This window comes from Gossypium arboreum, chromosome 4, assembly GCF_025698485.1.
Source record: "Gossypium arboreum isolate Shixiya-1 chromosome 4, ASM2569848v2, whole genome shotgun sequence".
In the NCBI taxonomy this organism is placed as follows: Eukaryota; Viridiplantae; Streptophyta; class Magnoliopsida; order Malvales; family Malvaceae; genus Gossypium; species Gossypium arboreum.
Genome location: NC_069073.1, coordinates 120,366,340 through 120,438,428, shown reverse-complemented (window position 1 = coordinate 120,438,428; position 72,089 = coordinate 120,366,340). Strand labels below are relative to the sequence as shown.

The 72,089-nt window shown below is 31.8% G+C and overlaps 5 protein-coding genes across 9 annotated transcripts; 2 read left to right on the top strand and 3 right to left on the bottom strand.

Moving 5' to 3' along the window:
• Positions 1-1,223: 1,223 nt before the first annotated feature.
• On the top strand, positions 1,224-5,599 carry LOC108476156 (probable magnesium transporter NIPA3). Of its 3 annotated transcripts, none has more exons than XR_008281351.1 (10): positions 1,224-1,986; positions 2,541-2,597; positions 2,876-2,966; positions 3,040-3,200; positions 3,304-3,431; positions 3,523-3,660; positions 3,939-4,031; positions 4,481-4,586; positions 4,684-4,923; positions 5,399-5,599. XR_008281351.1 is itself a non-coding variant. In XM_017778272.2 (9 exons), exons 1-9 carry the CDS (start codon positions 1,836-1,838, stop codon positions 4,791-4,793), a joined length of 1,035 nt encoding a protein of 344 aa, XP_017633761.1. In that variant the 5' UTR covers positions 1,224-1,835; the 3' UTR covers positions 4,794-5,142. The 3 variants fall into 3 exon arrangements, 1 of the variants encoding a protein (XP_017633761.1); XR_008281350.1 differs by having other exon boundaries at positions 5,391-5,599; XM_017778272.2 differs by lacking the exon at positions 5,399-5,599 and having other exon boundaries at positions 4,684-5,142.
• Positions 4,878-6,241, bottom strand: LOC108476158 (uncharacterized). Its single transcript, XM_017778276.2, has 2 exons — positions 6,030-6,241; positions 4,878-5,475 (listed from the first exon to the last, which is right to left on the bottom strand). Exons 1-2 carry the CDS (start codon positions 6,113-6,115, stop codon positions 5,370-5,372), a joined length of 192 nt encoding a protein of 63 aa, XP_017633765.1. The 5' UTR covers positions 6,116-6,241; the 3' UTR covers positions 4,878-5,369.
• Positions 6,242-6,278: 37 nt separating this feature from the next.
• On the top strand, positions 6,279-9,208 carry LOC108476157 (protein EI24 homolog). Of its 3 annotated transcripts, none has more exons than XM_017778275.2 (12): positions 6,279-6,553; positions 6,640-6,705; positions 6,798-6,948; positions 7,479-7,531; positions 7,633-7,767; positions 7,860-7,923; positions 8,044-8,129; positions 8,220-8,302; positions 8,413-8,489; positions 8,581-8,696; positions 8,784-8,885; positions 9,059-9,208. In XM_017778275.2, the coding sequence occupies exons 1-11, from the start codon at positions 6,432-6,434 to the stop codon at positions 8,848-8,850; spliced, it is 1,020 nt and encodes a 339-aa protein (XP_017633764.1). In that variant the 5' UTR covers positions 6,279-6,431; the 3' UTR covers positions 8,851-8,885; positions 9,059-9,208. The 3 variants fall into 3 exon arrangements, with proteins under 3 accessions (XP_017633764.1, XP_017633762.1, XP_052882580.1); XM_017778273.2 differs by having other exon boundaries at positions 8,986-9,208; XM_053026620.1 differs by having other exon boundaries at positions 8,784-9,208.
• Positions 9,209-11,338: 2,130 nt separating this feature from the next.
• On the bottom strand, positions 11,339-13,281 carry LOC108474781 (transcription factor TCP8-like). The gene has a single exon (XM_017776796.2). It carries the CDS (start codon positions 13,028-13,030, stop codon positions 11,570-11,572), a length of 1,461 nt encoding a protein of 486 aa, XP_017632285.1. The 5' UTR covers positions 13,031-13,281; the 3' UTR covers positions 11,339-11,569.
• Positions 13,282-37,891: 24,610 nt separating this feature from the next.
• Positions 37,892-52,452, bottom strand: LOC108459884 (eukaryotic initiation factor 4A-III homolog). Its single transcript, XM_053026821.1, has 6 exons — positions 52,210-52,452; positions 40,810-41,225; positions 40,190-40,511; positions 38,958-39,023; positions 38,607-38,684; positions 37,892-38,038 (listed from the first exon to the last, which is right to left on the bottom strand). The coding sequence occupies exons 1-6, from the start codon at positions 52,450-52,452 to the stop codon at positions 37,892-37,894; spliced, it is 1,272 nt and encodes a 423-aa protein (XP_052882781.1).
• Positions 52,453-72,089: the final 19,637 nt, after the last annotated feature.

The following is a 72,089-nucleotide window of genomic DNA, read 5'->3' as shown; positions in this document are numbered from 1 at the left end:
TATTTGAATTGTTAAAATCGATATTGTATGACATTTTTTTATTCACAATTAACTTTGATTTAAAATTTTCATTTAAACTAGACTATTCGATACTTAAATTCAATTTAATTTTAAAATAGAAGTATGTGAATTAAATTATAAATATACGAAGAATATAAAACTTTAAATAATATTATAACTTATAAATTTTTACTCTATAATTCAGTTAAAATATAATTAATTCAATACGAAACGCAAATAAAAAAATATTCTCTCTATACTAAAAAATATTCTAGAGAAAACGTTAAATTCATAATTTGTTAGAAACCAAGAGAATTTAATGTTTTTAATAAATAAAATAAAAGAAGTAAATTCCATTAATCTCACTTTGCATAATTGCAAAGTTGTCCAAATGTTATTTTCATAATTAATTAAACAAAACAGTCCTTAAATAATTATATATCTAACACGTGAATTAAACACGTCAGATTAATTATGTATTTTCTAAATCTGGGTAGCTGATTTTGAGCTTAGATAGATTCATGCTTAAATAATTTCAGATTAGAGGTTTAAAATTTTTCAAAATTGGATTATTTTGAGTTGAATTATTTTAAATTCGAATTATTTTGAATTTAGATTAAAATTGAGTTTCGATCTATTTAAATTTAATAAATCAAATGCAAAATATTAGAAAACGGATTGAGTCGGGCGATTAGATTAATTGGATTGAGAATCAGTCGATACATTAGTCCGGAGCAAGGTAAAGTATCAATTGATTATCAAACTAGCTAAACCAAGCTAAAAATCTGGTCGAATCGGATTTTATAATTTTTAATTTTTATAAATTTATAATAATTTATTTAATTAGTACCGTATGAATTGATCGGACTTAAAATCGATAACTTAATTGGTTCGACTATCAATCCAGCTTAAAAATTGTTGATAAAATTATGATTGTTTAAACTGAATCGAACCAAAAACCGACTAAGGTATCGATTTGAAAAAAGGTATTGGACATGTTAACCTAAAAACCAGTTGATTTGAGGAAAAAAAACTCAATTAAACAGTTAGATTGAACCGATTGAATATAAATCTTTAAATACTTTTATAAAATTTTCTAATTATTTATTTAATAAACCTAATGGACCAATCAATTAAATAAATCGATGATATAATTAATTTAATTTAACCATAATTATTGTGAAAAATATAATTCAATTCCTAATCATCATTGATTCATCATAACCAAACCAAAGCCGTAGCATAAAACCCCGCGCAATCTCCACCACGCGCTTTTCTTTTTCTTGTCTCTCACTTCCATTCCAAGAAAACCTCTTTACAATAATTAAAAGCTGTTTCTCTTCTCACCAACTCACCAAACTCGGGCAAACTCAGTCGTCCTCAATTCTCGTTGACAGACAGCCAACCCTTCTTCATCTGCTGCTTCTTTTTTTGGTCTCTCAAGACGTGAGATCTACTTCTTCCGCTTCAACTCATTCCGCGTCAACCCAGTCAACTTTCTCTTTTTCACTCACATTGTAAATATTCGTTGTTTCCCCCCCTTTTCTTCCTCAAAATTTCCGTCTCATATTTCAACTCATTCGACTAAGGACTCACTGCTATTTGTGTAAGTAGTTTCTTTAAGGAGTCGAGATCCGTTAGCTTGTGGTCTTCCAACTCTGTTCCGATCTCACGTTTCAACCTATTCCAAGATCGGTTGAAATCGCGATCCATGAACTCGGTTTTTAGACTCAGTCCGAGTTCTGGTTAGATTGAGGATCGAGTGAAGTTGTGGTTGACTCTATGTAGAGTTATCCCTTCAGAATTAGGGTTTTCGGAAGATTTTTTTTCAAAGTATGGCAGCTGTGCGAAGGTGGAGTGAGGGCATGTCCTCAGATAATGTTAAGGGTTTGGTTTTAGCACTTTCTTCCAGTTTATTTATTGGAGCAAGTTTCATTGTTAAGAAAAAAGGCTTGAAGAAAGCTGGTGCTTCTGGCATCAGGGCAGGTACTTCAATTTATCAAAGTTTTACTAATATTTTCTCTTATTTCTCTTATTTTTGTTATCATTAGAATTGGGTGATTTTGTTTTATTTTAAAATATAATTTTCAGTCTTTCTGGATTACTGCAGGGTGTTGTGACGCATTGAATAGTAGTCTACTCAATTTAGGAAAGTCAATTTGAGTGAACTGTAGCTGTTGGAAATCAATTTGCCTTGGGAATTTAATTAACAAGCACGGTCATTAAATTGATTTGAGCGTTTGGAAATCTAGTATGAGAACTGTTTGGGGAAAATGATCTGCTTGTTCAGATGATTGTTTGTTTTGTTGCTATGGAATAAAAAAAAAAAAAAAAAAACTGTTCATGTTATGACTGTTATTGCCCAAATTGTTATGTTGCATTGCTGTTAGCACCTTGTTTTTTTGGTTACCTCAGTTACCTAAAGAACTCTTTGAAATGCACTGCTATCATTAAGTGTTTTATCAAAATTTGACACTGGTATTGCTCTAGTGCGTAACACGGCGCCAATGATTGTTTTATTTGTTGTACTTTTTGCACAGGCAGTGGAGGTTATTCTTACTTGTTGGAGCCACTTTGGTGGGTGGGCATGATAACAAGTAAGTTTTATGGATTTTTCATTGATCATTAACTCAATATTTTATGGTTATATGATTCCGTAGAAGCAACATTGCACCTATTGAAAAGATCATCTTTTTGTGTTTTGTTGGAATCTACATAGTTCTTTTAGTTTTGTTGCACGCATACATGTTAATGTTTAGGGGCTGAACAAATTGTGCAATCTTGTTAAATTTACTGAATTGTCTGAGTTGCTTATGGTTCATGATTCTGGAAGGAAAAGTGGTTAAATTCTAATTCGTACTTGGCTATGCAACAGTGGTTGTTGGGGAAATTGCTAATTTTGCAGCTTATGCGTTTGCACCTGCTATACTGGTTACTCCTCTTGGTGCCCTCAGTATAATTATCAGGTATGGAAATATATCACTCAAATTTCTGGTTTGGCCTTTTAGTGTTAATTGCTAGTTGTAATTTCTCTTGCAGTGCGGCCCTAGCACATATAATTTTACGGGAAAAATTACATACTTTTGGGATTCTTGGTTGTGTTTTATGTGTCGTGGGATCTACAGCAATCGTTTTGCATGCTCCCCCAGAACGTCAGATTGAATCTGTAACGGAAGTTTGGGATCTTGCTACAGAACCAGGTTCCATTAAGTTTGCTTTCAGCTCTGAACATTGTTTTATGCTCAAAATTGTTGAACTGCTAAGAAAGAAAATGATTGTAGTTTTCCTTGGATCTTCTTGCAGGGTTCCTCTTTTACGCATTATTGGTCTTAACAGCTGTCTTTATACTTATATTCCACTTTGTTCCACAATATGGACAGTCACACATTATGGTTTACATTGGAGTTTGCTCTCTTGTGGGTTCCATTTCGGTATGCATCCCTGTCAGGCTGTTGGTAGCTTAGTGTTGTTTACCTTCTTATGTTTTTGCAGATTGTAATTTATCAAAGTGTTCTTTAACAGGTCATGAGTGTTAAAGCACTTGGCATAGCCTTGAAGTTAACTTTTTCAGGAATGAATCAGCTTGTATATCCACAAACATGGGCCTTTACTTTAGTTGTGGTTACTTGTGTGGTTACTCAAATGAATTATTTAAACAAGGTAATGTTTACTTGTTGTCCCCCCCCCCCCCTTTTTTTGTTTCCCTCTTTATCTTGATGTCTTTCAAGTGACGCTTTAAAGAAAGGGAACTAGAAAGCAATGTGGGGAATGTGAGAAATTTATCATTTTACTTCAAATTTTATTTCCTCTCTAGTTTTGAACAATTTATAGAAACTATGCTTTTCATACTCTTATACTTGATTTTGTGTTGATCATGTGTGCTGAATTAAAACTTCTGTTTCACACTCATATTTTCTTTTTTGCCTTCAAAATTGCAGGCACTTGATACTTTCAACACAGCTGTTGTTTCTCCCATATACTATGTTATGTTCACGACACTGACCATTTTGGCGAGTGTAATCATGTTTAAGGTAATTTCCAGTCGTTTATGGTATCAGAATGGTTGAAAACTCCATTTATGCATATTCTAAAACATATCTTCCTTGATGCCTCTCTATTGTCTTTCAACCCAAGCCCTTTTCCAACTTTATCATCTTATTGATCTGTCTACAACATGGAATGAATTACTTAATCCTATATATACGCGAACATGCAGAAGCATGAATAGTTTATCATTCAAGAATTTTTAACTGACAATCCCATGTTTCAATTCTCTTGTTCAAGTGAGTATAGTTTTAACCCATGGTTGTCTGCCATAACCTGAAATTGAGCTTCTAGCTTGCTACTTCCACCATGTGGTGCTTCCCCTAACTTCTCTATTTCAAAAGTGAAGTTTTGACTGACTTAACAAAATGCTTCCTAGTTAGCATTTTTATTATTGAAAGTAACTAATTCAAATCTAAATATATGTTATTATCAGGATTGGGACAGGCAAAACCCTACGCAGATTATAACAGAGATGTGTGGATTTGTGACTATCCTTTCAGGAACTTTTCTTCTTCACAAAACCAAGGATATGGTTGATGGTATGTTCTCATGAACCTTCTCAATCATGCATTATGGAGCATATTCTTTCAATTTGTTTTTGGCATTTTAAACATTTGATGAATCATCTTAAATCAGGTGCAAGTTTGACATCTATGTCAATGCGACAATTAAAGCACGAAGAAGAGGATGGCTTTGACGAAAGCATCCCTCTTAAGCGGCAGGATTCTTTGAGAATAATACCTTGATTGAAACAAAAATTTAGGTCATCCTACAAATCTCAGTAGAGCTTATGGGGAGAAGCCTTATTGATGTCAACGTGTATTTTACGAACAAACTTATTTGATCACACTCATATTTTGGAGGGAGTTATCCGAGGTGAGATTATCTATGGCTCTTTTTCCCTTTAGCTTCAAGATACAGACTATAGACTTCAGCTTTTGCCTTGTATAAACTATCCATAGTTCATACAGGAAAAATATATAGCCCAATGTATCTTTTGCCTTGTATAAACTATATCCATAGTTCTCTCAACATGTGAAGTGTGAAAAAGAGAAAAAAACAAAGAGGAATCAAATACATGCATATCTTTTGCAATTTTGATTTGGTAGATCCACTATTGTCCTTTCATTTATATACAATGAATCAGTTAGTGAAGTTATATGCCCCCTTAAAAACTCAAATCTATATATATATATATATATATTATAGAATATGGTCAGTACCAAACAACATCAAATCTAATACAAGGTTACATTGAGTGATATATAAATGTGTATTTCAAAGGGAATGGCATGAATTGAGATGGAAAGTCATGTTGTCTTTCATTTGGCTATTTGCTTTAGGAGAGCAGACACTGAAGCACAATGAGTGGATTCATAGTTGCATTTCTCACAGCAAGATTGGAGCAGCTCAATCACTTTTTGGCACCTACAATGCACAACATGGATCATTTCATAACAAGTCCAACATCAAGCATAAACAGCATCTCTGACCCGAACTTGAAAATTTGAATCCGATTTTGATTCAATTCGATTTGATCTTAAAACACTAATTGAACTCGGAAATGATCCTAAACTCAAGTATAAAACTCGAAATGACACAATGGCTAGTCGAACTTGAAATGAAAATTGACCTGAATTCGAAATTGCCCGGAAAAAAAATTAAAACTTGAAATTGCCAGTATAGTTTTCTTATTCACGGATGGGACCCAAGTTAAGCATCCATTTTTGAAAACAATTGCAGCATCAAAGGATGGATCAAATGGTACATGAATTTAATTTCTAAGCTAATCCGTAGTCTGTAAAAATAAATTATATCCATGATCCATCCATTTTTCAATGGAATTAATCAAAGATGATTTCAAGGTTCCTTCGATCAAAGTTCTAATTTAGAAAACTGTGAAGATACTGCAAATCCAATCATACCCATAAATCAATCAATTTACTGAATCACTTGGGAAAATCACAGAATAAAAATGTTACCTTTTAGGGAGGAAGTTGTTCTTTGAAAGACAAGATTGAATATCGCAAGCTTCTTTCTTGCAAGGCTCTTTGCTTGGCTGTGCCATCTCTTTTGTTTTTAAGAAAAAATAAAGTCTCAGCTTTTTTGCTCTTTGTTTCTGGTTTTTCACCTAAGCTCGAGAATCTTGTAGTGAAGAAGCGGCAGCTAAACCGGTTTCGAGTTTAACCCTTACAAAAAAACCAATTTTAATGGCTGTCGTGTAAAGCCCACACGTGGCCCAATCAAGTTCAAGATTTTTGCCCTTTCAAGGCAAAAGCTTTATAAGTCTATCAAAGCTAAAGCCTTTTTCTTGTCTTTGAAACGTCGTCACACTGGAAGTCCTTCCTTCTCTCTTTGATTATCGATTAAAAAAAAAAAAACAGATGGAACATATGAAACCATTAATTGAAGCTTTGAGGACTAAATTAAAGCAAGCTTTGATTCTATGGGCAGAGGGTTTCAGAGAAGCTTGTTGTCTTCACAGAGTTATCGTTCTTTGTCGCAGGTTTCTAATTTTTTCTTCTTTTTGGTTAATTAATCACTTTATTTTGCTTTTTTGATGTAAACAAAATCTGGGTTTTTTTTTTGTAGGTCGAAGAAGCTTATGATTAGAACGGGACAGTGTTTTCTTTTAAATGGCTTCATATTCTTAGGAAGGTAAAGCTGAGATTTTTATTTTTTAATTTTCATAATTGATGATTAGCTAATGATTTATGTGTAAATTGGGTTAATTTTGTTGTATTTTTCAGTTTGTTTGTCCTAAATTCAGTAGTTATCCCAACACTACAATGGATATTGCCTGATCATTACTCACAAACCAATTGTGAAGCAATGTCTGAATTCCATGGTGTCTTCAAATTTTATTCCTTCTTACGTGGCTTCCTCATACAACTATTCTATGTAAGTGTTTACCATATATACAATCCTAGAAACAGTTCCAATTTGATGGCAGTCATATATATATAGCATTCATATGAATTTGAGATGCTAATGTTTGGTTTAATGGAATTGTGTTGATTTGTGTATATGATGCAAATCCTGCAAATTTCCCCAATCGATGCGGCTTAAGTAGTAGTTTATAATCATTATGTGCTTTTAGTAAAGTTTGATTGTCATACCGTAGCTATTCTAGTACTTAGCCGAGGAAGTTGATCGAAAGAAACGAATCCCAAAACGTCCTACAATCGTGACCGTTCCCTGCAACAATACCATAAAACTAGTCATTGCTGCTTTCTCCCGGGCCACCTTCGTGACTGCTGTTATCATCTCATTATCCCCGCCGTTTGGTCGGGAACTGCGTGCTCTATGTTTCATTGATATAACTAACAGTATTCTTTATAACAAACCGTATCATGTCTTGCGGCTTTTATCTTGTTATGAACACTTACTTGGACTGATTATTATTACATATTCGATTTTTTTATCTGCAGGTATTTTGGTTCTATCCCTTATACGTATTCAGCTTTATTCTGAGCAATCTATGGTACGTTCTCGTCCGTTTTGCATTTATATTCTTCGATGCAACATTTTGAACTGGATTAGTTCTATTTGTTGAACATAAACCTATTTTGTATAAACATCCAGGTACAATGACATTGCTACACATGGTTTTGCTGCAATGGGGAGATCCGGGCCTTCTACGGTGGAATCCTCGAAACAAAATGATACATTGACCTCAGACAGCAAAGTGCATGCAGCTAGGCCTGCTGGCCTCGGAGGGTACTGATGGTCGTGGGTGCTTTTTCTTAAACAAACAATTAAACTTCGTATAGGTGTCTTAAGTCCGGTTTTCATTGTATGTTTTCCTACAGGATCATGATCGGAATAGGGGAGCAGGTGTATTCGTTGCTTCTTTTGACTTTCTTTTTCTTCGAGGTAAAATTATTGCCTATCTTGTATAGGTTTTTTTTTTTTTTTTTTAACTTGTTTTTCCATGTATGAAGTCATATATATATATTTTGAGATGATGACTTGCATCTTTTTTAATATATGTAGGTTTATGCCGCGGGATTTATACCTTACGTTGGGAAGGCACTCAATTTCGTACTTCTTTCTTGGATGTACGCGTATTACTGTTTCGAGTACGTGGTAAAACAAGTATTTTCCGTCTCAAATCTTTTTGCTCTTAGTCTAAGCTAAGATAATGGTGAAATAACTTCTAATCTTTGTAGGTACAAATGGAACTTTACTGAATGGGGCCTGGAGAAAAGATTGGATTTTTTTGAAACTAATTGGGCATTTTTTGCTGGTTTCGGTAATTGATTTCTCTTCGAGTTTGCTTGTTATGGAAGTGAAAAGAACCCGAGAAACTTCGTGTTTTTAATATCACGTTCGAGATCACTGATGTTCTAATGGGATTTTCAGGAAGTCCTTGTGTTCTAGCGATTTTCTTTTTCTCACCTCTCGTGGGATATGGGTTTATGGCTGTACTCTTCCCTCTGGTTCATCTCGGCCCCTTCTCTTGTTCTTTTGGTGATTGTTGAATTTCGCTTTCCCAATCATTGGATTGTCTTTAACGTGCATGTCTTTCAGTTTGTTCTTACTGCAACAGGCACAGAAGCCGAGCAGGTTATTTCCACTCAAAGAAGAAGATTTACCGGTGCACAATTGGGGAAGGTTCCGGTATTTTACGCAGCTGACACTTTATTGTAAGCTAACCATATTATTCATTTCCACTTTCTCCTCAACATGGTTGGTCTTAAAATCGATAACTTTTGTGTTTATTTCTTCTCTAGGATACGGGTCTTGTCCCTCTTGCCATCGGAATCTCAAGAACGAGCACAAGACAACAAAACACTATAACAGATTCTGGCCATGCTCTCGTACCTTCTTGACCTGTAAGTCCATTTCCACAAGCTCGACCGAAAAAAAGAAGTTTCCGAACCTTTTTATCTCATTTCTTTTGTATCTTTGTGTTGTGTACATAAAAATTTGCAGAAATGAAGTGTAAAAACATTATACTTATCATTGATTTCTGCCCCTTTTATGAGATTACCAAAAATGTGTACAGTTCGGGTGTGAGACGGTTGTCGTATCTCTATATTCATATGTGGGACACAGAATGTTGGACACGAATACTTGACGAAAAATTGAAGACTCTGAGCTACATGGTTTTAAATAATATGATTTATGTGACATTATTTGAATGAAATGAATGAAATTGTGTGTGTTGATTTGAAGCAATTAGCTTGCATTTCAGATTTTTATTAAATTTGGTTTTGAAATATTACTATTATTATTGAACTATTAGAAAGTTTTCATCAAGTCATCGGAATGTTAAAATCATTGTTGTATGACTTTATCATATCGTCTACATCAATTGAAAGGTCTTCTATAGTTCATTTTCTTTAAGAAGCACATTTAAGCGTCATGAATCTGCAAAGTAAACTCCAAGCAATTTCTTTCCTTTAATTTTCGACATTAATCGTCTAATTGACTTGCGTGTAAGGTATGCTCTTCTAATCATAGATGGGTATTGATTTATAATATCGATCATTAAATTATCGCTTGGAGCTTGTTAGTCAGATTTAAAAATATATATAATAACTTAGTGACTTAAATAAAATATTTCGAATAGTTAAACAATTTAATGAAAATTTTTGAATAATTTAATGATTTTTTTATTTTTTAAAATTAAATTATCAAAACATAAATTCATTAATAATTTAATTATGTTAAGGTGTATATCATTTTAATTTGGATTATTTTATTCCAATATGGTACGCACAACTATGTTATTCCATACCTGAAAAAAGAAAAAGGCAGTCACAGCCCCCTGCCCCCAAAAGAAAAAAAAAAACATAATAATGACATTTTAATTTCCTCATTTAGAAGGTTATAATCGTACTAATATAATAATAAAGGCTTAATGGCACTTTTTGATGTTTAATTATTTTCACTTTGGTACCGGATTTTCTTTTTAATTATTTTGGTATTCATTTTTAAATTTTAGTCAAATTGTTTTTTTAACGAAAAATTCTATTTAATTGTTAAAATTTGAACGTAATTGACGTGGTAGTTTGTATGGATTCTACTTATACTTCATAGTTGGGAATAAAAAGCGAAGATTTTTACTAATTTGTTAATTTTTTAAATATTTTTTATAAAATACGTATGGATTGACAGTTCAGTTAACTTTTCTATTTTAAAAAATAATTTTACAAAAATTTGAAGGTTAAAAATCAAAACGATCCCAAAAAAAATAAAACTAAAATGACAAAAGAGATAAACGTTGAGGACTCATTCAATTCGAACTCAAATTTCTTTAAACCCAAAACTAATCTAAAACTAGAACAACTTGAATATGAAATGTACCGAACAAATACTGTAAGTTGAAATGATTTGAGCTTATAATGACCTGATTTGAAAAACCCAAACCTTAAACTTGTATGATTTAAACTTATAGTAAATCGAACCCAAATTCATTCCAACTTCAGGGTCCATTTATGAAATTTCCCAAACTGAAAGAGAAAGATTTACAACAAATTCAAAAAAAAAAAAAGCAAGCAAAAGCAATTCATTTTCCTTGTTTAATTTTTTTAAAAAAATTTGGTTACTTTCCAAATATCATAAGTACAAAAAAAGGATGTAATACCAAATAACATTGTTTAAACACAAATAAATATAAATATCTTACTATACAAACAACTCTCATTTTCCCAATTAAGTCCCTTTGGACTACACCTGAAATTGCTTACTTTCAAACTTCTCAACATCAAATTCCAGATATAAATATTCATAAATCCAAAATAAAAAGGTCAAATTATGATTTTAACCTCTTTGTTATGCTCAAATTCGGGATTCAACTCCTGAATTTAAATTTAGCATAATTTGATTATTTATCTTTTATAATATCATTAATTAGTTTAAACAACTAACATTCTTAACTATTTCAATTAAAATAATGATCTAGACTTTTCTTAAAATCATCTATTCGAACTCATTACGTTGACATAGAAGTATGTTTTAAGAAGTATTTAAAGCTGAATAATTAACTGTGTTAATTACTTAAACTAATTAATGGCGTTATAAAAAAATTATATATGATCCAAGTCTATGTACTCTTCTTAAATTTAAAATTTAGTCCCTTTATTTTTAAAATTTCAAATTTTAAGTCTAATTGTTCATTAGTATGTCTTCTTTTAAATAAATAAATAAATAAAACCACTGGTAACCATGAAGCAAGAAAAAAAAATGTTATAACGAACCGATATTTAAATTAGACTTGTAATTTGAAATAAAAGTATAGGGACCTAGAGCATATTTTAACCTTATGAAAATAGGGACTAAATTATGCCAAACAAATTAAAGTATATGAACTAAATTTCAAAATTGAATAGGGTAGAAGAATGAAAACCATAAATTAACCAAATCAAAACAAAGAAAACTAAGAAGGGTAGAGTAGCTAATTAGAACCTTAATTTCTCCCCATATTTATAAAACTAAATGTATTTTCTTGAAGGGAAAAAAAATTCAAAAGCATCTCAACTATGGGAATTAAAGTTTTTGCCTACTAACCACATCATTGAGAATTATTTGGGTCTTCATCTCCACTATTTGTACCTTGTTGTTGATGATGTTCCATGGGATTATTTTGGTCGGAATTAATGTTCGGACCGCCTCTAGAATAGGCGTTAAGAGCGGCCAACATTCCTAAATTAGATTCCGATAACCCTAACCCGAGGTGTTGAGACGGTTGATGTTGTTGTTGCAATAGCATGGAACCTAATTGCAGAGGGCTGGCTCTACCACCTTGGGACTCTAGGTTCCCTTGAAGGTTAAATCTTGGAACAAAATGTAAGGGTGCTTGCAATGTGTTGCCACTCGCTGTTCCGAACGGCCACATCTGGGGTTCGGATGAACCGGCTCCAGATGCGGCTGTTAGAATTGAGGGACCAGTAGTAGTAACTGGAAGCATCCAAAACGTACTTCCAGTTGTACTGCTGGGAGCTGGTGCCACTGCCCACATGGCAGTGGCAGGTAAGATATTCGATGGCTTATGCAATTGAGGTAAGCCAGTTTTAAAAGCCTTAATGGAGGATCCATCGCCGCCACTGTCACCATCTCCGCTTCCACCGCCGCCACCGGTTTCACCTTGTTGTTGGTTATCATCCTTGAACAAGTCCTCCCTAAAACGCTTCCTCATATAGTTCTCACTTGAATTCCCACAACCACCGCTACCACCGCCACCTGCAGGTAAAGTTTCAGCTATTTGATCTGCCCTTAACAGCTGTTGCTGCTGATGGTGGAGACCGAACAAAGCGCTATGAGCAAACCCTTCTTCATATGGGTGATGATGAGAAGCCAAAGCTAAAGCACCATGGAACGAGTGAGGAGCAGATTTCGACGGTGGAGCTGAAAGCGTAGACCCACTACTTCTCAACGAAACGTTAAGAGTCGAAAAATTGGCCGGTATAGTACCAGTTCCGGTGGCTGCAATGATCGCCGGTTCAGCCTGCTGTAAAAGCCATTCAATCGTTTCACCATCAGATTTATGACCCAACTCTCTAGTCAACTGAAAAACCCTAGCTGTACAAGCTGCAGGCATTCTTATACGCCGTCCCCGACCATCCACCTTCGTGTGACGGTCTTTAGTGGACCGTTTCGCCGGTGGGTTCGACGACGGTGGCAAGTTGGGTTGATTCTTCTTTGTAGAATCATCGATGTTAAGGGAAGCACTAGATCTGGTAGCAATAGCTAGTGAAGCATCAACCGGCTGAGCAGGGTTAGTCTTAGTAGTGGAAGGGGACGAAGAAGAAGAAGAAAGAGGCGGCGTTGCAGTGGTTATAACGGTGGCTGTTGAAGAAGTAGTAGGATGAAGAAGACGGCGGTGAAGGTGAGATATGGAGGTTATATTAAAAGGGCTATTGTTGTTGTTGCTAGTAGAAGAAGGAGCTGAAGATGTGGTGGTGGTGCCATCAGAAGAGACCAAATTGGTATTATTGTTGGTTTGCTTATTGTTCTGAGAATATGTAAGTTCCATTATGGTGGGGTTTTCTGAGAAAAAATAAAAATAAAAGGGGTTGGATTTTTATTTTAATAGTGGAAGTGTTTTGGGGTTTCAAAGCTGATCCATCATCAATTCTTTTGATTTCTCGAGAGAGATGTTTTTCTTTAGGACTAAAAAGAGTTTTGATTGTGGGGCTTGTTTTGTTTTGTGATTGACTGTTGTCTTTGAGCTCTTTGTGTGTGTATGAGAGCGAGAGGGTGGCTTTAGATAAAAGCAGATGTGTGTGGGGGAGAAAGTTATAGCAAAAGTCTACTCATGGGGTCCTATAAAGGAATGTTAAAATAAGCCCTTTGATGATGAGTTTACATAATGTGAAATTCCTATTGTATCCTTTGATTTCATTCAAGCTTTATTTTGTGAATAACATTATGTAACAATTGTTAGTGGATTTTCTTTTATCTATTTGGATAAAATTCGAATCTTTGACTCATTAATATTTGGGTTTTACTTATACAACTATTGGTTGAACATTTTTACTCCCAAATTATAAAATAAATGAAGACACTTATTGTGATACTAAAAAAATTGAGTTTTACGGGTTCGAACTTTAAAAATGATATTATTAGGAAAGATAATCGCAAATTTCAAAAGAATTAATTTTTATATACTGTAAAAACCGGCATAAAAGATATCTTAATTCCTCTCAAAAAAATTGAGTTTTAAACCTTAAAGACTTTAATTCAAAATGACCCAAATCTAAAATAATTCTATTAAATAACTTAAATCAAGAAAAAAACTACAATTCAATCTGATAATCCTGAAATCATCAAAGTCTTGTTTGATAATTGGTTGGAAGTTTCAAGATTACAGTGCTTAGAAGGGTATGACGACTTTTGAAAGCTGAAGGCCAATGGTTGTTTGAGGTATATACCTAAAGAAGATAACACAATTGCGAATCACTTGGCGAAATTGAGTCTCACTTGGAAATCAAGTCTACAAATCCTCGATGTCATCCCTAATGAAGTCTCAGATATGTTTCAACAAGACAAAGCGAGGGGTACTTTTTATTTTTATTTTTAACATAATGAAATAGTTCGTTTTCTTCACAAAAAAAAAGCCTTAAATTAGAATTAATCTAAACTTAAAATGACTCGATTAAAAAAACCCAAATAATATAAATCCAAAATTTACTTTTAAGTCCCTCAAAGCTAATCCAATTCATAGGCCTATGAAATCCTCTCTACTTCAACAAGTCTTATCAAACTTGAGAGAAAATGTGTTAATGGTGAATTAACAGAGTTTATAGGTTGATTTCACAATTTTGTATAAATTTTTTAATATAGATATATAATATATAATAATAAATATTAAATAAATACAAAACTATTACAGAATATGCAATCAGCAAGCTGGGAAGCATCTTGGGACAACTCATAGCTTTAAACCCAACCCAATATTCTTTTAATTAATTAAGTAAACAAATGGCTACCCCTTCTTTTGATAACCTGGCGACTTATATTTTGTAGAAATAGACGACATAATATATTTTTCTTTATCATTATAGTATAAAGTAGAGAAAGAGAATGTTGATCATATCAAGTGTGATCTGGGTTTGAATTTTGTTAATCACGTTGATAGTTTAAAATTTATTTTATTATTATAATTTATCAAAAAAGAAAACAAATAATAGAATTTAAATTGTATTATTTAAATATCAAATAAAAATCTTAATCGATATTCATTTAAATTTTTAAAATAAATTTATGAAATTATATATTATCAATGTGTCCGATAAAATTTAATTGAATTATTAAATTATGAATGGATTAAATCCAATATAATAAATATTCGTTTAGGCAATTTTAATGGAGATTTGGTTCGAAAAGAAAAGATCCTTCACCCTAATATTCTTTTTTTTTCCTTTCTATTTTATCGAAAAGAAAAAGCTACAATAAAAAACCAAACCTAAATTATGTTAGTAGTACTGTTCTTTTGTTTTAAAAGTTTGTCATTTCTTATATGTTTTTTTTTTCATGCTCGAATCCATAAAATTTCCTAAGATTTTAAATGCAAAAAAAAAAAAAAAAAACTCATAATGTTATTGAAACCCTAATGCATGCATGCATGTACGAATCACAGTGATAATAATAGTAGTTAAATTTGTAAACGAAAAAGTAATCAACGTAATTTTGGTATCAATTTAGTTTCGACTCTATAAGATTACATTTATTCCGGGCATATACTCAACGAAAAATTAAATTAGAACTTTTTCATCTTTAAAGAAATTAAAGCATATTTTTATCAAAAAATTAAATCGATAATTTATCGGGCCACGGGCACTGCCTGCTTCTTACATCTTCATATTCATATGATCACATATTTTTGTAACAAAAACTTAATAAATTTGGACTTTCCTTTTCTAAAGTTATATTCTCTTGATTATTTAAATTTAAACTATATATATACATGTATATAGTCTTTTGTCTTTGCTAAAGTACAATTTTGTCCTCTCATCTTTTGCCAAAATTTTAAAAGCCCCTTTGGAAGTGGGGGTGCCCAAATCAAATCATTCTACCTTTCCTTACTATTATATTTAAACAAACAAATAGGGAAAGAAATAATATATGGTTAAAATATGCGATAAGTTTCTCTATTTTTGAAAATTTAAAATTTAATTTTATATTTTTATTTTTAAGATTTTAGTCCTTTTGAGAATTCAAAATTCAAATCTAACTATTAACACTAATAATATTTTTGGTTACGTAATTACAGAATGAGCTTTTTACATTTTAAAATGTTACACAAACAAATTTAATAAAAATGTTAATAATTAAATCTAAATTTTAAAATCTAGAAATAAAAAATAGGGACTAAATTTTAAAAATTTAAAATTACATAAACTTATGACAAATTTTAACCATAAAATATTATTTAGTATTATTAAAATTCACAAACACTAATCAGACAGCCAACACCCACCTGGACCCACTTTCTTTGCTTTATGAAAGAAATAAAAGAAAATAAACTCTTAAAATGAACAGATAATCATCTAATCTAATTCATTAATAAATTCAATTAATAACAAAAAACAAATCCCACCCATATCTTCAAAACTATTTAAGTCAGCAAATATTATTAAAGTATTAATACGAGTTCAAACTGTGTTATATATTTAAAATTATTTATAATTTCTTTTCTCAATTTATAAATAGAAAGATAATACATTTTAATATATTTAAATTTAAGTCTTCTTATATTGACAATAATTGAATTAAGAATTAATCGACTTAAATTATTAATAATTAAAAATGTAAATAAAGATTATAATAGGATTAAATCAACAGTAGTGGGTGCCAGAGTGGCTAGGTTAAGCCAGTGGTCACCTTCATCATTCTCTCTTTCTTTGTTTTCGTTTGATTCTTTCTTTTTCTCTTTTACCTTTTTGTTTTAAAATATTTATTATTTTAAAAATAATATTATAATATTGTTGATAAAGACCTTTCTTTTACTATTTATTTTTCTGTCTCCCTTCCATTTCAACTAACAAATTTAATATTTAAATTACTTTCACATTCCAAAATCAAGTTGTGTCAGTCACAGTATTTGTCAGAACAAATTATTATTCACCCACATTTTGACTCCTCTATTTACCATGATTAAGTACTACTTTGAAGGATCCAATTAAATGATTCTTGGGTACTGCAGATATCTGGGTTGTTGTTCTGTTTTGAATGTTGAATTACGAGTTACATTGGATCTGAGATTTAAACAGATAGTTTTGAAGTTGTTGTTATTTAAAAAGAATCTACACGAGTTTACAAGTCAATTTTGATTAGAAGAATTCAATACCTTTCAATAAAAGTGTATTATTGGCGCATCCAACACATCGCTGATGTCTTAATTAAGATAGTTCGTGATTGAAGACCGTTTCTGTTTAATCTTATTTGTATCACCCAAAAAGAAAAGGACTCAATTAAAATATCTTAAAAGTTTTGGTTTAATCTAGAATTTGAATCATAACATGAGGACCTTTGGTTAAATTAACCATTATATAAAAATACATTTTAACCATCGAAATCAAATGATATTTAAGACATTTAATTCGCTTTTCCCTTCTTTCTTTCTGTTCCCAGTAACTTTCCACTTTTGACTTTTTACTGACTTTACAGTAAATTTAGTTCCCCTCATCTTAGATGAAGTGTAAAACTTAAAACTGGAAACAAATAAATAAGCTTTAGTTTCTTTTTTTTTTCTTTTTTACTTTTCCTTACACCCAAAAGTAGTAAAAAAGTAAGTTTTACCAAAAAAAAAAAAAGAGCATGCATCATGATTGTCACCATTGATGGAGCCTGTTTATGTACTTTCAGCAAACACATGTGGAAAACCTTTATAATTATAAACATGCAGGTGGCAACGACCAATTTGACCGCCTTCTTTTTAATGGACCCTAATTAATCAATTTCACAATTTTTTTTCTTTTTTTTTAACAGTCTATTTTCCATTTTTCTATTATTTTTGAATTTTGAATTCCAAATTATTGTGATTTATTTTTCTGATTTTAAATTTCCAACAATATTTTTCTTATCAAAGAAGTTATTTAATCTTTAAAATAAAAGATAATTGGGGTTTAAATTTTCATTTAATAAATTCAAAATATGGTAATTGAGCTTTAATGAAATGAGTATGTTTGAATACGCTTAAGTACATATTATCTTTTAATTTAAGAGTTTAAAAGTATAAGTAGAGTTTAGACATTTTCAGCGACACTTGTTAAATATTGATTAATGGAGGCTTGAACATATACCTTACAAAGATAATTTTAAAGTAGATCGTATTGCTAAGATGGCCTTTGAACAAGTGACTTCATTTAGTCGAGAACATCCTTTTAAATTGGATTAAATTAATGTAATTTTGTTTGTTTTTATCAAAAAAAAATGGTGAAAACTAAGAAGTCTTATTTATAATTTTCATTTCAAATAAGGATATATTAGTAATTTTTGTTAAAATTTCGTAGTGCTTTCCCAAAAATGGTAAATTTATGGTTTGAATTTTTAAAATTTATAAAATTTTAAAGTTAATACATAATAAAATTGTATTTATGACTTTCTAAAATGATAAAATTTGATTTAATCATTTAAAAAATATAAAAATTTTAACTATTAAAATAATAAAATTAATTATACAATTTAATTCTAACCTCTACATAAAAAATAATTAATTTTTCCTAATAATCATACCAACTTCAAAAGCATGTGATAAGATAAAGAAAAAGAAAAAAACACAATGTATTAAAGGTTGATATAAAATTATAAAAATTAAAGACCAAAATCATAAATTTTATATAAAATTATTGAAATTAAATTATTAAATTAAAATACTCTAACATGCAATTTTATTATACAAAATTATTATAAATTCAAGAAAAGGAAAAATGATACAATAAATTTTAAGTTGAATGTTTTTGAAAAATAAAGGCAATGAATATACAGATTAAAGCAGGAAATAGACATCACATGGCATGTCACGTGCGAAATGTCAGTTCGTCGCACAGATTTGGTAAAAGTTTGGTTTGTTTGGCTATAAATATAATGAAACTTGAGTGTTGTCGAAAGTTAACGTGGGATGGGGAATTCAAATCTCATAAGATAAAAAGGATTTTGCTTACCATACACGGCGTTCAATAGTGAAATGACCGAGCGCCACGCATTTAAGAAGCGCGTGAGATGACAATAACCAATTATGAGGCTGAACAAAGGTACTGTCTTTGTCTGAATCGTCCTTCCCCGGTGGGACCCACATGTTTACCTTATCCGGAAAACGGAGAAAAAGGAATTACACATTTCCACGTTGATTTGGAGGTGAAATCCTTATTTCTATCATAAAATCTAGTTTATTTACTTCACGCGCCACTTCTACATTTCTTACCTTCATTCAGTCAAACTATTATTTTAATTGATAAAATCTAGGTTGGTTTTGTATTTACACACTTTTTAAAATGTTGTTGATTTAGAAAAATGTGTTATCTCTGAATCGAGGTTTTCGTGGAGAGTTTGGTAGTTAATATTATGCATAATATTAACAATTTTCCTTTGAATTTGTAGGTATCTATTTTTATCAATGGCAACGTCATCCGTTCTGCGAATCGTTTAATGGTTCTCCACTGAAGTCAAGGAAAAAGCCCTTACATAGGGATAATACCTTTCATTGAGGGGGATTCTTTGACTAGCAAGTTTAAAGACTTCTCACAGTAAATTTTATATGAGTAGTAGAAGCTAAGTGTATCAAAAATGAGAAAGAGCATGTGAGTATTTACACTTTGTCTTTAGGATATTCAAGGATATTTATAATTACGATTGAAGCCTGACATTTTTCTCAAGGGCGGGATTAAGTTATATATTTTTATGAAAGCTGAAATGTGACTTTATCATTTTATAACCTTATAATTTTATAATTTTTAAAAGATTAAATTAAAACTTATCATATTATGAGGCCAAATTACAATTTTTATCATGTACTAATAATTTCATAAAAATTTAAAGAGCCAAGCATCAAGGGCGAAGCCAGAAAAATTTTTTAGAGGGGGCTGGATGAAATTTTAATTTTTTATAGTTTATATCTTTATAATTTGTAAAGGATTAAATTGAATTTTTATAATTTTAGGGGGCCAAAGAGTAATTTTACCTTTACTAATTTAAAATTTTTAAAAAAATTTAAGGACCTAAAAAATAATTTTACATTTTAGGGGGCCGGGGCCCATGCAAGCCCCCCTGGCTTCGCCCCTGCCAAGCATGTAATTTTCTATTTTAAGGCTTGCCAGCCCTCTTGGCATCACCCCAGTCTACAACCTTGATTATTTAAAGTGATTTCTGACAAGGTTGCATATTCTAGGCAATTACATATAGTGTGAGTTGATTGGCTTTTTAAATGGAGAATAAACTAAATTGAATATGTTATAACTTATGTGTTGAATTTGGGTCTGAGAAAAAAAACAAAAATAATCAAAAAATAATTTGAACTTGTTAACTAGTAAGGCAAACAAGGGAAGAAGATGAAGGAAGAATCAAAGAGAGGAGTGTGAAGTTTTGGAAGAGATTATTATTTCTTGGAAAGAGTTTTTAGAAAAAGGGAGAAGGAACGTCCTGCGTGAGCTATTTGTGTAATCCTTTTATAATGAGGAATAAATTTAGCTACGTGTCCTAAGATTGCTGACATGAAAGTCTAATTTGATATCTTTGGCAGTTATGGTGATGTGACGTCCTAAGATGAGACATGTTAGGGTACTTAGTATTTCACTTAGAAATCAAAAGAATTTCCATAGCTACCAAGAGAGAAAAATGTTAAGGAGACTAAGGGGAGTTAGAATATCAAGTTGGATTCAAGAAATAGAAGCTGGAGGAGAGAGAAAAATCAAGTTAAAAATTGAAATCAATAGGACAAGGTAAGTGTAGCACCCCAAACCCGGCCCAGACGTTATGACCGGATCCGACGTGCCACATCAAAAACGTTAAAAAAAAAATTTCCATTCTAAGTCCAGAAAATCGTACTTGATGTTCAAAAGATTAATTCATTAAGGTGTTCCATTTTCAGTGTTTTAAAAGCCGACTTTTGTCAAACTAACCAAGTGAATGGAAGTCATGCACCGTAGGAAACCTAAAAGAGGTGGTGAGTCCATCGGATCGCTTAAATACCAAGCTCCTTCGGATCCAATCCTAGACATGCATACCGCCATTGCCACACCTTAACGTCATGGATATTTCTAGGAAACCTATTTGATTATGTCATTTTAGGAAAAGTGATTAATTTTGGAAAATACTTTCATTGCGGAAGCTTTGCTTGTTGTCGTGTTATTTTGAAATCAATTGTTGTTTTTGAAAACGCGCCCTAAAGCTATCCAGTTTCAACAGTTAAAATAAGTAATACCTATCTTAGTAATACATATTAAAACCATCAAAAATAAATAAGCGGCCTTATTACATTTAAAAGCCCAAAACCTCAAACGTAATTAAAAGGATGTCCAGTTCACGGAAGAAAATCAAATTTTGAACGGTGGCCACTCCGAATTCCCTCACGACTCCAAGCCCACTATGGTTGGGGATTTCTGCGTGGATGAAAATAAAAGGGTGAGTTTGGGAAACTCGGTGTAAGGAAAACCCATTCAAAGTCCAAGTCACTCAAGCCCATTGGGCCTAAGCCCATTCAGTAATGATGAGTACTGGCTAGAGCCCTTTCAGATTACAATAAACGGGCCTTAGCCCTTATTCAGATAATGATGATGGCCCATAGGCCCATTTCAAAATACATGCAACATCAATAACATATGCAAGCCCATTTGGGTAATAGTGATCTTGGGCCAAAGCCCTTTTCAAATTACAATAAACGGGCCTTAGCCCTTTATTCAGATAACAAAGATGGCCCATAGGCCCATTTCAAAATACATGCAACATCAAGAACATATGCAAGCCTATTTGGGAGACTACTCAACCCACCAACCACTACACTCCACCGTACCAGCCATACACTCCATGTGGGGAATAGCTCAACCCACCCAAATTTAACACTCCACATTCTGCCCTTGCTTGCTCGATTATCAAAGAATTGAGGCAAAGCCTCCAAGACGTGGACAAGCCACTTTCAAGACTTCCTCGTCAATATCCCATCCCATGCATCGATAATAACAACATGGCATGCAAGAAATAACAACATCAAACATGCATTTAGGTCAATTTAACCCTAGGGGTATTTGGTAATTTATCTACTAGGGATAAAGCGTAAATTTTTCACTTTTAAAGGTATTTCAAGAATTTATCTATTTTAGGGTTTTTCATGCATATTCCTACTTTTCACGTACTAACGAACCACGCATCGAGGGTTCTTACGAATTGGGCCCGATTGGCCCATCATTCCAATTTTGGCCCATTAAGCCCAAAAATATCGAGGACATAGAAATCATGCACTTTGCGGTCCAAACATTGCAGCTTACCAAAAACATTAATCGATTTACCTCACGAGCATTCGACACTGCAAATCTACAAAATACCGGTTTTGGCATTTCGACATTTCGGCTTTTGCCGATCTAGACCAAGAAAGAGGGTGTTAGTTACACACCTGTTTGCGACGATATGCTGACGAGATCCACACACGAACCGCCTACAATTGGATTACTAACACGTTAATCTAACTATTCAAATACAAACTACGTATTAACCCCTTACAATATTCGGCCAACCACACCTACAGATCATAGTAAGCTTATAAGAAATCAATAAGCAACTCATTAACAAATTTTTTTGTCAATGTTTACCACATAATCATAATTTCACTGCAAGCTGTCTTCCTGAGCAACAGTCACTAAATTATTTATAACTTGAGCTACGAAACTCCAAATCAAGTGCCGTTAATTTTCTCTGAAAATAGACTCATATATCTTCTATCCATAAAATTTTCAGAATTTTTGGTATGGCCAATCAATACCAGATTTTTCTTAAAGTTTCCCATGTTTCCCTGTTTGACTAATCTGACCACTCTTCATTACGAATTAAATTTCTCATTTTACAGAAATCAAAATATGTTCTCGTTTATTTCATTTGAAACTAGACTCAACAAGCTTTAATTACATAATTTATTCAGCTTCTAATTCATCTCCCACAATGTATGGCGATTTTCCAAAGTCACGTTATTGCTGCTGTCCCAAGCAGATTTATTACCAAATCACTCTTTCACACATATCTTGCATGCATGTTATTTAAACATGTATATCACCAATCAATCATCACATATCTATGATTTTACTTAAGTATAATCTCCATTTCATCATTTTAAAGCACAACGTGTTAGCTGATTTTTCCCTTTAACATCTAAGGCACATGCATGCTCATTTGTTTGGCTCAACTTTACCTATCTTCCATTTTTCATCAAAAGAACATGAAACAACAACTATTTCCTTCATTTTAACACAACTAAAAATCAAAATATACTTCAAGAGTTAAGGTAGAATCAAGAAGAACTCATGAGCCTCAAAATAGAAACAAGGTACCAAGAACTTACCTTCAATTTTCCTCCTCCTAATGACCGAATACTCAAGAGCTTTCTCCTCTCCTTTCTCTTCTCTAACTTTAGGCTATGATGAACAAAGATGGACAAAACTTTGTTCTTTCACCCCTTTTTCTTTTAATAAAACTTCATATTTCATCCATTTAATTCTTTAATACAAAAGACATGAATTTCTTATCATGAAACATTTACCTAACCCATTATCATGGAATATTTACCTAATCCATTATCATGAAACATTTACCTAACCCATTATCAATTTGTATCAATTTTTACCATAAATTATGGATATCAAGTACTCATATTGTCTACAACAACATGATGGCTAGCCACTTCATGTAAAATGGGAGGTTTGTCATGCAAATCCTCCTATTTTGCACTCCTATTTATTTGGCCACCTCAATTTAGCCTATAGCATTTTCAAACATTTTCACATAAGTCCTATTTCATAATTTCACTCCCTTTTTCTTATGGAACAAAAATTAACTAAAATTACCGGGTTCTATCTTAAGCTTGGGCCTTCTAGAGTCCCACAAACATAATTAAACCTATGCCAACATTCACAGAATTCCCAAAAATTGGGGCGTTACAGTAAGAACTTTAGGACTTCAATATATTTTAAGTAGAGTTTCTCATGTAAGGTAATATCAAAAGCATGAAAATGATGTTAAGGGAGAGTTTTCTTATATAATGTTCTATGTTCTTAATATATTAGTGAAGGGAAATAAGAGAAAATGATGGGAAATATTGTAGAGAATGGAAATAAGGGTGTTATAAACTTGGTAATCAATATGTTGCACTAAAACAGTTTTGGACTGCAGCAGTAGTTAAACTTTGAACAATCACCAAAAACTGTGGAAATCAAATTAGAGGTTGAATAAAATATGAAATTAAATTTTATTGAGTCTAGTTTTTCATAAAAGAAACAGTGTAAGCAATGGAATTGTAAATTGTGAGATATAATAAATTTTATGAGACAAGATCAGAATAATTTCGGGTTCCTCTATTTTGACTTTGGAAAATCATAAAAAATTGGAGAAAAATAATTAGGGACTTAAATTTATATGTTTAAATCCTTAATGAGTCTATTTTCAATAGAAACAAACAGAAACATCATCCAAGTTTTTTACTAAAAGATAATTAATTTTTAATAAGGAAAGGTCGAAGCTGTTAAACAGCAGAATAGGGGTAAGTTTGAAGATTTTATTGTACTTATTGGCTAAATTATAAATTATAAAATTTTTATGGTAGAAAGATATTTGAGTCTAGTTTCAGAAACATCAAGCGGTTCTTAATTTAGAATTCTGTAGCTCAATATATAAATAATTTAGTGACTATGACTCAAGTGGACAGCTTGATATGAACATATGAGAAAATAGTGGAATTATATATACATTAAGGATATGGAATGGAGAGGAGGAGGAGAAAAATATATATATGAATACTTAGTTAACATGGGTTACAATAAGGTGGTTAATTTTCATGTTTTAGGCTTGGGGACTACATTGAATAAAAGAAAAACTTTAGGGATAATTTTGTAAAAATATAAAAAATGACCAAATTGAGTGAAATGGATTATTTTATTGTCTAAATTAATAAATTGAATGAAATTATTAATTTAGATCAAGATTGGTTGAAAAATTGAGGAAAATAGAAAATTATTGAAATGCCCCTAAATCTTGGTATTTTTGCAATTTAGCCAGATAAGTTCGTAAAACTTAATTATGTGATATAAGGAAATATGAGTTGATGGTACATGAAATATTGATATAATAAATTAACTGATTTATGTTTATGAAGAAACGGTAAGAGAATGATATTTATCATGACATGTAAATATGTGATTATCTTTGAACGTTGATACAAGGAAAATAAGTTTGTTTAGGAGGCAATATGTTTGATTTTGATTGGTCCTAAATATGAATGCTAGATGAAATAAAATGTCTGATAAATAAATTTGTAACTCACAATGCCTCGTACCTTGTTCCGGTTATGGATACGGGTAGGGGGTGTTACAGAAACATGGACCCTCGATTGTTTAGTGTTCCCACTGAAAGTGAGGAATTTGAATGTTTGGCATCAGTGGAGGAAATGTGGAAATTGCTCGAATGGAGGGGAATCACCTGCTTTGACAACTTTAGGTATAGATTCGAGGTTGTGAAGGCTAAACACCAATTGAGTGAGATGAATAATCAAAGAAGGGAAAACAATTGGTTTTTTTTGTCTTTATATGTGATAGAAACAAGATTCCATTTACCTTTACACCCATTTTTTTTGTTGAAATTTTGAATTCATATGGAATGATTCTTGATAAATTAATGGGTTGGTGGACGTTAACGGCTTTTTCCCTAGATTATCAATTGCATGGAGAAGAACCCTTTGTAAATGTGATTAGGAGAATATACATAGTGTCTACTGCGAGTGAGAGTAATCAAAGGGGGTTTGTGATATTCACCACTTGAAGAGGAGGAAAAGCTATCGTGGATAATACTCCTACCAATCTTCGTTTGGCGAGGGATAAGTTTAGTAAAATTGAGCAAACTTGTGGAGAGTTCCCTTTCCCTTTGGGTTGGGTTAAACCTTCCACTAACAAATGCACTAGGGACCCTTGATTTTTGAATGCAACAGAAGAGGCTCAATTGGAAAGGTTGCAGCAAGACACCTAATTAGATATTAACAAGTTCACAGCTTGAGAAATGTTTGGCAGTTCTACTTGATGGAGAAAAGTCCTAATGGTTGGGATGATGTGGACTTCAATACTTTTGGCAAAACTCAACTCGATGGGGTAAAGCCATGCAATGAGGCTTGGCTATACAGGAATTATAATGTGACAGTGGAGATTCTTTTGGGATTATGAAAAAAAAACCCAGAAATTGGTTACCTGATTATGCTTTTGGTCCTGAATGCAAATGGGAATATCGAGTTTAGAAATAAGAAAATAGTGATGTTAAAGCGAAGGTTCCAAGAGCTAAAAAAGGGCAGAAAATTGCAAAGGTGACTAAATCTTCGTGAGCCACTGAGATCGTTTTAAGGGGTTAAAATTGTTGATGTTACTCAAGAACCCTCTGAAAAAAGCAAATGACCCAATTTGGAAGTTCGCACAAAGAGAAAAGTTGCCTCAAGCAGAGATATGATGGATATTGAATCTCCTGCAAGCTTTGATACACACTCTAGTGTTAGAGGTGTTATTTTGAACTTTCTAATTTTTTTGTATTTACTTTGCAAGTTTTTATATATTCTAGGTGTTAGAGTTGTGTGACCCAAATTCTAAGAGATTGCTTGCAAGTCAAGTTAAACAAAATATATTTTCTTTCTAGAAGATTTAGTATTTATTAGTATAATATATTTAGCATTTATGAGCATAGTTTATTTGACCTACTAATTTAGCCTATAAATAGGTTCTTTTATAACTTTAGAAAATATACCCATTAGAGATTAGAACTCATAACACATTTAGAGAATTTTGGGTTTACATTTTGAGGGTTCTTTGTTTTCAGGGTTTTAGGGTTTAGTTTTTTATCTCCATCTTTTGTACTCTTCGTTATTTTTCCATTATAGTAAAATTATCTTTGCTCATGGTTTTTTAATCCTCTTTGGAGGGGGTTTTTCCACGTTAAATTTGTGTGTTTAATTTCTCAATTTATTCTGCTATTTTGTTTTACTTGTTGCTTAATCGGGTCGATCCTAACAAGTGGTATCAGAGTTAGTTCAATTTTCATAGATCAGGCCGTTCAGAGATGGTAGCAACAATGTTTGAAATTGAGAAGTTCGATGGTGAGACAAATTTCAATCTGTGGCAAGTTCGAATGATGAAAATTCTAGTTCAAATCGGCTTGAAAAAGGTTGTTACCGGGAAAAAGCTTGAGAACCTAAATCAAACAGAATGGGAAGAGCTTGATGAAAAGGCCTTGTCTATAATCCAGTTGTGCCTCAAGAATATAGTATTGTAGGAGGTATTGATGGAGAAGACCTCATCTGCCTTGTGGAAAAGGTTAGAAACTCTTTATGCGACTAAGTCTCTGGCTAATTGTTTCGTGTTGAAACAACGTTTATTTATGTTTCGCATGAACAAAGGTGAGCTTCTCAGGGATCACATCAGTCAATTCATTACTCTTTTAAATAATTTAAAGAACATTGAGGTTCATATTGATGATGAAGATCAGGCTATGCTATTACTGTGCTATTTACCCCATTCATACAAGTCTTTCAGGGAGACCCTAATTTATAGCAGAGACAAACTTTTGTTTAAAGTTATGAAAGGTCATTTGTTGAGTAGAGACAAACTCGACAATGAGTTTGGTTTGGATAGCAAGGTAGATTAGTAAGCTTCTATTTTGGTAGCATCAAAGAAACGAGATAAAATGTGTTGCTATTGTAAAAAGTTAGGTCACGTCAAAGTAGATTGTTATAAACTGCGAAATAAAAGAGCTGCTGAGAGTAACGAGGAAGATGTAGCTGGTACTAATTTGGCCGATGAAAGCAATGATGATTTCTTGTTAGTGTCAACGAGTGATAACTCCAAGCTCAAGCCCGAGTGAATCCTAGATTCAGGATGTTCTTTCCACATGTGTTCCAATAGAGAATGATTCTCCACATATAGTTTAGTTGAAGGTGGAGTTGTGTGCATGAGAAACAATTCATCTAGTAAGGTAATTGGTATTGGTACTGTTAAAATTTTGATACACGATAGGATGATTAGGACACTCTCAGATGTTAGGTATGTACCTGATTTACGAAAGAATCTCATTTCCTTGAGTATTTTAGACTTGAAAGGATTGAGAATCAAAATCGATTCGAGTGACATTAAAGTATCTCATGGAGCTCTCGTTTTGTTAAAAGGTAAAAGAACCGTCAGTCTTTATATTTTAGAAGGTTCTACAATGACTGGTGAAATCGGATGTCCCTCGTCCATTACGAAATTGAAGTCAACTCGTTTGGAGCGGAGGCAACTTGGTCATAGGAGGGAAAAAGGTATGACTGTTTCGTTGAAGAGAGGTTCTCTTTTGGATGCAAGTTTTGAAAAGTTAGGGCACTGTGTTCGTGAAAATCAGACCCGAGTTAATTTTGATTTGGCAGTGTACAAGTCGAAAGCTAGAAGTCTTCCAGCTTATGAGCATAGATTCAACCCAGTTAATTCTTTACATAGTTCAAGATAAGCCCGTGGCGGGCTTTGGCAAAGATGGCATTGTAAGAATTTATGTCAAAGTGGATATTTTTAGAGTTGTATGACCCAAATTCTAAGAGATACTTGCAAGTCAAGTTAAATAAAATATATTTTCTTTCTGGAAGATTTAGTATTTATTAGTATAATATATTTAGCATTTATTAGCATAGTTTATTTGACTTACTAATTTAGTTTATAAATATGTTCTTTTACAACCTTAGAAAATATATACATTAGAGATTAGAACTCATAACACATTTAGAGAATTTTGTGTTTACGTTTTGAAAGTTCTTTGTTTTCGGGTTTTTAGGGTTTAGTTTTTTATCTTCATCTTTTGTACTTTTCATTCTTTTGCCATTATATTATCTTTGCTCATGGTTTTTTTATCCTCTTTGGAGGGGGTTTTTCCACATTAAATTTGTGTGTTCAATTTCTCAATTCATTCCGTTATTTTGTTTTACTTGTTGCTTAATTCGGTCAATCCGGTCGATCCTAACACTAGGCAAACGAACTATTATAACCAAGAGAAGCACTCGCATTAAAGATGAATAACCCAAAAGAATCTAGGGCAAGATTCATCTATTACGTGTTTCATCAGGTTATGATATTATTAATGGAGTTCTTCGTTAAAATTTTAATTGGTCTTGTAGTGGTAGCTCTAGTGTGTATTGCTTTTATTGTCTTCTTGTTTATTATAATTTGATAGTGATTTTTTTATCATGCAGAGGATTTATGCGAAGGTGAAGGTTTGCATACTGGAGATAATGAAAGTACTTCGTTAATCCTAAGGTTCCTATTGCACCCATTATTACCACTGCACTTGCCTCAACTTCGCCTACATCTGAGATGTCTGTTTTTTTCTCCTACTTTCACCATTTCTACCTCAACTGCCCCTACCTCATCTATATCTAGTTTACCAACCTTAGTCACTTTAGACTCAACCATCAAAAATTCGGTTAATCAAAGTCTAAGTGCTTTGAGGAGTAAACTAATAAATCAGAAGTCTCCTATTCCTTCCAATGAACAACAATAGAAGAAAAAAATGAAATATTGTTGCTCAGAAGAAAGATTGTTATAATTCGATGTGTTTAAAGTCTAATTTCTACTAGGATTACTACCTCTATGTCGAACATCAACTTAAACAGAGCTTCCCTTGCTTGCAATAGTATAACTTTAGAATTTCTAAAATTCACTTACAACGTATTCAATAATTTTGTATTACTAACGATTATACCAAGCTATACTTTACCTATACCAGTGTGGGATGTAGCTCTTAAAGCCCATAATATACCTGACAATTCATCCACCCATGCTCTTTTCGCATCACCAACTTTCTTCTTTAACCCTTGAAGGATTTTATTGTTGGCTATCCTTGCTTGTCCATTAGTTTGTGGCATTTTTACTGAACTTTGAGCCAATGATATATGTAAACTAGAGCAGAAGTCCTTAAATTTTTCTTGCAACTGTGTACCATTGTCGGTAATAATGAGGTTTGGGATGCCATAGCGATATATAATAGATTTCCAAATGAAGTTTTCTATCTACTTTTCTGTGATTGTTGCTAGTGCTTTAGCTTCAATCCACTTAATAAAGTGCTCAATAACAATAACTATAAACATTTTCTGAGCTATTGCCATTGGGAATGACCCTAAAATATCAATTCCCCAAGTTGAAAAGGGTCATGGACTAGTAATTGGCTGAAGTGGTTTCGCTGGTTATTGTGGAACTGACAAGAATCTTTGACATGGTTCACTCTTGAGAACCAATTCTGCGACATCCTTTTGAATAGTTGACTAATAGTATCCTTAACATAAAACCTTATGAGCCAATGTATGTGAACCTGGATGATGTCCGTGTTAGATCTGGTGTTCTAAGTGTAGTATATTCGTTTTGTATACGCATAGTACTTTTCGAACAAATTCTTTCAATAAAATATTCATTTATTATAGTAATACCCTTTGTATATTATTCTCAATATTTTTGCACACAAAACAAAATGGAAGCAAATATTGACTCACTAGTTATCTAACATTTAACTAAAACTAAGCGGTAGTACATGGTTGGATCGTAATATGAAAAGACAACTTGTATTAGTAGATGAACCTAAACATGTCTTTAGTTTAATCAGAAATGAGCAGATCAATTAAAAGACTAATATGTCGTTTATCTAGGCTAATTGGGGAGATGCTTTGTCTTGAGCATTAGAGAGAATGACTCCCAAAAGATAGCGATATAGATGTGACTGATTGGACTAACAATACATCAGACATGACCAAAGTATAATAGATCTTAAATCTTTCTGTGGATTGATTCACTTGTAATGTTCATAGTGTGCCATACCTTAATCTTGAGTAGATGATGGACTATATATGCGTGACTCGATTATTTCATGAAAGTAAAAACCTAAGTTCAAATAGATAAAGAATCGAAAGCTGTTATGTTAAGTATACGACTTTTACAATATGTAGCATTATTCACAATAATAGAATTCATAGCCTAAGAAATCAAATTTTGATACAACTAAATTAAACAAAAAATTATTCGTTCTAAACTTAGAAACAAAAAATCATTTTGCAATGTCTTTAGATTTTGTTAGATTATACCATTCTTATCAAAGTTAGCTGACTCACTTTCTCATTCTCTCACAACATGTTCTGAAGAGGAGAACCCATCGTGCAATATGAACACACATATATATATATATATATATGGTCATAAATATCCTTGCGGCTAACATGGTTGGGTTATAGAGCGAGCAAAGCACGTGGTTGAAGTTGCAAATCGTCAACGCAGCAAGATCCTTCCATTAAATAACTAATTTTATTCAACCCTTTTTCCTTTAGTAGAAATTATTAACGTTGTCTGTCGATACTATAACTTACACATATATAATTTAAAAAAAAAAGTTTGAAAATTGAAACGCAGAGTCCTTGTTTTGGTGTGTAGGTGGTACCTGGCCTGCTCTTTAAGATAACAATAAGAGTAATATAAATTAATGGCTTCGAAACTAACCATCTATCGAGAAAGCTGGTGAGCTATATCCCTTCTCTCTCAGATTCTCTCTCGATCTATCGAATGAAAAAAAAAAACCTCAGCGCAACACACTACCAAATTGAGGCTAGCTGTTTGACCAAGTAAAAAAAGCACTTTAAGGTATTAAACGTCGAGTTTTTTAGTTCTCGCAATGACCCAAACAAAGAAACATTTACAGTATATGCAAGGATGTCGTAAGATATTTAGCCTTTTTCTCGCTATAATATATAATTTTTTAGAAGAAGAATGTCTGATTTTTCTTTGTTTGCTCGAGCCAGTAGAGTTGGTTCATTCACCTATATACCCCCCATCCCATGGAGGCTTACAAATTAACCCCTCTTCTTCATTCTTACACACACAATTAAGAGTATTGCTTTGAGAAGTGCAATCATAGACATATTCTATTGCGGTGTTGTAAGAAGAAATAGCGGAGATAGGGAGCGTTGTTCTTGCATCACAACATGCAGCAAAAAGGGAGTTTAGTTATAATGGCAATCCACTTCCAAGTGAATTAGCTCTTACAGTGGGATCTCAGCAGTTGACAGTTCGTTGCAGAGGTAACAGAGACGAGTATCGCATCGATGGCGAGGAGTGGTGCAGGTTTGTTCGATCGACAAAATATGAGAGCTGTGGTCACTCTTTATGCCAGAGAAAAGGGTGAGGGCTTCCACATGGTGGTCTACAGAAAATGAAATACCTGCTGTGGAGCTTCATATTAATATATATTAACTAAGTTCTTATTTCTGCTTTATTTCTTTTCAATTTCCCTTTTTTTTATACAATACTTATGTATAACTCTTCCTTGATTCCTCGATTCTTAAATAAGAAAATATTGTATTTTAGCGCATCCAAATTTTTTCTTTCATAACTTAGGGCATCGTGGCAATTTTGTTTTAGTGTATACAGTTATATAATTCGATACATCTTTCATTGGACTCTTTCAAGACTTAAACAGGTTAAATGGGAATAAATCTCAAACTATTCATATCAAATATTATAATTATTTATATTTAATAATATAATAAATTACTAATATAATTTATTATTTTAATAAATTATTTAATATTTTAATTTTATTTTAATAATAAATTTAAATTAAGTATTATGAATATTTATTTAAATCATATTTATCTTCATTTATCACTTTCAATTTAAATATGTCTTTATGAATTCACATATATGTAATTTAAATTAAAATTTAATTAGGCATTGTTTATTGTTATGTTTATATATGATATTAATTATTATAAAATATTATATTATCATAAAATAAATTTAGATTATTAGAAGAAAATGCTATAATATTTTGTAACAAATATTGTTTGTTTTACTAAGAAAACTTTTAGAAAATGATTCAGGAAAATTTACCAAAAATGAAAAATATTTTATGTAAAATAATCTAAACATCAAAAATTAACTATTTTAGAAAATCAATCCATTTTTCAAAAATAATTTTTGGAGAATTATTTTAGTGAAACAAACACAAATCGTTGGGTGAAATTTTGTCTTTTGACTTATTGATGATAACGAATTTGTTGATAGTTTGATCCTTGAACATAAGTTAATGGCCAGGTTCTAGGGCCGTCGACCATCGAGGCTAAAGTCGGAACACCATTGTTATGGTACTCACAAATGTGTAATTTTATTTTTTTAATCTTGGTAGTTATACTGAACAAAAGTTATATTTTGGTGCGTAAAGATAACAATGTTAACTTTTTTGTGTTTAATTAGAGTTTTAGAGTTGATTTGACGAAAGTTAATATAACTACGTTTGAATTTTTCATGATTTTGTTAATATAATAAATTTAATATTAATTGCAAATTTGTTTAATTTTACGTTTAATTTTTCAAACACAATTTGAGTTATATCATTTAATTTGAGTTTTATGGTTGATTTGATGAAATTTAATTGCTAATATAATTAGTTAATTGTGATTTTATTAAATCAATTCTAAAACCAAATTAAATACTAAAAATTAATATTGTTACCTTCAAGTACCAAAATATATAATTTTATCAAATAAATATATCATATTACACAAAAAAAAAAACACAAATACCACATTAAAAGCATTAATTTAACTCAATATTTATTAGTAGTTTTGTTTCATAATCGGAATTCATGCAACATAAGACACCCCAATTAGCTTAGCTTAGATATACTGAAATCCAACAATAAAGAGTCAAAGAGACAAGAACCTAACATGTTGATGTCTAAAGTAATGGTTGTGTGAAAATTGAGGATTAAATTGCTCTACCATTTCGTTAAGCTGTTAACATCATCAAAGCACAAAACCTACGATTAGCATGTGGAATTAAAAGAAAGAAATAATAATCCAAGTTGGAAAAGAGGCAACAACTACTAAATTCAAAGAACATCCCTATCGAACTGAAAACGAAACTAGAGCTTTTCATTTTCATATAATAAGGCAAAAGGCAAGCCAAATATCCACCAATATTATTCTTTTAATTCATTAGAAACTATTCATAGTAGAATAAGGTCATATATAATCGAAGCCAATAAAGTCACATCTAACCATAAGAAAGAGGCCACACTCAATCTAAACATCGAATTAATAAAATCGAATCATATAGTTATGATAAAATCGGTCATATAGATTTTGTTGATAAGGGTTTTGTGTGGGGTTGGTCTGTTCCATATTTGCTTAGGTGTTATGACCCGTGGGATCTATAGCCTGATCATTAACAGGATCAAAATCGATACTAGGAGGATGACTTCTACTTGGATGCGTCATGTCTTTCCACTCTTACTGTACCAATTGTTAACTAGTGAGACAAACAAGTAAAGAAAATGAAGGAAGAATCAATGAGAAGAGTATGAAGTTTTGGAAGGGATTGCTCTAGCAATTCAATTACTCTAGGTTTCACGTGGCCTTCACATAGTCCTTAGCTGTCCCCTTTCTAAAGTTCACAAGATAAGGTTCGTTAACTAGCCTAGGTTTGCAATGTAGTCGATTCCATTGGGAGACAGGTGTTTAGTTTCCTATGGGTATGTTATGAGGTCTGCGATGTATGTTGGGAAGTCTTTGAGGTTCACCACATGAGGTATAACAATCTCCTCCTATGCAGTGATCGTCCTAGTACTGAGTTTGATCCTGTTAATGATCAGATTACAGACCCCACGGGTCATAACACTAGAGCAAATATGAAGCAGACTAAGAAATCAAACCAGGACCCATTGCATGTTGGTCAATAATATTCCTCACAAAATCAAAATGAACAAAACCCTTACCAACAAAATTCATATAACCAGTTTTATCAATATCCCCCCATGGTATTTCAACCCCCAGAATCAACATCAAGTTGTAACATCACTGAAGGATCAAAGGTCTTAGCACCATCAGTCCGATAATCAACAATATCTAGACATGCAATAGAGAATAAGGGGTGTGGAGGGGCAAATGTCCTCCCAGCAAAAAGAGATATGAAGAGAAACATAATTTCATCTGGGAGCAGATGAATAGGAAAAAAAAACAGGTAGATGGAAGAAATGAAAAGTTCATTGAAGAGTGCAAAGCAAATAGGACAAACCAAGAGTAAAATCCCAGGCGTAGAAAGGAAGAATTCATCCATTTCGAACATGATCGTCAACATGAAGGCCCAGATAATGAAAATATAAAGGATGAGGATGTTCATATGGATGGTAGAGATGATAGCTATGACGAGGAATATGATGATAGTTATAGCCGCTCTAGTCAAAATACCTTAGAATAAAAAGTAGAAAAGTTAGAGAAATATTTACAAGATTTTAAAAAAATGGAATCCTTTGAATTAGTGAAGAAGTATAAAAATGAGTCATTAGCTAAAAAAAGTATTGCCACATCATGTTTCCCCCACATTTAAATTTCATAAAAACAAAATGTCTTACTTTTCTTTGTTTTTTTGAGCCAGTGGAGTTGGTTCATTCACCTATATAATCTCCCCCTCCCCCCTTCCTTGGAGGTTTACAAATTAACACCTCTTCTTCATTCATACACATTCAATTAAGAGTATTGCTTTGTGAAGTGCAATCATAGACATTCTATTTACGATGTTGTAAGAAGAAATGGCGGAGATAGGGAGCGTTGTTCTTACATCACACCATGTAGCAAAGGGGGAGTTTAGTTATAATGGCAATCCACTTCCAAGTGAATTGACTGTTACAATGGGGTTTCAACAATTGACATTTTGTTGCGAACGTCAAGGAAGCAAGTATTGCATCCATGGCACTGAGTCGATCCGTTTTGCTCAACAAAATAGTGGAAAAGCGATCGCTCTTTATGCCAAGGAGAAAATGCTGGACAAAAACAAGTTAGCAAACAAAATAATTAAATATAAATAAACACATATATAATCAAATAGAATGATTTATAATTAATTCGTTAAATACAAAAATAAAAATAAAAACCGTAACAGAAGTTGAAATAAACAGGAAGGAAAAAGATTTTACGAAACGTTGAGGCTTGTGAAACACAGTTTCCTTAAAGACAGATTCGGCCGCTCCGACAGTATTTGGAGAAACGTTGGTCGAAGGTCTCCCAAGATACAACAACAATAGTGATCAAAGTAGTAGCACCTCTACAACAATCAACGAATAAACTTTACCTTTTTCTATTATCGGAACTTTTGAAAAATTCAAAGAAGAAAGGAAGAGTTTTGAGAGCAACAAAAAAATCAGTGTGGGAGAGTGAAAATGAGCAAAGAATTCAGAAGAAGTCTTAGCCTTTTATAGGCATTCAAAGTGGAGGAATTTTTGGATATATTCATGTACAAGGAGACAAAATCTGCATTAAAGGGGCAACTGAATTAGTTTGACTAAAATAAAATCAAATTGATTAGAATCAAATAATTCAATATATAAATCCTTTTATATCAAATTTTGTATATATATTTGCTGCGGAAAAATTATATTTTCGCAGACCCATTTCGGGCCCAACTGGTTCGGACATTTCATGTCGCCCACGTCATATGGGTGCATGAATCTAAGAAATAGTGAAAATTCTTAATCTCTATCAATTTGAAAATCCAGGATATGAATTAAGATTTCATTTCAATTGAAATTTGATAATTTGGTTATTCACCGTGTACAAGAATCCCCGCTAAACATCCATGGCTGAATGGTTAAAATGCCCAACTCATAATTGGAGAATTCGTAGGTTCAATTTCTACTAGATGATGCACACCAATGGGACCCTCCAATGCGCCCTAACCTCGTCGAGTTGAGATTTGCAAGCGATGCAGAGTTCCAAGCTTAGTCATTTAATCACCTTTCAAGAGGGTTCCCATAAATAAACACATCTCATATTTGGTATTTAACCAATGTGAGATCTAAGCTTTCTTTTCCTTAATAAATATTTCCAAGTAGCTTACTCTGAGCATTAATTTCTTATTCATCACTCAACTATTTCGAACATATAATATACCTTGTAAAGGTTTCATGAAGTAGAATATGAAAACATAATTTTATGATTCAACTCCACTTTTACCTATTGAGAATATGCCTCAAAGTTTCATAAAAATGCAATTTTTTCTACAGAAAATGCGGAGTTCCCCAATATCCAAGTGAAATAGCGACTTTCATAAATGTCTACAATTTAAGCATTTCTTGGTCTACTGTGGAGCCACTGCAGCAAAATTGACTTTTAGCAGCGTTTTTTAAGGTCTTTAGCGGCGCTTTTACAAGCGCCGCAAAAAACACCTATAGATGGCGCCACTAAAGTTTGCAGTATTTATTTGAAAAAATGCCGCTAAAGATCATGATCTTTAACGGCGCTTTTTCCACAAACGCCGCTAAAGATCATGACCTTTAGCGGCGCTTTCCCACAAACGCCGCTAAATATCAAGATCTTTAGCGGCGCTTTTCCTACAAACACCGCTAAATATCAAGATCTTTAGCGGCGCTTTTCCTACAAACACCGCTTAAGATCATAACCTTTAGCGGCACTTTTCCTACAAACGCCGCTAAAGATCAAGACCTTTAGCGGCACTTTTCCTACAAACGCCGCTAAAAATCATAAAATTCAAAAAAAATATTACAAAATATTATAAAAATCATGAAAAATATAAAAAATTTAAAATTCATTATCAAATTAAATTTTCTATTAAAATTTTAACTTTAAAACTAAATACAAAAATTAATGAATTTAAATTTAAAATTTAAAATAATAAATTAATAACACAATTAAAATCCAAAAGTTAGAACTCAAGTTATCTTAAATATTAAAATAAAAATAAAAATTTAGAATCAAAACTAAAATAAATAATAAAAATTAAATTAAATATAAAGATATCAATAAAATAAGATATTATAATGAAGTTCCTTAAATGAAATAAGGACTTAATTCCCATGTGAAATATCAACATTGATTATTTAAATTGATTAACTAAGTCAAAATTGCAATTTATGTTTTTCTTCTTTCAACTCAAATAAAAATAAAATGTTGAAACAAAACAATTAAATAAAAATTAGAATAATTAGTTGACGGAGATTATTATTAAGTATATGCAAATATGCAAGTAGACGATTACAAAATAGGGTGTAGAAGGACAACAACAAAATTAACATAGTTACTCACAGCATCTTACTTTGTTGAACCAAGGTTGTACCTTCAAAGATAACATCTTTGCAACAAGGAAGTACTTTAGGTTTAGTTTTTAGGGACATGAGAAAGAAGATCAATTGGTTTGCGAGCAGAGAAAACAAAATATTCAGACACCTTGAATACATTAGCAATGTGCTCCAAGCCTCGAGGTATTTTACAATAAAGCACATACATCCTAGAAAGATCCTCCACCTACAGAGTGTAAAGAAGGCCAAGTTAATATCTAACGATACATTTGCTGGAGCTAATAGCAAGAAGAGTAAGCATTGCTAGAAAAGAAAAAATTGAACAATACCTCGTCATCTCTAAGCAAGGCCTCGCATCCCTAATGCTCCTTTTCAAGTAGCCGATTTGCATATGTGACCAACAACTCATTTTGCACTTTCTAGATAAAGAACAAACAGTAATCAATAGAATGCTTTAGGAATTATAGAACTATCTTTATAAGAACTTATTGTTAATTCTTATCACATAATTCCATGTCAATTCATACGTCAAAAACATGCAATCTCAATGCCTAGATAGCTAGAAGGAAACATATAAAACAACAACCAGATCTTTCCACTCAAAGAGAATTCACGCAGCTTCTATTGTTACATCTAAGTGACTACTTTCATTCATCAAACACTGTTCATCTGAGTGGCTGTCTTTGAGCAAAGAATTAACGAAATTCACTAAGAAAAAGAAAATCACCATCAAGCCAAAATTAAGCCCACAGAAAAACGGCTCTTCATTAACCTATTCCAGCCATTTCACTCACCTCTAACAATTTTGTCTCACTGCTTGAATGCAGGTAATTAGACACTCTCTCCCTTTCCTTTCTCAAGCATTCTTTAGACTGCAATTAACATTAAAGTAAATAAAACAATTAGAACCATCTCAATTAATCAGAGTAAAAAACTTAAAACCTATAAAATTAAATTAAATTTTCTATTAAAACTTTAGCTTTAAAACTAAATATAAAAATTGATGAATTTAAATTTAGAATTTAAATATTATGTTTAAATAAATGGGCAATCTACCAGCAACAGAGAGATAATACAATTTAATAGGGTTTGCTGCCTCAAAACTTGGTTTTCAGATTCAATGTCTGAAATCTTTTCTTCAAGACTGCCAACAAAGAAATGATTTTAACTAGGAAAAAGACAAAAAGAGTGGAAGAAATGAATAAACACAGCTTCAGCAATATGCATGCAAAAAAGCGCTATCCCAGATTCTGGTAGTTTACTGAAAGAATTTATATTAATCTTTTCTCAGTAAGGGCACAAACAAACCTGTGCATAACAGTCTTCAACTGAACTATTTTTGATTCTGCATCCAAAGCTTGTTTCAACCTTTCTTCACTTATTTTGTATACTAGTAAACAAATAATAATTAAAATAAAATAAGGTTATCAGCACCAACCAATTCGATGGGAACAACTCCAGTTTTCCCTCTTCACCAGATTTTGTGCAGATTTGGCCAATTTAGTCAGGATGTAATTGGTATCCTCAATTTATTAGTGATGAATATGATACAGAACCGTTTGGTCAGTTTGATAAGATTACAAAAAGAAATCATTATATAATTTTTTTTTAAAAAATCATAATATTTGTAATCTATACTATTAATATTTGTAAACAAGGTTTGCATATAGAGAAAAATAAGTAACCCCCCAACCCACACACAAAAAAAAAATATTTATGTAAAAGATTTAGTAAATTTTAGATAAGATTTCGCCAGAGCATGGATATCTTGAATAGGCTTTAACTTGTACCCAAAATAAAACTCAAAACTCAAATTTGAATAACCTCCCCAAAAATATCTTAGCAAAGCTGCAACTTCTTAGTGCTCTGATTTCAAATTTAAGCAGAGAAGAGGGCCACAGAAGACAAGTATGCCAGCTGCCAACCATTTTCAAGGTTCTAAAATATAGAAGACAACAAATTTCTATAAAAAGTTCAGCAGGACGAAAAAGACATACCATCTTAAGCTTCCGCAGTTCTTTACGAGCTACTCTTCCTCTCCATGCACATTGTGTTGCAATTGCTGCTTTCTTCAACTTTAGATAATGCAAAATTATACTTTGCCCCCCCCCTTTTTCACTTTTGGCCCCTAAAATAATTTCCTGGCTTCACCCAGGAAACAATGTTGCAAGATAATAGCAACAAGTCAACAAAAACATCACAATAACTCAGGTTAAATTCATTAACTTTAAAACTGAGTAAAAATTGGTAAGCAACACAAACTTGTAGTGCCTAGGAACATTACAACTGTTATCAGACTTCCAATGCTTGAGGTTCTTCTTATAACAAAAAATAACACAAACTTGAACAAGGCACGATAAGAAAGTGAGAAAGGCACCTGAAGCTCGGTTGGAGGATGTCTGTAAACATCATAAATTTGATCTTTGAACCCTCTGCTTAACATCTCATCAGATTCATCGAGAATCAATAGTTTAATAGCTCTTGTACGTAAGGTTCTCCTCTTGATCATATCACAGACTCTACCTGGAGCTCCCGATACTACATGAACTCCGTTTTCTAGTTTTCTTATATCTTCACCCACACTTTTGCCTCCAATACATGCGTGTGCTTGTATATTCATGAAATCGCCAATTGTCCGTATCACTTTCTCTGTTTGAGACGCCAATTCTCTTGTAGGTGACAATATCAACGCTTGAACCCTAAAATAACACTACTTAGCATATTGACAATTCATACTTCAAAATAAATTAAATAAATTATAGATTAATCCTAAACAAAATTCAAGCCTCAAACACCTTCCCTAATTTACCATCTTTCAATAGCATTATTTTTTACTCTTCGAATAAGAAACATCTCAAATTTAAGGTTTTAGCTATGAGGTATCTAAAAATTAGGGCTTTTGTAAAAAATCACATGAAATCGATATCAGAACACAGTTAAATCTGTCAAAAACAACTATTTTTAAAACAGGTCAAAGAATTGAAATAAAAAACATACTCTCTGCTAGCGGTGTCGACCACTTGACAAACAGTGAGAGCAATCATGGAAGTTTTTCCGGTACCAGATTGGGCTTGAGCAATCACATCGAGGCCATTGATTATCGGCATAACGGCTCTCTGCTGAATAGCCGACAACTTTTCAAAGCCGTAATTGTAGATTCCACGGAGGAGATCGTCTTTTAATCCCATCTGATCGAAACTCAATATCGGCATGGTTATTTTAGCTCCTTTCACTTGTTTTTCTTCCACTAGCTCCAAAGCTGCCCATGCTTTGTAAGATTCGATCTCGAAAAGCTTCATTAGGTCTTCCATGGCAGATGGATCGAAATTCTTGTTGCCTTGTAAAGCTTGATCGAGAGGAAAGTGAACCGAGAGAGAGAGCTTCCATGGTCGTTTGATGAATTCAAATGCGATCTACAGGAAAATTGGAAAGTAGCAAAAGCGGTAGAGAGAAACACCTAAAGGGTTTTGAGGATACCGATTTTAGGGCGGAAATTAGACGTTTCAGGGGGAATTTGTGGATAAAAGAGCGCCACTTTTTTTATTGCATTTTTTTGGCGTTTTATAAAAAACGCTATTATTGTATATATTTTGCGCGTTTTTCATGAAAATGCCACTAATCTCTATTTTATATTTTATTTTTATTTTTGTATTTCATTTTATTTGTTATCAATGTTGTTATTTATTTATTAATGTTTTTTAAATCTAATATTTAAATATATCAAATAGTTTAGATTAAATATTTTTAAAATAAAAGTATTAATTGGTTGTATAAAATTTTATCATTTAACAAATATCAAGTAAACCTTAAATCCTAAATCATTTAATATATATATAAAGTTTATCTATTATCTCTTAAATAATTTAAACTATAATCATAATTTTAATATATTAAAATTAAAATTATCTCTTTACAATCATATAAGAAATTATTTAATATATAAATTAAAAACACTAATTAATTTAAACCATTAATCTCTAAACTCTAAAATCCTAAAATATAAAACATTAACCCTAAACCCATAACCCATAACCCCTAACCCTTAAATTTTAAACCCCAACCCTTAAACCATAATACATAAACCTTAAAATAGTAACTCATAAACCTTAAACCCTCAATCATATACCCTAAATCATAAACCCTAAACTATAATGATTAATTGATTCAATATTTTTAAATTAATATTATCTTTTTACAATTATAAAAGAAAATATTTATCATATAAATTAAAAACATTAATTAACTAAACCCTAAACTCTTAATCTTTAATCTCTAGACCCTAAATCCTAAATCCTAAAATATAAACTCTTAATCCTAGACCCCTAACCCTTAAACCATAATCCCTAAACCCATAATCCATAAAACTTAAAATAGTAACTCGTAAACCTTAAACCCTTAACCATATGCCCTAAATCATAAACCTTAAACTATAATGATAATTAATTTAATATTTTAAAATTAATACTATCTCTTTTATAATTATATAAGAAAATATTTAACATATGATGTACATCAACATCCATGTGATGTTTTTTGGGGTTTAGTATTTTAGGGGTTATAGTTTAGGGGTTAAGTTTTTTTAAGGTTTAAGAGTTTAGTGTTTTAGGGATTATAGATTAGTGTTTATGATTTTTTTTGGGGTTTAGGTTTTTAGGGGTTATATGACTTTTAGCGGCGTTTTACCGAAAGCCCCGCTAATGCTCTGGTTTTTAGCGGTGTTTTACCAAAAGCGCCGTTAATGCTCCGGTTTTTAGCGGCATTTTACCAAAAGCGCTGCTAATGCTTCGGTTTTTAGCGGCGTTTTACCAAAAGCGCCGCTATTGCTCTGTTTTTAGCGGCGTTTTAACAAAAAAGCCGCTATTGCTCTGTTTTTAGCGGCGTTTTTGGTAAAACGCCACTATTGCTCTATGTTTTACAATTTTTGTGGCGTTTTTTGGTAAAACGCCGCTAAAAACGCCGCTAAAGCCCTGTTTTCCTGTAGTGGGCTTCATAATATATTAATTATATGTGAATTAAGTGTGTTTTTTCCTGCTTTGTTTCTTTTCAATTTATGAGAAAAATGCAAAATCCTCTTTGCATTTCTATTTACTTTATATATTACATGGGAGTTTATAATAAATTAAGTACCCTTTGCGTTTTCTTTTTCTCTTTTTTGCTTTTCCCTTGCTACCTTAACCCTTAGGCTCCATTGCTCTTTTGTTTGGAGTTGTATAATTTGATCTATCTTTTAATTAGGGGTGAGCATTCAATCGAATAGAGTGAAAAACTTTTAAGTTAATCAAGTTCACGACTCCTATTTTATCATCCTAACTCAATTTGAATTCCTTTCCGAATCGAGTTGAGTCAAATTGAGTGAAATTCTTTGAGTCAAATTAAAAAAAAATTTAAACATGCCAAATAAAAATATTGTTACATTATGACTAATTTCATATTAGAGCACATAAATTTGAAACCATATATATTTGAATTTTTTTCTAAGCAAAATAATAATAATAAAAAGTAAATTTGAATCATTAATTAGGTCCCTAAATTATTATTTTAGAAAATTTTAAAATTTATATATATTATAATTTTTTAAAAATATAAAATTTGAAATTTTATAAATATTTTGAATTTAAAAATTATTTTGAATTATTTTGTAATTTTTGTTGAGAGAGAGAGCAATTTGCTTATTTTCAAAGTTAATAGGGACCAAAAGGGTATTCACATCAATCTGTTATTCGAATTATTCGAGTTATTCGAATTATGAGATTCAACTTGACTTGAACTCGAAACTCGATTCGATTAACTTGAAATTTGAATTTTTCAATTTTTTTAATCGAATCGAGTTTTGCTCACCTCTACTTTCAATGGGTTCCAAGGCTAGTTAGGTTAAATGAGAATTGAATAAATGTGTAAATACAATTTTACAAAAAGAGACTTACAAAAAGTTTTATTTTGCTTGTGTTTGTTTAATGGAAAGCAATTTTGTCATCAAAACGATTTACAAGCTAATGGGAAACAAGCCCTTTTTCCTATAAATTGATCTATCATTTGAAAAACGTAAATTATTTTTTGGAAAAAGTTCATCTATAAGTAATTTTATTTTGAATAAAAATTAACTTTGAATCAAGTTTAATATTATTGTTAATATATATATATATTTTACAAATATTAAAGTATTAATATCAAATATTATAATGTTCAATATTATTAACATGTATATTTAATTATTTATATTTAATATTATCATAAATTATTAATTATTTTAATAATTTATTTAATATTACAATTTTATTTTAGTAATAAATTTAAATTTAAGTAATATGAGTATTTGTTTAAATCATATTTATCTTCATTTATCATTTCCAACCCAAATGTGTCATTATGCATTCATATATATATAGTATATGTAATTCAATTCTAATGCTCAAGTAGGCGGAATTTAGAACTACTAGGATATTTTGGCATGCCATTAAAGAACTCTAGCGCACTCTTTGATTATTAGCACATTAGTTCTTTCCGTTTAGCACATTTGTGCTCTCTGTTTAATAGTACATAATAATGCACCTCTGTATTTGTTCTGTATATCCTAAGTGTTCTGTTTAGTCTACTGGGCCTCTTTAAAAAGGTAAACAATTTTCGTCACAAGGTAAGGGATTATCTCTAATTCATGTTTGAAAATATTGAATTAAAAATAAATTGTGAAATGAAGGTATAGAGAATGGATATAAATGATAAATTAGATGAATATATGAAGAAAAGAACTATAGAATTATAGAGATAATGAAGTCCATGAGCAAAAGAAAACAAGGAAATTTCAAGGACGAAATTTCTTTTGAGGGGAAAAGAAATGTATCACCCAAAAATTTATACAGTAATATATTATCTTTAATATAGTAAAATAATGAAATAAAGTGACAAGAAGAGGAAATTTGAGTTATGTCTTTGGGAAGTATATTATGACATATTAATTCAAGAAAGGACTAAATTGTAAAAGTGAGAAAAATTTTGTTGCCCAAGAGTAAATACTCAAAATTTAAGGGGTTGAAGTGTAAATATGAAAAGGTTGAGGGACTAATAGTGCAAATATTTTAAGGGTGGAATGTAACGCCCCAATTTTCGGGAATCCTGTGAATGTTGGCATAGGTTTAATTATGTTAGTGGGCCTCTAGAAAGCCCAAACTTAAGATAGAACCCGACAATTTTAGTTAATTTTTGTTCCATAAGAAAAAGGGGGTGAAATTATGAAATAGGACCTATGTGAAAATGTTTGAAAATGCTATAGGCTAAATTGAAGTGGCCAAATAAATAGGAGTGCAAAATAGGAGGATTTGCATGACAAACCTCCCATTTTACATGAAGTGGCTAGCCATCATGTTATTGTAGACAAAATGTGCACTTGATATCCATAATTTATGGTACAAATTGATACAAATTGATAATAGGTTAGGTAAATATTCCATGATAATAGGTTAGGTAAATGTTCCATGATAATTGGTTAGGTAAATGTTCCATGATAATTGGTTAGGTAAATGTTTCATGATAATGGGTTAGGTAAATGTTTCATGATAAGAATTTCATGTCTTTTGTATTAAAGAATTAAATGGATGAAATATGAAGTTTTATTAAAAGAAAAAGAGGTGAAAAGAACAAAGTTTTGTCCATCTTTGTTCATCATAGTTGAAAGTTAGAGAAGAGAAAGGAGAGGAGAAAGCTCTTGAGTATTCGGTCATTAGGAGGAGGAAAATTGAAGGTAAGTTCTTGGTACCTTGCTTCTATTTTGAGGTTCATGAGTTCTTCTTGATTCTACCTTAACTCTTGAAGTATATTTTAATTTTTAGTTGTGTTGTGAGCATTTAGTCATGAATTAAAATGAAGGAAATGGTTGTTGTTTCATGTTCTTTTGATGAAAAATGGAAGATAGGTGAAGTTGAGTCAAACAAATGAGCATGCATGTGCCTTAGATGTTAAAGGAAAAAATCAGCTAATATGTTGTGCTTTAAAATGATGAAATGGAGATTATACTTAAGTAAAATCATAGATATGTGATGATTGATTAGTGATATACATGTTTAAATAACATACATGCAAGGTATGTGTGAAAGAGTGATTTGGTAATAAATCTGCTTGGGACAACAGCAGTAACGTGACTTTGGAAAATCACCATAAATTTTGGGAGAAGAATTAGAAGCTGAATTAATTATGTAATTAAAGATTATTGAGTCTAGTTTCAAATGGAATAAACGAGAACATATTTTGAATTCTGTACAATGATAAATTTGATTCGTAATGAAGAGTGGTCAGATTAGTCAAACAGTGAAACATGGGAAACTTTGAGAAAAATCTGGTATTGATTGGATAAACCAAATTCTGAAAATTTTATGGATAGAAGATATATGAGTCTATTTTCAGGGAAAATTAACGGCACTTGATTTGGAGTTTCGTAGCTCAGTTATAAATGATTTAGTGACTATTGCTCGGGAAGACAGCTTGCGGTGAAATTATGATTATGTGGTAAACATTGACAAAAATTTGTTAATGAGTTGCTTATTGATTTCTTATAAGCTTACTATGATCTGTAGGTGTGGTTGGTCGAATATTGTAAGGGGTTAATCGTAGTTTGTATTTGAATAGTTAGATTAACGTGTTAGTAATCCAATTGTAGGCGGTTCGTGTGTGGATCTCATCAGATATATATCGTAAATGTGTGTGTAATGACACCTCTCATAGACTAGATTGGCAAAAGCGAAAAGCGAAATGCCGAAAAGTCGGTATTTTGGGAATTTCTTGATGTCTGAATGCTCGTAAAATAGTTGGGTTTGTATATTTGGTAATCTAAAGTAATAAACTGCGATCTGCGATTTAGTACATTTTGATAATTTGGGCTTAATGGGCCAAAGATCGGGTTCATGGGCCAACGGGCCCAATTCGGTAAGTATGTGCGGTAAGTGTTCTGATAGTATGTAAATAGTTAGGATATGCATGAAAACCCTGAAAGTAGCTAAATTGCTATAATACCCCTATGTATGGAAAATTACTGTTATACCCCTAGGTGCAAAATTACCGTTATACCTGTAGGATTAATTTTGACTGAAAAGCATAGCGATCTGATTCTGTATGATGTATGCCATGATTATATATCTGTTGCATGGGGACATGGGTTATATTATGGAGGAAGCGTTCTGGTGGCTATGCCACAAATATCTGATCTGGTGGCTCTGCCACATATATCTGTTCTGGTGGCTTTGCCACGATTATCTATATCTGTAACTCTGTCACATTATACATTACGCAGCCATGCTGCAAATTACGTGGTGTGTAGCGGTTGGGTGGGTCGAGTTGTCTCCCCACGGTGTAAAGTTGGTACGGGGTGTATACGGTTGGATATGGTTGGGTTTCGCATAAACATGTAATATCATTACGTTACATTATGGGCCTATGGGCTTTATTCGAATTACATTGCAGGCTAAGGCCAACTTATTATGTTTCGTGGGTTGAGTGATATAGGCTATGGTTGGGTTATTTTACACATGAGTTTCCCAAACTCACCCTTTTATTTTCATCCACGCAGTAATCCCCAACCATAGTGGGCTTGGAGCTGTGAGGGAATTGGAGTGGCCACCGTTCGAAAGTTTGATTTTCTTCGGTGAACTGGACATCCTTTTAATTACGTTTGAGGTTTTGGGCTTTTAAATGTAATAAGGCCGCTTATTTATTTTTGATGGTTTTAATATGTATTACTAAGATAGGTAATACTTATTTTAACTGTTGAAATTGGATAGCTTTAGGCGTGTTTTCAAAAACAACAGTTGATTTCAAAATAACACGACAACAAGCAAAGCTTCCGCAATGAAAGTATTTTCCAAAATTAATCACTTTTCCTAAAATGACTTAATCGAATCGGTTTCCTCGAAATATCCATGACGTTAAGGTGTGGCAATGGCGGTATGCATGTCTAGGATTGGATCCGAAGGAGCTTGGTACTTAAGCGATCAGATGGACTCACCACCTCTTTTCCGGTTTCCTACGGTGCACGACTTCCATTCACTTTAACCCTTAATGAATTAATCTTTTGAACATGAAGTACGATTTTCTGGACTTAGAATGGAAATTTTTTTTTTACGTTTTTGATGTGGCATGCCGGATCTAGCTATAACTTCTGGGCCAGGTTTGGGGTGCTACATGGAATGATCTAGAAACCAAAGAAAATTAATGAATTAGGACCAAATTGAATAGGTGAAGAATTATGAGGGACTAAATACAATTTTACCAAATTAAGTGATGACTCAAGAATGGAATTTTAAAAGATCACGAAGGACAAAATGGTCAATTAGAAGAGAGAGAAATCTAGAAAGTAATGATGATGTTGGTGATATTTTATAATTATTTAATTAGATAATTATTATTTATTTAATATTTTAATAAGATATTTATTATTATTTTATTATTTTATTTAGTATATATTATATGTGTGTATGGAAAAAAAAAAAAGAAAGAGGGAACAACACCATCCATTTCCATGCATCCCACGTTAGAAAGAAAAGAGAAGAAGAAACTTTCTTTTCTTTACAATTTAGTCCTTCCACAAAAAAATCACCATTTTCACATAGAAATCAAAAGAATTTCCATAGCTACCAAGAGAGAAAAATGTTAAGGAGACTAAGGGGAGTTAGAATATCAAGTTGGATTCAAGGAACAGAAGCTGGAGGAGAGAGAAAAATCAAGTTAAAGATTGAAATCAATAGGACAAGGTAAGAACTTCAAGATTTCAATATATTTTAAGTACAGTTTCTCATGTAAGGTGGAAATAAAGGTGTCATAAACTTGGTAATCAATATGTTGCACTAAAACAGTTTTAAATAGTAGCAGTTGTCAAAATTTGGAAAATCACCAAAAATTGTGGAAATTGAATTAGAGGTTGAATAAAATATGAAATTAAAGGTTGCTAAGTCTAGTTTTTCATAGAAGAAACGGAGTAAGCAATGGAATTATAAATTGTGAGATATAATAAATTTTATGAGACAAGGTCAGAATGATTTTGGGTTCCCCTGTTCTGAGTTTTGAAAATCATAAAAAATTGGAGAAAACTAATTTGGGGCTTAATTTTATATTTTTATAATCTTGAATGAGTCTATTTTCAAGGGAAACAAACGGGAACATCATTCAAATCCTGTACAATGAGATAATTAATTTTTAGTGAAGAAGGGTCACAACTGTCAGACAGCAGAACAAGTGTGACTTTGAAGAATGCTAAACCAAAAATTATAAAAAATTTATGGTAAGAATGTATGTAAGTCTAGTTTCAGGGAAAATTAGCGGATCTTAATTTCGAGTTCTGTAGCTCAAGATATAAATAATTTAGTGATTATGACTCAAATGGATAGTTTTGAGTATACATATAAGTAAATAGTGAAATTATTGATAATGTCATTTATAGCATGTTATATAGATTAAGGATGTGGAATGGAGAGGAGGAGGAGGAAAATATGTATGAATATTCATCTAGCATGCTAATTTGCATGTTTTAGGCTCAGGGACTAAATTGAATAAAAGTAAAACTTTATGGGAAATTTTGTAAAAATGTTAGAAATGACCAATTTGCATGAAATGGATTATTTTATTATTTAAAATTTCTAAATTGAATGAAATTATTAATTTAGTTCAAGATCGGGGAAAAACATGTTTTAAGGATTAAATTGAAAAGTGTTGAAATTATGGAAATTTCTGATATTTTCTAGAATTCATGGGTTGTTATCAATTTGTATGAGAATAACGGCTGGAAATAAGGATTAGATTGCAAGAATTTTATTTTTTTGAGCCTAAGGATGAAATCGTCATTAATTAAAAGTTTAGGGGTAAAATGGTAATTTTGTTTAGAGCATTAATTGAATGTATTAGAACATGAAATAAATGAAAACGACGATCAAATTTATTTATAAAGATATGGATGACTCGAATGCGAGACTTGAACGTGGAAAAGAAAAGAAATCGGATTAATTAAATTATAAACATGAACAAGCAACAAGGTAAGTTAATGTAACTTGAATTGTATTTTTAAATGCATGAAATATCGATATAATGAATTACCTGATTTATGTTTATGAAGAAATGGCAAGAGAATGATATTTATCATGACATGTAAATATGTGATTATCTTTGATACGTTGATACAAGGAAATTAAGTATATTGAGACGAGTAATAAATTGAAGTAAAACATGTCGAGAAAAATAAGTATGTTTAAGGGACAATATGTTTGATTTAAATAAGTTCCAAATATGAACGTTAGATGAAATAAAGTATTTGATAAATAAATCGGTAACTCCGGTAATGCTCCGTAACTCTATTCCGATGATGGATTCGGGTTAGGGGCATTACATTTAAATTTAAGTAATATGATTTTTTGTTTAAATCATACTTATCTTCATTTATAATTTCCAACCCAAATGTGTCATTATGCATTCACATATATATAGTATAAGTAAATTAAATTAAGTTTTAATTTTGTCATTGTTTATTATTATGTTTATATATTATATTAATTATTATAAAATATTATGTTATTATAAAATAAATTTCGATTATCGGAAGGAAATACTATTATAATATTTTGTAATAAATATTATTTGTTTCACTAAAAACAACTTTTAGAGAAGGATTTCAAGAAAATTTAACAAAAACAGAAAATATTTTATGCAAAATTATCAAAACCCAAAAATATCAATTTTTCTAGAAAGTGAATTCATTTTTCTAAAATTATTTTTTAAAAGTTGTTTTTGGGCCTTATTAATAATATCGGATTTATGGATAGTCTAACGCTCCAACATAAGTTCATGGCCAGGTTCTAAGGTCGTCGGCCATAGAGGCTAAAGCCGGAACACCATTGTTATGGAACTCACAAAGGACAGTGTGTTTCAATGGGCATATGGAATTCAAAATCAACGCAAAACATGAAGAAGAAGAATTTTAGAATTTCATTAATTTAAGACTTAATATATCATTTTTATATAAGCTTGACATTTTTTTATTGTGATATTTATGTTAATTTTTATTTAATCTTGATACATGTATTTAACAAAAGTTATATATTTTGGTACTTAAAGGGAATGATGTTAATTTTTGGTGTTTAATTTAAGTTTCAAGGTTGATTTGATGAAAGTTAATTGCTAATATAATTAAGTTTGAATTTCTCATTATTTTGTTAATAGAATAAATTTAATACTAATTGTGAATTTGTTTAATTTTATGTTTAATTTGTCAAACACAGTTTGATTAATATCATCTAATTCGAGTTTTATGGTTGATCAGATAAAATTTAATTGTTAATATAATTGGTTAATTATGATTTTTTATCAAATCAATTTTAAAATCCAATTTAAACACTAAAAATTAATATTATTACCTTCAATTTTGTATTTATTTTGTCAAATACAGGTGTATTGAACAAAAATACCAAAATATAGGAACCCGAACTGTTTAAAAAATTCCTTTAATTATTGCTTTGGACATGTTTTTAGCTATGGGGTGGAATGGTACAAGCTCTTTAATTATTGAACTTGGTTCTAAAGAGATGTTGCTGGATTGAGAACAGTGGGTTGAGACCGTGGGTGCTGCTTCCTTGTTTCAAGGAAATTGATATAAGGTTGGCCAGAATAGGTAATGTCTGTTCTGCAATTGCTGATAAAAATGGAAATGATTTGGCGTTTGCTCTGGCGGTCGCAGGTATTAGAAGGCATGGTATGTATAATGCTTGGTGGTGAGTTTCTTTTTCTGTTTTGGTTGCTGGTTTGTCTCAGCAGTTTTGGATTTGCTGGATTCAGCTCTTTGGTTTCTTGGTCATATGATGTTGGTTTTTTATGTTCTGTGCTCTGTTATCTTTGAGGGCAGAGTTTCTGTGGGGATGCGATGGCCATTGTGGGTTACATTTGTCGTTTTGTTTTTTGAGTTTGGGTTTTGATTTGGGTGTTGGTTTTTTGTGGGGTGGTCGATTCTTGTTGTTTGTAACTTTCTTCGTTGTATGATCTTTGATCGAGCAAAAAAAAAAAAAAAACGACGAAAAATGAGTGTGAAAAGAGGAGTTGCCAAAACTTTCAAGCATAAAAACTCGAAGAAATTCAATTGGAAGACTAGATTTCTTTTATTCCTTATTCTATTTCCATGATCAATTCGTGTTTTTCTTATCAGTCGAGTTTATTAAGATGAACAAGATGTATCAAATTAAACAACTGTATGCACGAAAACAGAAGAGCCATGAAGTCCTAAGGTGCGAAAGGTAAGAGAAAAAGGAAAATCCCATTTAAAATAGTAATACAACACAACCATTAAACATTACTAATACTGAGAAAATGAAAAACAAACAAACAATGCACAAAACAAATATTAACTTCATATATATATTATGAAGCTCACGGCCTCACGTCGAGTCTGTGGGTGGCGTTATCCCCTTCGCCGGCATAAAGAGTGACCACTGCTCCTCTATTTTGTTTAACAAAACGGCTCCACTCATCGCCATAGATGCGATACTTGCGTCCGTGAGATCTGCAACTAAATGTCAATTGTTGAGATCCGACCTCAACCCGTAAAACTCTTGGAAGTGGAGTGTCAACATCCCACCCTGCTGCATGGTGTGTTGCAAGAGTAACGGTATCTATCACCTCCATTTCTTCAGCTCCCCAGATAGGATATGTCTATGATTGCACTTCTCAAATCAACTCTTAATTGTGTGTGAGGGTTAATTTATTACTCTCCATGGGATTGGGGGGTTATATAGGTGAATGAACCACCTCTACTTGCTCGATGAAGCATTCTTGCATTGCGAGAAAAAGGCGACATTCTTGCATATACTGCAAATCTTTCTAGTTTCTTTGTTTTGGTCATCGCGAGAAGGACAACTAGATGTTCAACCTTAATTAACTTGGTCAAACAGCAAGCTTCAATTTGGTAGTGTGTTGCGCTGAGCTTTTTCTCAATCGACAGATAAAATAACGAGATGCCTCACCAGCTTGCTCGAGAGATGATGAGTTTCCAAAGCCATTAATTAAAGGTCAAGTAGTACACTCACAAAGAGCATGGAGCGCGAGTTTCAATTTTCAACCCTTCACACACATATATATGTATATTATAGTATCGAGAGACAAGGACAACTTCAATAATTTCTACTAAAGGAAAAAAGGGTTGAATACTTTTTACTTTTCAACCAACAAAATTAATTGTCTAATGGAAGGATCTTGCGACAGTGACAACCACACGTGCTTAATTTGCTTGTTCTTTGACTCGCCCCACTGAATATTGAATTCGACCATGTTAGCCGCAATTGTATTTTGGTTCTTGGGTTGCGTATATGACCATGCACGATCGCTTCTCCCCTTCCGGATATATTGTGAAAGGAGTCAGATAACTTTGAGAAGAATCGTATAATCTAACAAAATCCAAATATTGGAAAATGATTTTATATTTTAGGTTTAGAACCAATAACTATTAGTTTAATTTAGCTATATCAAAATTTGATTTGTAAATAACAAATTATAAAATTTAGGAGGGAAGAAAATTAAAATTCTTGCGTTAAAATACTTTATTAATTTGTTTGGTGGAACAAAAAATGTAAAATTTTCCCATTGAAGGGCTAAGGCTTGTCTCCATGGCTTCGTTATTGGTTAACTAAAGTTGAGATTTATTCTTAATGAATTTGGTGCAAAACATTATTGGAATATGAATATAGGTGAATAATTAATTTAAATTAATTCCTTAATTAATTACTAATTAATGAAAATTTAGTAATTTCTATCGGGATAAAATGAATTGAATGGAGATAGAACAATTTGCTATGCATTCCAAAGGCATTTCAACTAGATAAATTATCGTTCTCTTTCCATCAACAGGACTGGTTCGATTCTCTTTGTACCCTTCAAGTTCCTCCTAATGTTCAAAATTTTATCTGGCTTGGTTTACTTAAGCATATTTCATCAATTTTTTTTTTCATTTTAAAAGCCTATTTAAAGATGATAATATGCTGTCTTTGATTGATGCTGATATTGTGAAATTATTCAAACACATCAATGAAGATCAATCTACCTATAGAAATACATCTTAAGGATTGGATTGGGTCGGAACAAATTATATATATTAAATACTTTTGGTCAATGATGTTGGATCAGGACAAACTTTGAAGACTTATCTCCAACAATTTAATTTACATTGGTCTTAATTATTATATTGTATTTATGCTATTTTAGTTGCTTAGAAAAGGAGATTGGATTCTGATTGTTCTTTAGTATGTTAGCAAGTCTCAAACTCATTGTATACAGATAGATTCGTATAGGTTTTGAAATAGACTATTGAGAATACTTATCTATTCATCAAAAAAGGTTTCTGTAAGAGTGCATTTGAGAAAGTAAAACGAGTTTGTAACATCCCTAACCTGTATCCGTCGTCGGAACAGGGTTACAGAGCATTACTGGGTTTACAGATCATTCAGATAGAAATTTCAAACGTTTCATTACATATCAATATTCATAATAAAATCAATCAAAATCATATATATTGTCCCTTAAATGAGTCCTCAAGACCCGAAATACATATTATAGAAACAAGTTGGGACTAGATCGAAAACTCAGAAAATTTTTCAAAAATATTTATAATTTTCAACACTGCAGGGGTCACACAGTCGTGTGGCTAGGTCGTGTGACTCACACGGTCAGGAGACACGCTTGTGTCTCAGGCCGTGTGGACATTCGAAATTGGGACACATGACCTTGTCCCAGCCCGTATCCATACTCATGTAACTCTCTTACTTGAGTCACCCGCCTGTGTGCCAGGCCATGTGAATATACTGACTTGCACTCTTTAAAAGATACAGGGGACACAGGACCGTGTCACCTAGTCATGTGTCACACACAGCTGAGACACACACCCATGTGGACGGAAATAGGCCAACTTACAAGCCATATATCTCACCTAATTTGGTGTCAACCTACAATCAACATTATGTATATCAATAAGCCATAATTAGGCATCCAAAACAAGCCAAAATAAGTGGCTAATCTCAACAAATTACATATAGGGCAACATTAAACAAAATTTTTATACATGCCATTGTAACCAAAATTAAAACATCCGAAAGTATCGATAGAACTGATGGATAGTGTGATATAACTCCGAAAAGCTTCCAACCCAATCGAGCTTCCGATAATATAAAAGTAAAGGAAAACAACTACGTAAGCAATGAATGCTTAGTAAGCTAGTATGAACTTTAATCATATCAATTCATTTCAAATATGAAATTTATACATATCATCCCTAGCATGGTTGGATTTTAATAACTTTAAACCTTACCGCTCTTTCATGATCTCAAGCATATTTTTATTTGAACGTTTACCATTTCAATACAACTTATAATTAAACATATTATCATTAACTAATAGCTTGGCATTTGCCTAAGCATCAAACAAGAACACTTGTTAGCATACTTGAACATATTTCATATAAATTCAACATTGATAATCTTATTATCTCAACATGTCACACTTAAGTTTATTACTCGTCTCAACTTACATAATTTCCATGTATCAACATATCAAAGATATTCGTATATGCTCATGTCATGATACATATCATTCTCTTACCGTTTCTTCATATACAATATCATCCATTTCAATATACCATTATATATCAATATATCATGTACCATCATTTCCATGTATTTCATATATATACCGTATTAGTTTGTATCAAATTCATATCGTCTTGTAATAGAACATTTCTCGTTGAACCATTTATAATATCATTGGATAACTTTCAAATTTATTAAATAAATCACTTTAACAAGACTTTCCCAAATTGAAGAACGACTTACGGATAAGAGTACATCGTTAAGAGAAGCTCATAAGAGTTGAACAGAAGCTCGTAAGAGTTGAACAGAAGCTCGTGAGAGCTGATCCACCCAAATCACTCCAAACAGAAAGTAAAACACAAGATTTCGCAAAAAATGCTGAACCCCGGTTTACTTGGATAATATGCCGATGTCTCCCTCCAATACCATCATACACCAATTTACAAATGTACTCAAATATCGTGTTCAATCCAAACTGAGTATTAAATTCAATAATATATTTTCAACAATAATTCAATTCCAACAATAGAACATATATATATATATATATAATACCAATCACCAATTAACATTCACTTTAATCAAAATTATACAAAATACAGTTCATACGAACTTATCTGGTTAAATTGTAGAAATACCAAGATTTAAGGGCATTTTAGTAATTTTTTATTTTCCTCGATTTTCCACTCGACCTTGATCTAAATTAATAATTTCATTCCATATATTAATTTTATAATGAAACAATTCATTTTATGTAATTTGGTCATTTTTATATTTGTATAAAATAGCCCCTAAATTTTACTTTTATTCAAATTAGTCCCTGAGCCCAAAACATGCAAATTAACCATTTTTAATACAAACCCAAGCTAGCTGAATGTTCATGATATTCCAAAAATCCAATTTATGCAACAATTTCACATTAAATTATTTTACTTTTATTAATTTAACAAATTAGTCCTTAATCCAAAAATTCATCAAAATTACTTAACAAAATACTTTTAAATATCAACCAACATCTCAAATTCATCATTTAATAACTAAAATCATATAGATTCATTAATTAAAACATTCAAAATTTTAATAAAATAAAAATAAGGTAAGGTTAAGTTGGACCTAATTGTAACAATCTAAAAATTATAAAAATTACAAAAAAACGAGTAAGAATTGAATTCACATGAAGAAAAAATTGAAGAACCAGGTTAAGTTCTCTTCTATGTCTATTTTGAACCAAAAATTGAAGAAGAAAATGTCTAGAAACTTTCCAATTTCAAATTTGTTTTATTTTAAGTTCACCAAACTTATAATTTTGCCATTGAATGGCTCTATTTTATTAATTTTTCTCTTATGCTGCATCATCCATTAAATTTAGGTACAATTATTACTTAGGTCCTTCTTTATTTATTAATTAAGCCATTTAATCACCTAATTATTATATTTAACAAGTTTTACACCTTTTCAAATTAGTCATTTTTCATTAATTGGCTATCGAAACATTAAAATTTTTTAACGAATCTTTAATACCATCTTAATGGCACTCCTTAATATTCATAAAAATATTTACGGCTAGGTTTATAGAAACGAGATCCCGATACCTCACTTTCTAAAACCACTTTACCTAATAAATCATTATAAAACACAAATTACTAATTTAAAAACCTTTTTAAAACCATATTTGACTCGTAAATATGAACTTACTTACCGGATTTAGTGGCCTCGAACTACTGTTTCCGACACCACTGAAAAATCGAGTTGTTACAAAGTTTCTTGATTTTACATATTGAATTCTTAAAGAGAGAACTTAAGAGTGAGAGATTAGCCTTTAGATACAAAAGTGAGGTTACTATATCAGGGTGCGATAGAACTTAGATCACTTATTATATTGAGATTAAAGAAAGTGAATTATTCTCACTAAGTTAAGCTTCACAACTATAGAGAAATAGAATTGCATAAACAATTCATTGTCCCATACTTTTTTGTTGTGTTTATGCAGTAATATTTGAAGTGCCTACTTTAATTGTTATATTCGTTCAAAACTCTATTTTACTTAACAAACTAACAATTGTTTCAAATTTTTTAAGTCGCACAAAGAATGAAAATTGTGAAACTCATTAAGCATGCTTCTTATCTGAAAATTTTAGTACCTAATTTTCCAGTCCAATGGAGACTATTGTTGGTTAGAGTGGACACAATATAAAACTTATTTTTAAACTACAAATTTTAAAGGAAATTAATTTATCATAAACTCCCATTTAAAATATAAACTAAAATAGAAATACAAGACAATCATTAAATATTACTAATACTAAAAAATGCTAAAAAATAAAAACTTAGTTAATATATATTAATAAGAAGTTTTGTAGACGCTTATTAAGCTCTTCCCCCTGCCCCCCATCACTTGTAGGTTGTGGAAGTTCTCAACCTGTTGTCTGGCATAAAGAGTAACCACTGATTCCAAATTTGATTCAACAAAAGAGCTCCACTTCATGCCATAGATGACATGCTTGCCTATATCTCTTTTGTGAGGTCTGCTATGAAATTCCAACTCTCCAGACTCAATTTTAACCGTAAAACGACTTGGAAGTGGAGTTTCAACCTTCCACCCACTTGTATGGTGTGATGCAAGAGTAACTATTCCTATCTCCGCCATTTCTTTAGCTCCCCAAATAGGATATGTCTTTGATTGCACTTCTCAAGTCAACTCTTTATTTTGTGTGATTGAATATGGACTGGGATCAATTTATCACCCTCCATCGGATTGAGGGGGGTTATATCACTACAGGAAAACAGACTTTTAGCGGCGCTTTTTTTAGCCTTTAGCGGCGCTTTCTAAAACGCCGCAAAAAACACAGTTACATGTAACGCCACAAAAATTTGTGGCGTTTATTGGAAAAAAACGCCGCTAAAGGTAAAGGCTTTTTAGCGGCGTTTGTGGGAAAAGCGCCGCTAAAGGTCAAGGCTTTTAGCGGCGTTTGTGGGAAAAGCGCCGCTAAAGGTCAAGGCTCTTAGCGGCGTTTGTGGGAAAAGCGCCGCTAAAGGTCGAGGCTTTTTAGCGGCGTTTGTGGGAAAAGCGCCGTTAAAGGTCGAGGCTTTTTAGCGACGTTTGTGGGAAAAGCGCCGCTAAAGGTCGAGGCTTTTAGCGTTTTTTTGCTGCGCCGCTAAAGGTCGAGCCTTTTAGCGGCGTTGTGGTAAAAGCGCCGCTAAACGTCAAGGCTTTTAGCGGTTTTTTTTTAAACGCCGCTAAATTTGGCAATTTGTAATATTTTTTTCACCAATATTCACCCTTCCCGCATTAAAATCCAACCAAATACAACAAATATAATATAAAATGCACCAAAAACAAAAAATTTAACATAAAAATACAACCAAAAATATTAATTCTAAATGATACTTCAAATTTAACTAAAGATATATGATATAATTAATAATAAAGTATAATTTAAAATATTTTTACAATAATGTTAAACGTGACAAAACTTAAAACATTCTTACAATAAGAAAACTAATGTCTAAGACGGCTGGCTTTTATGATTGTTGAAACATATGCATCATCTGCTTTGTCAGTAGGAGGTCATCGTACTTTTTGCTCGTTACGCTACCATCGCCGTGTCTCGCCTCTCTCGCAGCAGCCTGCCTCCCTCTCTCTCGCCTCTGCTCTAAGTTGTTGCTGGAGTTCTTCATATTTTCGTTGAACCTCGGCAATTTGCTCAACCGTGTTCGCTTGCATCCGAGCTATCTGGTCTCTTAACCTCTGAACTTCACTTGAGCTTGACTTGGAAGGCATGTATTCTTGGGCCGGATCCAAAATAATGGGTCGGGGTAACACCGGATCCTTGAAATCGAACCCGACCGTACCTTCAGGACCCAAAACTTCAGTGATAATTCATTATCAATGTTCTCAAGATTAACAGAACTATCACTCAAGCAATCGCTTCATATTCCGCCTTCTTCTCCTTTAGTTTCTCTTAAAAATCAATTAAAGAGTTAGAAACAAAATATATAATAAAAAGAAATGCAACATAACTTAACATTTTTTAAAACTACAAATGATGAATTGAATTAAACAATTATAATTAAAGATTATAAATATTTAGAATAAATCAAATTTTATTAAGTGAATATACCATAATTTCTCCACTTGGATGTCATAGGAGATCCATCTTTCTTCCTATCGTAATCTCAAAAAGTCAAGGCGTCCAACTTTTGTCCGGATTTGACTTCCTACAATATAGTAGTAAGAATATTATTTAATAATAGAAAGTTATTAATATTTGAAAGAATTAATAAATTCATAATACCTCGGCCTCAGCTACAGAAGCAAAACTTCTCGACCCGGCCGTATGCGTGAATTTTTGTTTTTGCCTGCTGCTTGTTCCAACTCGCTCACGATCCTACATAATAAAATTATTATTACGTATATAGTAAACACTATATATAAGAGTTTGGAAATACGCAATACCTCTCCTTTCTTTGAATTCCAAAATCTAACCGCATCTTCCTATTGATACCTCAGCATTCCTGGCGGAACATTTCTCAGTTTTTCCTCGAGGCTTATGTCTTTCTTAAAATATTGTTTCTTTAAAGTGCTTTTATTGTCTCTCCATCTTTTACCTAATGCCTTCTTGATATAATTATCGGAGACTTCTAAAGCAAATCTCTCCTAAAAAACATAAGTTTAGAATGTAAATATAAATGAAACTTAAACCAAAGTATTATAAATTGCATTCACATTTTGTTACCTTAATATTAGCGAGAGCCCGATTTTTGTTGCTATCGGGCATGTGATGCCATGATTCGTAGTTGATGGGCAACATATTTGCATTTCGTGCTAAAATGCCCAAATAGCTCGCTAAAAGTCGAGCTTCAGATCCAACAGTGACCATGAGTATTTCTACTTACTTTAACACGCCAACAGGATCTAAGTCGATAAATCTCTAAGTAGCGTCGTCCTCGAACTCTGCGCATCCCACCACTTTCAAATTGAAAAATGATATACTATTATTATAGTAAAATTGACAAATAATTCAATAATAAAAGTGAACACATGTAAAATGAACATAATATTACTTTGAAATTCTTCAGCTCATCAAGTGTCTCCGGCACATTCGAAGATCCAACAACTGTCTGCTGTTCACTATTTCTTTCTTCCGAATTTGGAGTATTCTGGACAATACTTAAATCTCGTACTCTTCTTCTACGCATTTTTCCTGCAATACACATAAAATAATTAAAGTTTTAGTAACAAATTACAACAATAGTAGTACATATAAAATAGTTAAATTATATAACATGACAAAGATTAAAATTATAATATTACATATAATTAAAAAATTGTAAAATCTTACTACATCATTATTCGTAAATATCTTCATCCACATCATGTCGAACCCATTGATGTTGTGTATTAGTACTAGGGATATTTTCATCTAAGTTTTGTTCTGGAAAAGGTAATGTTTCTGATCTTTCGACGATGTCATCTCTACTTCCATTACCCATGTCAAACAAGTCTCTAGGGGTGTTCGAGTACAACATACCAACCCTCATCAGCTTGGATCTTTCGAATAAAAACTTGTTTCACTTGAGAGGAAAATACATATGGCTCGTCCATCAATTGTTGTCCAAAGTGAATCAAGCGAGAGAAATTCACCATTGTAAACCCAAATTGATCTTTTTAATTCCTCAAGCAGTATTAACATCTGCCCAATCACACCAAAATAAGATAACTTTCCATCTGCCATAGTAATCCAACTCAATAATGTCGGTAAGAAGTCCGTAATACTCCACATTACCCTCAACCGGATTACTATCCCTAGCACTAGCATAACTTGTAATTGAAGAATTAACAACAACTCCACAATTTTGACTTCTCCTCATTCTCTCGCGATACTTTGTATGAAATCTGTATCCATTGATGAGGAAGGCACTATATCTTTTTATTACTCTGTTCGGACCTTGGGAAAGCTATTTAACTTCGTCATTGACGTCCTTCCCACTCCAAACCTATTGAATCGAAAGTAAATTAAATAATTAAAAATGTATTATGTAAAAACATTCTTATTTGATTAACTAAATTTCGCGATTATATGTAACTTATTAACTTTAGTTACATACCGCTTTGACTTAACCATTCATGAAAAGATTCGTGAATAACTTATTAATCTCTCGATGTTGTAATCTTGAGAGCGTGCGAGATCTCAAAATTTGTTTGTACTCACTATATTAAAAACAAGTTTAATTGGTTAGAAGATAAACAAATCAAAACGATGAATATGTAAGACAATTTTATAACTTACTTGCGCAACGGTTCAATTGAATCGTGGTTAAAAAGTACATATCGATGTGCCTGTATCCACGATATATCATCTAATTCTACAATTTCAACTTTGCCGATTGGTTCTCCATAACTTTGAAATAAATAAGTTTCGGCCAAGTCATTATCATTGAGCCCAGCATTTCTACTTAGTCTATTCAATCGTGTTTCAGCATCTTCTAAATATCTAGAATAGAAGGTCATGCACTCTTCTGCCAAGTAGCCTTCAGCAATTGATCCTTCTAGATAACGCTTATTGCGACAATATGACTTCAATTTGCTTAGGAACCTAAACACGATATACAATATTTATCAAAAGTTGTAACTAAATGTATAGAGGTGAATGAATGAATACTTGAGAAATAAATTAGCACCTTTCTATAAGATACATCCATCGATAAAAAACCGGTCCACCAAGGATTGTTTCGTGAGGGAGATGGATTACCAAGTGCACCATAATAGTGAAGAAGGAAGGTGGAAAGATCTTCTAAATTGCATAAAGTCAAAGCCGCCGATCCTGTACTTTCTCAAGTTCTTCGACATTCAAAACTTTGCCACAGATAGCTTTCATTATATTGGATAGTTCAATTATACAGACGTTACATTTTTGACATACAAAGACCGTAAAGCAATTGGGAGTAAATCTTGCATCAAGATGTGGTAATCATGTGATTTTAATGAATATAATCTTCTATCTTTGAAACTCACACATCGAGATATATTTGACGACACGCATCTGGGACCTTTATATCCTTCAACACCATGCGAAAACTTCTTTCTCTTTCTCGACATTGAAAAAATAGAAGGCGGCAACCGATATTTCCCATTCGAAGTACTTGAGGATGAAGATCACGTCGGATTCTCATGTCAACTAAATCAAGTCGGCTCAAGATTGTCTTTTGATTTTCCATCGACATTTAAAATTGTTCCAATTATGTTCTCGCAGACATTCTTCTCAATATGCATGACATCAAGATTGTGGCGTAAAATGTTGTGCTCCCAAAGAAGGCAACTCAAAAAAAATACTCATTTTCTTCCACAACTCCGCCTCATTAGGATCATCCTCTTCGTCAGATTCATCCCTCGATCTTCTCATTGTTTGCGTGATAGGTGGTTGATTCATCTTCCCGTAACTAAAGTTGATATCTTTTAACATAAACAAGATTTCAGATCCAACGGTGCTTTCAGAGCTCCTCTCAGACTCTTGATCTGCATCAAATAGAGTCCTCTCAAATCTAAATTTATGATTTTCATCTAACCACCGACGATGGCCCATGTAAGAGAACTTCTTCCCATTATACAACCACTTCGAACAAGTTTGCACAGTACAACAAGGACAGGCGTAACGTCCTTTAGTACTCCAACCCGATAAATTAGCATAAGCCGGGAAATCATTAATTGTCCACAATAAAGCTGCACGTAAAGTTCTCCTTTCTCAATACATCATATGTCTCAACACCCGACCATAATTGTTTTAACTCTTCAATAAGTGCCTGCAAATAGATGTCAATATCATTTTCGGGACCTTTCTCTCCAGGGATAATCATTGATAAAATAAATGAAGATTGCTTCATGCAAATCCATGGAGGCAAATTGTAAGGAACAAGCACTACAGGCCAAATCTGTGTCTGAAGTACTCATGATTTTAAATGGATTAAAGCCATCAGCTGCTAGCCCAAGCCTCACATTCCGAGGATCACTTGCAAAGCTTGGAAATTTACTGTCAAATGATTTCCAAGCTAAAGAATCCGTAAGATGTCTTAATAATCCATCATCGGTCCGTTGATCATTATGCCACGTCATAGATTCGGCTGTCTTTGAGGACATGAAAAGCCTTTGAAGTCTTGGTATCAGGGGAAAATATCGCAAGACCTTGACTGGCTTCTTTCTTAACTGTGCCCCACCTTCATCCGTATTCACATCTTCTGTTTTACTATTCATCCAACGAGACTTACCGCAAACATGACAAGATTGTTGGTTTTTTTGATCACCCCAGTACAACATGCAGTCATTTGGGCAACTATGAATTTTATCGTACCCAAGGCCCAAATCTTTTATTAGTCTCTTCATGTCTTGACAAGACGGGGAATTTTGCAAGCGAAACATCTCTCTTAGAAACTCTAGCAAGATTGTAAAGAGTTTCCGGTCCACCCTCCCAAACATTTTAAATGAAATAGACGAATGCGTAGGACAATTTGAATATTTTGATCCTCGTAAAGTTCTTCATTCATTTCATTAAGTAAATTGTAGAACTTAGCCGCTTCTTCATTTGGCTCCTCATTAGGTGCACTTGTTCCCGTTTCGCAAAAAACATTTCCACCAATATTACAATCCTCAGATATAATAAAGTCAAGTGGAAACGATTGCTCACCATGACTACGCATATTAAATGCATCCCGCAACATATCTTCCATGTCATCTTGTCTAACATACTGATGGTAATCAGTATCAGGATAAGTCGGATTAATCGTTGAAGAAGTTCCACTAGATGTACACTCTCCATGGAAAATCCATTTTTATACCCCGAATAAAGCCATCAACAATTAGATGTTCAGAGACAACTTCACGAAAATGCCGAGATGTTGCCACACTTCTTACACGGCAAAGAATCATATTCTCTTGGCTTGCATTTTGAAATGCAAAATTTAGAAAAGTTTGTACTCCATTTTGATAGGCATTGCTTACCCTTGACAATTTCATCCAACTCCTATCCATTTTGTAGTTCTTGAAATCTAAAGTTGACAACATATTACGAGTTACTTAAATGTTCTCAATTGATTTAAATCATATCATTATACTAAATATCAAGTCTCTAATGGGTATAAACTAATTTAGGCAAGTTGCGTGATTTTCACTATAGATTTATGTATTATGTAAGTTAAGTAAATTTTGTAAACTAGTTATGTATGATATGATATATATTTAAGTATTATGTAAGTTATGTAATTTATGATATGATATATATTTATGTAAATTATATATTTATCTAAGTTATATAAGTTATGTAAGTTATGTAAATTATGATATAAAATATATTTAAGTATTATGTAAGTTATGTAAGTTATATATTTATCTAAGTTATATAAGTTATATAAGTTATGTAAGTTATATATGTTATATAAGTTATGTAAATTATGATATCAAATATATTTATGTATTATGTAAGTTTTTATTTCACGATGTGGAAAATCACATGGATAATACATATCAAATATCAAGTATCTACAGGTAAGTAAGCGGATTAAATAATATTTAATTAAATAATATTTATAAAAATTATTTTAATTAAATAATATACATGTCGTTCGCTTTTATTTGACAAATCACATGTGCGTTAAAATAGTCCACACTTAATTTAATTTATGTTTTACAAGTCATCTTTTCTTAAGTACATATTAAAGCATTGTGTGGACATCCGTATTTAGCTTAAAAGCTATAATTTAGTTTGAATAAAAGTTTAACTTAAATGGTAAAACGGACGATAATATTTGTAATAAAACGGAGAATAATATTTGTGATAAAACGGACGAGAATATTTCAATAATAATTTAAATTTAAGTTAAAACTATATAAAATATTTTATTAAATATTTGTATATTATATGGGACATATTAAATTGAAACATTTGAATTTTTAAGATTCATCATACGTGGCGTTGTTACACCTAGGGAGGATCCATTATATCTTGCAGCTCGATATAAGGCAACCCGTCAGGTTTCCAGCCTATATGCTTTGAATCTTTAAAATATTTAAAATAAGGTTGGAGAGAAGGTTAGCTATTGTTGTAAGTTTTGATAAAAAGTAGTTATAACTTTTAAAGAAATTTAAAATATTAAATATTAAAATAAAACATTATTAATATAAAAAATAGTAATTTGAATATAATACTATCAAAAAGAATCGTAGTTTAATTTTTATAAGTAAATTGGAAATAAATTAAGGTTATATAAATATTCAATAGTAAATGAGCTCGATAGAACTTTTTCAAGTCTTTTGAATTTTTAAGATTCATCATACGTGGCGTTGTTACACCTAGGGAGGATCCATTATATCTTGCAGCTCGATATAAGGCAACCCGTCAGGTTTCCAGCCTATATACTTTGAATCTTTAAAATATTTAAAATAAGGTTGGAGAGAAAGTCAGCTATTGTTGTAATTTTAATGGACAAGCAAGCTACACGGTAATAAAATTAATTCATACCTATTCATACTTAAGTTGAATCAAATAATAATTAAGTTGAACCAAATATTTAAAATTAATTTGGAAACAAAATAGTTCTACTCCAAACAGAACTAGCAATTAAATCTTTACAAAATCGCAACCCCAAAATATTAATTTTTCCAAAATCATCATGATAAAACTATTATTGATTAGAATTTTGAAATAAAACGCACCTTAATAATTTCAACAACTGGTCTACTCCACTCTCACCAAAGAAAGAGGTGGAGTCAACAAAGTAATATTTGTTAAGTAATTTAAAGTGAAAATGCATAGAAATAAGGAAAAAAATTTAGCAACGAAACCTGTACCTAAAACAGATGTCAATGGCTGTGGTGTATTTAGTTGCCCCAAATATTAATTCAGTGCTCGATAGTACCTAGAACAGATGTAAGATTATAAGAGTAGCACCAAATATATTTCAGTTTAAGCAAATATAAAACTTTATCTATATCAGTACCAAGGAATTAAAGTATATGTACCATATTTAGTATACAATATAATTTTACTTCATAAAATAGTTGGTCATAAAATGTGCTTCATTCTTATTACTAGAGATTAAAAACTTAACCATATGATTAATGAATAAAATGAGCAACCACCACACTATACTTCATATTATTCTTTTGATATCCGTATAGACTCGATTCAGCTACCACTCCCGTGAAAATGCCTTTGCAATTGTACAAACATTAATTGAAATTTTGCAAAATAAAACATTCCAGTTGTTTGTGCACAAATTCGAAACATGAGATTCTTTTTGATAATTTACTCGAGCAAATTACTATTAGGCACATATATAAAATACAGATAGATAATCTCTCGACTAAAACCCAAAGATATAGCTACTCAAATAAAGAAGAAGCAATGACCGAAGATAATCTTTTAGTACAATGACCAAATTGATTCAGACTTCCTCTATTGAAGTGTTTGTCATCAACATCTATATCATTCTCCACACCTTTCTCACCCGGTTTGAAGCGGTTGGCAAATCAGTAAAATAGATTAAAAAGCAAAAAGCAACTATTACTTATAAACGCAAAAAGCAAAAAGCAATTCTATAATTGTACAGACATTCCTCTTACACAAATCATCCTTTACATATTAAGTAATTTATATCTGTCCTTTTAATGGTGAGAATGTACATAGATTATATACAATTATAGATTTAATGTACATAGATTTAATCACGAGAATAGACTAATAAGGAAGACTCCACAGAGATTCCTCTTACACAAATCTGTCCTTTTTCAAGGAAAATGTATTACATGCATGATTTTCTTGGCTTCAAAACGAGTGTGAAATTGTTGTTATATTCGATGTTAAAAGAAATACAGACAATTTCAATTTTAATTAGGTCTAGGATGGTAACCATGTCCACTTCTAGAATATCTTGTTTTATTCACAAGAAAAGGGTGATGTAAGAAGTTTTTTACAATTTCTTTCTTTTTTAATTATTCGTAGCTTTATTTTCCAAGTCATTAGATTTACTTTTGCATTCATTTTAATAAATTTTCTCGTCGCTCTTGTCATACTATTAAATATACAATATAATTAATGGCTAAAAATATATACAATATCATTTTACTTTCATATTATCAATACCAAGCAATATTATTTAAAATAATAAATGAGTACCAATAAAAAGTTCCTAATCATTACTAAAAAATCTATACAAGTTATAAAAACTTAATATATTATAAATTAAACTCTTCGCTATTCAATTTTTATTTTTTCTTAATAAGGAATAAATTATTCATAGATAAGGTATAACTATAGTATATTTGTAAAATTATATATATATAATTAATAATAATGATGAAGATGATGCTGCATTTAATTGAGAACCACTAAAATTTCTAAGTTGCCCATGAACAAACACCATAACTTGCAGTACAAATGGACAAAAAAGGAGATAATACGTCCCAACTATGACATCCAAGTCAACAAACATGCTCCACATGAAACACCCAACTATATCTCACCCTATCACAAACCAATCTCAAATTTAAAACACCTACAAAACACACAAATGCACTTCACACATCTGAAAAGGAATTTGGGTTTTAGATTACCATAAATTATAGTGATGAATGAATTTGAAAATCAAATATTTACGAGTCTTAATTAATTATTGTATAGTGGGTGCATTTCATTCTCAAAAATTAAAATAACTGATGGTAACATCTTCTTGTCAATACCCAAGCATTAAATTTAGAAGCCTTTGCAAAAAAATATCAATCAATTATCGATATATATACACACATTTATTTAATCATATTGGATATGCACAGTCTAGAGATACAAAACTTTCCACTATGGGATATAACTTCAATTTCCATGTACTCTATAGAAGGGATGAGAAGAAGGGATGGGGAATAAGACAGATATGTCTTTCCATAAGTGCACTTGCAACCTATCAATTTACATGCTAACTGTAGGGCGCCTTTTAAGATTATCTTGTTTTTCTGAAGAAGGAATACAATGACCTATACCAAGATTTCCATAGATAAATCAAAATTTTCAAATATTTTTAGAAATAATTGTACCAAAAGCGTGGCTTAAGGGTTCCTTTAGGAATAAACCATGAATGTTGTCCCCGATCAATAGCGAGAGATGACATATTCAACCCATCATGGCTTTAGAAGCAAAGTATTGATGCCTCCAACATTGGCCATGAGATATTACGAGAAAGCATCAAGATATTTCTCAACATTAATTCCATATGTCTTGAAATAAGTAAGTATAACAATTGTACATCATCATGATATGATGTAGAACGACTTCACATACATAAGCGGGAATGTATGAAACACAAAACTGAACCTCAACTCCCAAAATTTAACAGTTGAAATAGAAACACAAAATCCTAAAACTTAAACTCTATGAACATCGAAATTAAAACTCCAAAATTTAAAACTTAATTTTTAAATCTACTTTCACAAAAAAGAAGAATAAAATATCCAAATTATTCCAATCATGATTGAGGTTATTAATAACAGAAACTTAATATACATCAATATAACAACAACTGTAATCACAAGATTGAAAAAACAAGAACATCACATTGTAGTCACAAAGATGACATTCATTATCCATTTTCATAGAGACTAAATTAAACTAAATAAAGTGTCCATATAAGTAGTAACAATACCTATAGGTCTCAAATTCCAATGGCGTGGCGGAGAGAGAAGAGGCGCATACGATGAAGACGCAGTTAGGGTTCAAAAATCAAAATTTTGATTTGGGGTTATGGGAAAACTATCGATAGCGAGCAAATCAAAGGGACTTGGGAAAATGATTTGAGGATATCTCTTTGGGGAAATTATAGGGATTTCAAATTAGGGCTTGAAAGTAATGGGAAATTTTAAGGAAATTTGAAATGCAGACAAGTAAAAAGAAAAGTAGTCGGGTAAACCGAATCGGGAAAAGTAAAGGAAATTGGGGTTCCAAAAACGACGTCGTTTTCAATCTATTAATAAATATTTGTATGCGTTTTATAGAAAGCGCCACTATTAACAATGTACTAACGATGCCGCTTTTGCAATCATTAATAGATTTTGTGGCGCTTAGAGAAAATGCCGGCATTTCACACCTTTTGTGGCATTATTAAAGTGCCACTAATAAAAGACAACGAAATGACGACGTTTTGAAATCACTTTAAATGTTTTGTATGCGTTTTATATAAAGCGCCACTAATAACAAGGTAATAACGATCTTGTTTTGCAATCTGCTGACAGATTTTGTGGCGTTTTGGATAAACGCCATAATTCTCACCTTTTGCGGCGTTTATAGAAGCGCCATTAATAACAAAGGTGTAGACGACGTCGTTTTACATTCTTTTAATAGATGTTTTGTGGCGTTGTTTAGAAAGCGCCACTAATAACTAAGATTCAAAACGACATAGTTTAAACTATTAATACATATTGGCGTTTTTTTGCTAACGCCACTAATTATGACAATAATTTTTCCTCCTTTTTTTCTCTTTTATTATTATTATTATTATTTCCTATTAATACATGGTTAAATTTTAATTTGGTCTCTAATATATTTAAATTTTAGATTTATTTGCATATACTTTAATTTTTAATATCATTTAGTCTATATATTTTATAATATTATTAATTAATCTAAACAGTTAATGTTATTGACTTTTTAATAAAACATTACATGGTAATATATAATTTGAATATTTAGAGAATAGAGATTGAAATGTGGTTTCTATTTTTATATGTTTGTGTCGTTCTTTTACATTAATATCTATATATATCAATATATATATCCATATATATATCCATATATATATATTATTTATTCTTACTGAGTTAATTTAGGATTTATATAGTATTTAAGTGTTTAAGGGTTTGTTGTCTATAGTTTAAGGTTTTATAGTTTTAGATTTAGGGTTTATAGTTTTAAGTTTTATAATTTAGGGTCTAGTGATATTAGGTTTATAGTTTTATGATTTAGGAATCTATATTTAAGGGCTTAAGGGTTTAGTGTCTATAGTTTAGGGTTTTATGGTTTTGGATTGAAGATTTAATGTTTAGGGTTTAAGGTTTACAATTTAGGGTTTATGACTAGAGATTTAGGGTTTGAGATGTAAAAGGGTTATTGATTTTAGGGTTAGGGTTAATTAAGGTTTAGAAAAGCCATAACATTGATTTTAACATCTTCATAATTTAATTAAATGAAAACTTCTAAGTTTATTTATCAAAGTGTAACTTTTCATAATTAAGTAACTAAAATGAAATTAACTTTCCCATAGTTAATTCATATTGTGTATTTAATCTTTTAGTGGCGTTTTCTAAAAAATGCCGCTAATGCAATTGGTTGTTAAGAAAACGACGTCGTTCTCTTTAATCTTTTAGCGGCGCTTACGTAAAAACGCCGCTATAGGTCGGTCTATAGCGGCGCTTCTCTAAAAACGCCACTAATGCTCGATCTTTAGCGGCGTTTTTTGAGAAGCGCCGCTAATGAACTGAAGCTTACATAATACGACGTCATTCACATTAATCTTTTGCGGCGTTTTTAATAAAGCGCCGTTATAGGTGGATCTATAGCGGCGCCTTACTGAAAACGCCGTTAATGCTCGATTTTTAGTGGCATTTTCTATTAAAACGCCGCTAAAACGCCGCTAAAGGAATGGATTTATGTTATATGTACACTTAAGTGCTTAGTTGAAAATGTGTTATGGATTTAGTCTATGAGATTCTCGGTATATGAAGTTATATGTGCTATTGCTGAATGGACATTATTTTGTTAATCTTGTTCAAGAAATTATTTTGATTGAGTTTCGACATTCGAAAGTCTGTAAGAATTTTTGATGAATGCTGATAATTTTGGATATACGAGTTATGCGCTAGAATAAATCTCATGCCAGTGTATTATATTAGGCTTTATGCCTATTCGATTTATATACGGGTAATGTTAACTATGATTGAATGTACTAAATGAACTAAATGTTCGTGCACGTGGAAGTTGACTTTTCTTTTGGAAATAAGTTAAGTTGAATATTGAGATGTGATAAAGTTATAAAGGATATTCATTGGGATGTTTGAGAATATGTATACTTTCGCGCGAGTTACGACTTATACATGAATGAAAATGTGGGTTATGAATATGTGAGTTGATGTTATGTATTATACATGTTAATATGTGATTTATATGTGTTTGAAATGCAAGTATAAATTCAATTAAGTGATTATTGCTTATGAAATCAAGAAAATGAGATGTATGTGGATACTTATAGAAATGTTTATGTATTTGTTTTAAGATAAGAAAGTGATTTTATAGATCGATGTGAAAGCGATAATGAATTACAATTGTTATTGATGAGCTAATGTTTATATGGACATAATTCAATAAGAGGACGTTATCCTAACTTAGTCGCTACTAAGATTTTCGGGACGAAAATCCCTAAGGGGAAGAGTTGTAACGACCCGCTTTTAGGATTAATCGGAGCAGTGGTTTCGGGTCACCAAATCCGACGAGTAGGTTTGTAAATATTATATTTAATATTTACGAGTTAATTGTGATTTTTAAAATATTTTTGATATTGTGATATTTGTTTTATAAGTGATTTATTAAGTTCAAGTGGTATGACCCTAAGGTCAAGTGGGTTTAGGAAATGAGGTATCGGGACCTCATTTCTATAATCAGT

Excerpts from the sequence above, each read along its gene's own strand:
- LOC108476158 (XM_017778276.2), bottom strand. The coding sequence starts at position 6,115 with ATGGCACAGCCAAGCAAAGAGCCTTGCAAGAAAGAAGCTTGCGATATT. Across the intron at positions 5,476-6,029 it reads AACAACTTCCTCCCTAAAAG|GTGCCAAAAAGTGATTGAGC; the intron begins GTAACATTTTTA and ends TGTGCATTGTAG.
- LOC108459884 (XM_053026821.1), bottom strand. The coding sequence starts at position 52,452 with ATGGAGGTGATAGATACCGTTACTCTTGCAACACACCATGCAGCAGGG. Across the intron at positions 39,024-40,189 it reads ATCCTCCAACCGAGCTTCAG|CTGTGTTTATTCATTTCTTC; the intron begins GTGCCTTTCTCA and ends ATATTGCTGAAG. Across the intron at positions 38,039-38,606 it reads GTGAGACAAAATTGTTAGAG|GTGGAGGATCTTTCTAGGAT; the intron begins GTGAGTGAAATG and ends TACACTCTGTAG.
- LOC108476156 (XM_017778272.2), top strand. The coding sequence starts at position 1,836 with ATGGCAGCTGTGCGAAGGTGGAGTGAGGGCATGTCCTCAGATAATGTT. Across the intron at positions 2,598-2,875 it reads GTGGGTGGGCATGATAACAA|TGGTTGTTGGGGAAATTGCT; the intron begins GTAAGTTTTATG and ends GCTATGCAACAG. Across the intron at positions 3,201-3,303 it reads GGATCTTGCTACAGAACCAG|GGTTCCTCTTTTACGCATTA; the intron begins GTTCCATTAAGT and ends ATCTTCTTGCAG.
- LOC108474781 (XM_017776796.2), bottom strand. The coding sequence starts at position 13,030 with ATGGAACTTACATATTCTCAGAACAATAAGCAAACCAACAATAATACC.
- LOC108476157 (XM_017778275.2), top strand. The coding sequence starts at position 6,432 with ATGGAACATATGAAACCATTAATTGAAGCTTTGAGGACTAAATTAAAG. Across the intron at positions 6,706-6,797 it reads GGCTTCATATTCTTAGGAAG|TTTGTTTGTCCTAAATTCAG; the intron begins GTAAAGCTGAGA and ends TGTATTTTTCAG. Across the intron at positions 8,130-8,219 it reads TACGCGTATTACTGTTTCGA|GTACAAATGGAACTTTACTG; the intron begins GTACGTGGTAAA and ends TAATCTTTGTAG.